General features: G+C 39.7%; 3 protein-coding genes, 3 long non-coding RNA genes and 1 pseudogene across 15 annotated transcripts; 5 read left to right on the forward strand and 2 right to left on the reverse strand.

Moving 5' to 3' along the window:
* Positions 1–4,908: 4,908 nt before the first annotated feature.
* Positions 4,909–6,863, reverse strand: LOC133720136 (uncharacterized). Its single transcript, XR_009851707.1, has 3 exons — positions 6,453–6,863; positions 5,698–5,800; positions 4,909–5,191 (listed from the first exon to the last, which is right to left on the reverse strand). It is a non-coding gene; the product is annotated as an uncharacterized LOC133720136 (long non-coding RNA).
* Positions 6,864–9,695: 2,832 nt separating this feature from the next.
* Positions 9,696–10,442, forward strand: LOC133720135 (uncharacterized). Its single transcript, XR_009851706.1, has 2 exons — positions 9,696–9,820; positions 10,177–10,442. It is a non-coding gene; the product is annotated as an uncharacterized LOC133720135 (long non-coding RNA).
* A 6,135-nt stretch (positions 10,443–16,577) lies between these two features.
* Positions 16,578–18,882, forward strand: LOC133720134 (uncharacterized). Its single transcript, XR_009851705.1, has 2 exons — positions 16,578–16,889; positions 18,598–18,882. It is a non-coding gene; the product is annotated as an uncharacterized LOC133720134 (long non-coding RNA).
* A 3,947-nt stretch (positions 18,883–22,829) lies between these two features.
* On the reverse strand, positions 22,830–28,975 carry LOC133720128 (MDIS1-interacting receptor like kinase 2-like). Its single transcript, XM_062146300.1, has 3 exons — positions 27,241–28,975; positions 23,514–25,038; positions 22,830–23,425 (listed from the first exon to the last, which is right to left on the reverse strand). Exons 1-2 carry the CDS (start codon positions 28,381–28,383, stop codon positions 23,746–23,748), a joined length of 2,436 nt encoding a protein of 811 aa, XP_062002284.1. The 5' UTR covers positions 28,384–28,975; the 3' UTR covers positions 22,830–23,425; positions 23,514–23,745.
* Positions 28,976–30,156: 1,181 nt separating this feature from the next.
* On the forward strand, positions 30,157–30,797 carry LOC133720133 (cytidine deaminase 1-like; annotated as a pseudogene).
* A 4,894-nt stretch (positions 30,798–35,691) lies between these two features.
* Positions 35,692–40,744, forward strand: LOC133720130 (pentatricopeptide repeat-containing protein At2g13420, mitochondrial-like). 10 transcript variants are annotated; one of them, XM_062146308.1, is made up of 7 exons: positions 35,692–35,870; positions 36,007–38,218; positions 38,730–38,831; positions 38,965–39,035; positions 39,348–39,455; positions 39,642–39,997; positions 40,117–40,744. In XM_062146308.1, the coding sequence occupies exon 2, from the start codon at positions 36,657–36,659 to the stop codon at positions 38,181–38,183; it is 1,527 nt and encodes a 508-aa protein (XP_062002292.1). In that variant the 5' UTR covers positions 35,692–35,870; positions 36,007–36,656; the 3' UTR covers positions 38,184–38,218; positions 38,730–38,831; positions 38,965–39,035; positions 39,348–39,455; positions 39,642–39,997; positions 40,117–40,744. The 10 variants fall into 10 exon arrangements, with proteins under 10 accessions (XP_062002292.1, XP_062002291.1, XP_062002294.1 ...); XM_062146307.1 differs by having other exon boundaries at positions 40,168–40,744; XM_062146310.1 differs by having other exon boundaries at positions 40,191–40,744.
* Positions 40,745–41,392: 648 nt separating this feature from the next.
* Positions 41,393–43,337, forward strand: LOC133720132 (UPF0481 protein At3g47200-like). Its single transcript, XM_062146311.1, has 2 exons — positions 41,393–41,624; positions 41,787–43,337. The coding sequence occupies exon 2, from the start codon at positions 41,820–41,822 to the stop codon at positions 43,233–43,235; it is 1,416 nt and encodes a 471-aa protein (XP_062002295.1). The 5' UTR covers positions 41,393–41,624; positions 41,787–41,819; the 3' UTR covers positions 43,236–43,337.
* Positions 43,338–51,712: the final 8,375 nt, after the last annotated feature.

Here is a 51,712-nt window from a genome sequence, read left to right on the forward strand (position 1 = left end):
TGGGTTCAGTATTTGATCGGAGTTTCCATTGTGATTTGAAGGTTTTGTTTAATGGGTTTAATTTTACGATGAAAAAGAAGTTAGGTTTTCGGTCTGCAACTGTGGAAGAAGGCAGAAGAAGAAGATTGGGTGCCCAAATCATTTTTTTTTTTAAGTAATGGGGCAAAAGGAAAGGAAAAAAAAAAGTTTTGAATGTCTATTGGAGGGCAATAGACGTTTTTTCCTAGTAAATGGGGGCAGAAGGCTCAGAAGAAAGAAAAATGAAAAAAAAAAGGTTCTATTGGGGCAATAGACGTCTGTTGAAGCGTCTATTAGGGGGGCAATAGACGTTTTGAATTGATGTAATTTTTTTTATTTATTTAATCAAAGTTTATTTGTCTAAATTTAAAGAGATTGATTCTCATTCCTGCGACTGAATGTTCTGTTGGGGGGCAATAGACGTCTGTTGGGGGGCAATACATGGTTGATAGATGTCTATTGGGGGGGCAATAGACGTCTATTAGGGGGCAATAGATGTCTATTGGGGGGCACTAGACGTCTATTGCCCGTCTATTGAGGGCAATAAACACTTCCGGTGAGGTTTTCAGAAAAGTCTGGTGGGCGGCGGCAGACGACCAGATTCCGGCGATCGGTGACCGGAATCCGGCCAAAGTTAGCCGGAATCCGGTGAAAGTTTACCGAATTCCGGCGGCCAGTGACTGGATTCCGGCGACCGGTGACAGGCTCCGGCGACCTATGGTTTCTCTCTCTTTCTCTAAGTAACAAAGGGGTGAGGGTAAAATGGTATAAAAAAAAAAATAAAAAACAAAAAAAAATCTTAATGGGGTATTAGGGAAGACCTCCTTAGAGTGTTTTGGGTAAAAGGGAACTAAAAAAACTTAATAGGGTAAGTGGGAAAAAAATCCCTAAAAATGCGGTAAATGGAAAAAAAAAAAAAAAACTCTAAGTTCAAGACTACGTAGTGTTCCCAAACTCTCTGATTTCTTTCTTTCCAGACCACCCAAATAAGGTAGAGTAAAAAATCAAAAAGGTCATGTGAAAGAACCTGGATGCAGTAAGTCACCCAATCAAGAAAGGAAGCATGACGCTCTGAACTGGAAGGCAATATCCCAGACAACCCTAAGACCTGTCCCACAATGTTGTGCATAAAAGGGCAGTCCCTACAAATGTGCGTAATGGATTCATCCCCTGCATTGCAGAGAACACAACCGTCCTCAATCCAGACCCTCCGTGACCTCAACTGCGTCACCGTCGGAAGAATTGAAGCACAAGCCTTCCATATATGAATTTTCACCTTTCCAGGAACTCTGGCAGCCCAAATACGCTTCCAAGTGTCTACATAGTGTGATGGGTTAGAAGCAGAAGGAATATCAACGTGATTTAGCTGAACAGCAAGCTTATAGGCACTTTTGGTAGTGAATCTCCCTTTCGCATCAAAATGCCAGATCAACCAATCTGAAACAGCTCGTTGACTTAAGGAAATAGAACATATTAGAGAAGCATCTTCTGGTTCAAACCAACGAGCTATCAAGGTGGTGTTCCAAGACAAACCTGGTAGAAGCAGATCTTTCACAATAGTAGGAGCACCCTCTTGTCTAATACTAGGACGGAAAGAGAAAGGTATAGGCAACCATGGATCATCCCAAATGCGAATAGAGTTCCCATCCCCCACCTGCCATCTCAACCCTCTCCGTAACACAGACCTTGCTTCATAAATACCCCTCCAACAAGAGGAAGGTGAAGATGTTAGTGATGCACTCCAAATATCACCACTAGGAAAGTACTTCGCCTTGTAGAGACCACCAAGAAGAGAATCCGGGTAACGCATTAAGCGCCAACCTTGTTTAGATAAAAGTGCTATGTTGTGAGCATACAAATCACGAAAACCCATGCCTCCTGCTTCTTTGGGCTTGCATAAACCCTCCCAGGACATCCAATGAATTTTCTTGTTTTCCGTCTTACCACCCCACCAAAACTTGGCGCACATTTGATGGAGAGACTGACAAAAATCCTTTAGTAGCAGAAAGCAGCTCATAGCATAAGAAGGGAGGGCTTGAGCTACCACCCGAATTAATAAGTCTTTTCCGGCACCACTAAGAAGCTTTCCTTGCCAACCTTCAAGTTTCTTGCTTAACCTTTCCTTAATATAAGAAAAAGTTTCAGATTTATTCCGCCCAACATAGGTTGGGAGACCCAAGTACTTTTCATGCTTAGGAACAATAACCACACCTAGAGACTCCGCAAGGCTCTGCTGAAGCTGCACATCCACCTTTTTGCTAAAAACAATACTACTCTTAGCAAAATTAATTCGCTGCCCTGAAGCCTTTTCATAGTCCTTCAAAACTGATAAAATATGCCCACACTCCTCTTGTGTGGCCTTTCCGAATATGAGACTATCGTCTGCAAACAGAAGGTGGTGAATGATGGGAGCATTCTAACAAACTTGAATACCTTGAAGCAGTCCACAGGAAGCCTTACGCTCAAGTAAAGCTGAAAAAGCTTCAGCACACAACAAAAAAAGATAGGGTGAGAGTGGATCCCCCTGCCTTAATCCACGTGCAGGACGCAAATACCCCTCCGGTTGTCCGTTAATCAGGAACGAGTAACAAACCGAAGTTACACACTGCATAATAAGCTGAACCCATGATTCATCAAAACCGAAGCGAAAAAGAACCGCCTCCAAAAAACACCATTCCATACGATCATACGCCTTACTCATATCCAACTTCAAGGAAAACACCCTATCAGTTGAAGATTTACAGTTATGAATGAAGTGGGAGACTTCATTAGCTATCAAGGAATTATCAGTGATCAACCTACCCGGAATAAAAGCACTCTGGAAGGGTGAAATAAGGTCAGATAAAATCTTCTTAACCTCTTGGCAATAGCTTTAGAACAGATCTTATAAAGCACATTGCATAGTGCAATTGGACGTATGTCAGACATAGCAATAGGATTATGCACTTTAGGAATGAGGCACACATGAGTATAATTAACCTCACCCAATAATCTGCCAGAGTGGAGAAAGCTCTGAACAGCCTTAACCACGTCGTCGCCAAGAGAGTCCCAATATTGTTGGAAGAACAGAGGGGGCATCCCATCAGGCCCTGGTGCCTTGGTGGGGTACATTTGGAATAAAGCCTGCCTTATCTCCATCGCAGTATAAGGAGCACATAAAGCTGCATTCATCTCAGATGTTACTCTGGGTTGAATTAGCTCTACCACTGAGTGCATATGACCATAATCCACTGATTCCGCTGTAAACATTGTGGAAAAATAATTCAACACCACGTCCTTAATACCCTCTGCAGAAGACTGCCACACTCCCCCTACATCAAAAAGACCCTGAATTCGATTTTTTGCACTCCTGTTCGAGGCCTTACGGTGGAAGAATTTGGTGTTGCGATCACCATCAGCCAACCACGTTATTTTCGATCGCTGTTTCCAGTAATCATGCTCCTCAGACAGAAGCTTTTCCAGCCTAGCAGATAGAGTAATATTTTCTTCTTGAAACTCTGTGGTCAAAGGCAGGCTACACAGCTGTTGTAACCTACTTCTGATCCCCACAATTTCCCGACTCCTATTCCCAAAGGTGAGTCGCTGCCACTTGTGCAGCTCAAACCTAGTACTCATAATCTTTTTAGAAGCCTGAAACATATGACTACCAGGGTATGCAACGCTCCAGCCCTCCTGCACCACCGCAGCACACTCCTCATGCTTCACCCAGCAGCTTTCGAAACGAAAGTGATGCCTCCTACGTTGAATCAAGGCCGGAGAAGAATGAAAAGCTCCTAGCAACAAAGGTATATGGTCACCGTGAATAGGTTCCAAGTGTAGCAACCTGGCTGTGGGGAACAAATCATACCAACAAGGTGATGCAACTGCTCTATCAATTCTGCTTCGGATTCCAGCACCTTTCCAAGTGAAAAGGGCTCCCACATACCCTACATCGCGAAGATCACAGTAGGAGAGACAATCCCGAAAACTCTGCATCTGCCCTTCCCTTCGAACCGCACCTCCCTCCTTCTCATCCGCATGGAGGATCTCATTAAGATCGCCTATCACCACCCAAGGCAATGAACTCTCATCACCTAAGCGGCGCAGCAAAGACCAAGAGCGATGTCGCTCTGCAGTTACTAGGTTGCCGTAAAATCCCGTAAGCCTCCAATGGACATCATTCTCCCGAATATCAACATCAATATGATTGAGGGACTTGGACCTGAAACGTACATCCAAAACCATCAACCCAAAATAGAGCAAGACCACCAAATTGGCCTACACTAAAAACTGCTTCACAGTTCAGTAACCCTAATTCCAGTCGCAAGTTCTGCATATAATTCTTATCATGAACCTTTGTGTCACAGAGGAAGACAATAGAGGGCTTCTTTTGCTGGATGACCAAGCGCAGAGCCTGAACCGCCGCATCATTATTGATGCCGCGACAATTCCATGCTAGAATCTCCATAGAGATCGATGGATATGCAAAGAAGAAACGAAACCCTAGAGCTCCAGTTTTCTCTCTCTTGATGTAAGATATAGGTCTCGCCGGAATGAAACAACCCGCCGTACCACAAAACCTAGAGGAAAACTCTAGGTCAGATTAGTTTGATTTCAGTGCACTTGCACTGACTACGTAGTGTCTTGGAGGTAAGAAGAAACTCTTTTTTATTTTCCTTGTTTTGTGTACGTATTGGTAATTTGGCATAAGTTGACAAAGTCAACTATAACTTGAAAACTTTAAATGTCAATTTTAGAGGTATAAATAAAAGCTCACATAAAAAAATTTAAAAAAAAACTGACAAAAAGAGAATGGAACAATTAAACAAAATCATGACTTTCTAATCACATGAGAAATTTTGTACGGATTATTTTATTATCTGCAAGTATCATGCGCAAGAGATTCAAAGTTCTTGACCTTGGCTTGCGTCCAATACACTTATACACAGCTTTCACAAATTGATAAAAACTAAGACGTTATACCAAAGTAGCTATATAAAGGGGCAAAAGTACGTAGTTAGTTGCACAGTTCATCCTTCCCTCTATAATAAAATGGTTCACCACAAAGGCTGCGCTGCTTACATGATTCCCTTCATACTTTTGCTAGCTTTGTCATCAGCATAGCTTTTGCCAGAGGCTCTCTCTCTCTCTCTCTCTCTCTCTCTCAGTCTCTCTCTGTGGGTAATTTATGCTGCTGCAGACAGTGAATTGATGATCGATGATTAGCTGATTGGAGATCATGGTCTAAATAAGCAGGGTCTTTAACATAATTGGAATTTAAATTTTTTTTTCCTTGCAAAAGTGAAGAGGCTGGGAATGATATGGAGTACAGGAAGATTAATAAAGCAAGGAACACAAACATAAGGAAACTGTTAAACAGTGAAGTACAAAAGCCACCTGCTATTCCAGCGCCTCAAGGTTGACTACTGAATACTGAATTATTATCATTACCTACGTACTCTAAGATGGGAGATGTATTGTTAATTTTATTTCTACATAAAAACTGGTTGTTTATGAGCTGAAATCAAAATGTTTATATCATTAGATTAACTGGTCATGAAAAATTTAGCCATTATTTGTACCAGAAAAAATTGTACTTATTTTCTATTAAAGAAAAATGGATTACACAAGAAAATTGGCTTCAGAATATCTTTTGATATGTAGATTCATCGACCTACAGATTATGTGGTTTGAACGTACCAACGATTGTCCATTTGGCTAGTGTTACTCAGATCATACATCGGTCCAGTCTTTACTATGAAATCGATTGCAATTTTGTACGCATAGCAAGTAACAGCATTACCTGTGCGATAAAATACATTAATATATATATATATATGCACTCGTGAGATAAAATAATATGAGTTTCACAACCAAAACTAATTTGCAATAATTAGAGAGACTTAAATCCTTATAAACACAATTGCAAAGTCCTTATTTTCTCATGTGAGATTCACTTTCTTAACACTTGTGGACAATTTATATTGGATAATGTGGGGCCTGTGTGGCCTCGTTTGGGTTGTGAAGCCCAAATCTCTTTAAACACAATTGCAAGGTTCTCATTTTCTGATGTGAGATTCAAATTCTCAGCACGCGTGGAAAACTTATATATAGTAACCTAGAGCTCGTGTGTTCACAAGACATTCACACGTGGGTTAACCCGCTATGAAATCATGATGAAGTAATCTGGACTTTACAATCAAAACCAAGTGGCGGTGGTTGGACATGCCCAAATCCTTATGAACACAAATGCAAAGTCCTCATTTTCTCTCATGTGGGAAAAGAACAAGATTTGAGGCAGATCATGAATAGCTATGATCCTACATTTCGTAAACAATTGTATGTATGCATCCTTCAACCACTTCGTATAGTGTGTCACTAGATATATGTTATTTTGCCCTTTTAATTACGTACACTCGCAGTATCATTATTCATCAATAAGCAAAGGTCTTCACCTGAATTACGAGTTCCCTAGTTGGGCAAATGACGACAACATCAGTTCCATTGCGAGGAGAAAAGCTTATGTTATATAACAACTCAATAGCTGGTACTAGAAAAGCAAGAGTCTTCCCTTCGCGGACCCCATCCTTGCAGCTCCGAGCACATCTCTTCCAATCAATGGCGGTGGGATTGCTCTGGATTGATGGGCTATTTCAAATGTAAATTGCTGCAATTGAATTGAAATCTGAGGCAAGGGTGAACTATTTCCCTCAAGAAATCACATACTCACTACAAATAGAAAACCCACCTGATTTCTAGAGAATTTGAAGCAAGAGATGTGCTTGAGACGCGAATCCGTGAATTCTCTGAGCGTTGATACTCGCGAGCGAGAGAGAGAGCGAGAGAGCGAGAGAGAGAATTGGGGAGTTCTGGAAGTCGGGGTGAATTAGGTTAGAAAGGTGTAAATCACTTAACTTAATCTTAGCCGTCCAAGCTCATTAAATCTGATCCAAGGGCTGGGAGCCTATCCCTCAAGTTGGCCAAAAATAGGTATCCCTCATTGGAAGGGGGCTATATATATATATATATATATATATATATATATATAATAAAGAAAAACAAAATTATATGAGACTCATATTTTAATATTTTTTTTCTTTTTCAAATTTAGACCAAGCTATCAGTTTACTGTTTACCTACTACCCGAGTCTTGACTCCAAGACCAGGAATTCAGTCATTGACCAAATCAAATCTTGACAGTAGTTAGAGGCCATGAAATACTCCGTTACTCCGTCAATGCCAAAACGGAGAAACCTCGTCAGCTGCCTCAAGAAAATTATTTAGCCAATGGCTTAGAAAAGAATAGCGGCATTAAGCCTGCCAAAACCTAGCTAGCTAGTCATGATCTGCCTCAAATCTTCTTTTTTTGGTCGGATCGAGTGTACAATTTGTGGTCTGGTCTTGATTTTTGACTTTTAATTGGCACCTTTACATACCAAATCCACAGAAGTACTCTTACTTTTGAACCGTAAATGTTGGAAAAGAACCAAAAGATTTGGATATAAAACCAATTAATGTCAAAACAAAGGGGAAGTCTTTGTGCGGAAATTAAGACTTTATAAAATAAAAATACAAAAAGACATCGACAAATCATAAAGGATGAGTATGTGATGATGTATACAAAGCTCAAATCGGAAAGCGCCGTTAAATTAGAGCCTTAACCTTCCCCCATTAAAAAATTACTGTTTACATATCTTGTCTATATAAATTTCTATAGCGGCATTCATACACTATCAGAAATAATTTTCAATAATTTTGGTCCTCTCGATCTCTTACAAAATTGAGGATGAACGCTTACCCAAACCAACACTATACAAAACCTTTTTTTTTGAGAGAAAGGAGGTCAGTCTTTATTGAGGAAAAGGAAAATTACAAATTACAAGCTTCAGCTGCTAAAGCAGCTTGTAAGAAGGAAGGTGCAGAAAAATAAAAAAACCTTAACCTCGCCTAATTCTTTAATATGTTTTAAAAGAAAAAGTTACGCACCAATTTCTATATGTCCAGAAATAAAATATGAATCTTGTGATAGTTTAGTCAGATTGGACTCGTGAATAACAATATAATACTCCTAACTACGTACGTACAGGGGCCATGGCCAACTTATTAAATAGAGTTTCTCAATTGATCGAACTGGTTCGACCAATATGTATATAAATTTTTGTTGATAAGATTGTAAAATAGTTAACCATGTAGGCAATACACCTACTTGGTTAGACTGAATCCAACACACATAGTAGTTGGTAATCTGTCTAGGAGTAGGCTGCAATGAACCAATGCATTTGTAGACCAAGAGATGGCGTCAGAGTTTCCGTTAGATTGACCGCGTCAAACTCGCATACGACAGGGAAGATGAAACTGTAAAGTATGAATTAACCATAGGGGCTTTTAGGGGAGAAGGGGAGAGGCGGGTGCACCGAGAAGGAGATAAGGTTGGCAGACTAAATAGTGGTATCCATCGTCCTCCATATGCAACGAATGAAGAGGAGTAGAGTGAATGAAGGAGAAGAGGAACAGGATGATCTTTCTGATTCCAAAGAAGAGCCATATGAGAATCGACCCTGCAAAAGGGTAAAGAACGAAAAATGCAAGGAAAAAGAAGGGGTTCGCTGCTGACTTCTCCTTTAAAGTAGTTTTGGCTCAAGATTTGTTATAATTCCAGCCACCTGTAACCCAAAATGGCCAATCCTCATCTCTTTATTCCCAGATGAGTCATGAGATGTCTTGCACAAAAGTAGTTTCTTTGTTGCATATGAGTTCTTTGTTGGTTATAATTTCTACACATCAAAATTCCCTCTGAAGAAAACACCAAACCGCAAACGATTTATCATTGAGGAAGGGGCGTTCTTACGTGACAAAATCAAACTCAATAACACAAATCAAGATTCATCTGCATAACAAGGATGAGATTGAAGGAGTCGGCGGTATTGACCCACAATGATGGTTGTCTGATTACGGGATAGCTTTGCTCTCTCTGCTTCTAATCAGCTGTAAGGGGAAAGATAGATTCGATAAGGGCAGTACCACATATTTGTGAGGCGTGAGAGGCAGATGACTAGCTGGGTATGGAGATATTTTGCTGCGAAATACCATTACGCCCAGCTTGTTTCACCATGACGCCAACACTTTTACAGTTAACGTTCAATTCACGGTCAACCATAATTAAGCAATTCCTGAGGATGTGAAACGGCCACGTCAGTGGGCCCCCCTTGGTCTACAATTTTGTTGGTTCATTGCAGACTCTTCCATCTGTCTATTAATAATTTAATTCTTATAAATATATTTCAAACTTTCGGACTTAGAGATAACTTGTACTGTACGCACTTATCAATTTCAGTCCCATCTCCTTCATTGACATAGTCACACAAACCATGCATGTTTTCCTTATGCAACGCAGCTCAACTGGGATGGAATTTACAAAACCTTGAAAGCAAGACCAAATTAGTTTACATATTCTTGTGGAAATTGCAAGTTAACTGCGGATTATATATAGAAGAAAAAGGAAATCAGGACTTGGCCTGGGAATTACATAAGAAATTTTGCGTGGAGTTTATTGTTCTGCAAGTATCGTAGATAAATGGGCAAAGACCTTTGACTCTAGCATGAACTAGGTTTTGACGTCAAATAATAAATTAATAAAGAACTGGAACGTATCTTCACCAATTTATACTATATATAGGGGAAAGGAGGAGCAAAACTCAATCATACCTAGCTATGAGAAAAATGGTTCATCCCAGGGCCTGCGCTGTTTATATGATTTTCATCCTATTGATCATAATTTGTTCATCCGAAGTCTTCGCAAGGGTTTCTGAAATTCCAATAAGCAGTTAGTCTTTCTCGATCTCTCAAATCTCTGGTTATGTTCATCACTAGCATAATAAGTCATTGACGAACTAAGTGATGACATTATATATGTGCACGAAATGTCTAATCACTTTTGACACAACGTAGCAATGTAGCATCGATCTACACAAATCATTTGGTAGACATGTTAGAGTTGAAACACAGAGGGGTAGATGGTTTGCAATTTTTTATGTTGTCAAATTAGAAAACATATGATGGTTAATTAAATAGCTAGACTGTGATTTCATATACGTATATGAAATCACAGTCTCTGTGCTCTAATGACATTATGTATAATTAACTAATTGTTAAAAGGTTTCTTCTCTACTGTCATTGCAGAAGTGAAGAGTCGGCAGCATATGGAGCAGTACGTGAAAATGACAAAGAAGGAAAGAAACTTATTAGGCCAAGAAAACCCATTTATTGGCGTACCAGTTCCACCAACGCCTCCAGGCCCTCATGCTTAAATTTGCTTAACTTGGTCGATGAAACTCTAGGAATTAAGAATATTAATTCTCTTAAAAAGATAATTAGCACGCATGATTACTTTGGGAAATAAAAAATAAAACAGATCAGAGGAGCCTATGGCCTTTTGTTACCCTTAATTTGTTGTTTTGTTGCTGCTATTTGTTGCTGGGAATCTCAAGATCTAGTTACATGTTTTATTTTAAGTGTACTGCTTGTTTGGCTGTATATATTGTTAAATAAATATGTTCATCACCAGTAATCTCCAAGAATTACAATGAAATCTCTCAAAGAAACTGAGCTATAATCTATCTCTTCTCTATAACCCTCAATCCACAGTAGCATCTTAGTAGTCTCTTGACTAATCCTCAACTAACTAAGCTGTCAAGAGACTGCTATTTATGTTAATACACTTACTTAAAGCTTAAGCATCCCAATCCACTTGTTCAAACAGAAACCCAGATATTACTTTCAAAGTCACCGCAATGATATTGCCGTATGTCTGCAAGTCTGCAACTGAGTTGCTTCTGGCGTGTTGGAGAAACTAAGTCACTCAAAGCTTGCCAATTGTCAATCTAGACTCATCATCTTTTGTGTAGCTCAAGCATACAGTATTTTACACTTTGTACTATACTGAAGTGTAGACTTATACCTTGTAAAGAGTTTCGATATGAATATACTGCTTAATTGCTTATGTAAGTACGTTGTCTTGTACAGTAACATTATACCTAAACTATTTGTCAAATCGATCACTTGGACATATTGACTGAATCTGTTGCACTAGCTAGTCAGGTAGGAAAAACAGTAACATCACATAGAAATGTGAATTATCCATCGACATATTCTGGTTATATATATAGGGTAATTATCAAAGAAGTAATTAGTGTATAGACCTGGACTATCATCTGACAATTATCAAGTGGTGATCAAAACCAAGTCACAGCGGTCAATTGTAAAATACTAAGCAAATCTTGCACCGAAAAAAAAAAAGGAAAATGCTCATTTACCCAATTTTAGCTTAAAATGTGCCCACTTGCCCGACTAAGAGTTTTTAAACCTCATTTACCCAAAACACTCTAAGGGATTATTTCCCCTTTACCCAATTAATTCTTTTTATTAATTTTTGGGACTTTTTTGCCCTCTCCTTCAATCTCTCTACTCTCAGTTTCTCTCTCTCTCTCTCTCCCCCTCACCGATTTCTCTATCTCTCTCTCTCTCTCTCTCTCTCTCTCTCTCTCTCTCCAGAAGACGTCGGATCTCTCTCTCCCTCCCTCCATCCCTCCGGCAGGTCGCCCACGACGCCTGCTCTAGCCATCGCCGCGCCAAAACTCGTCGTCGTGCTCTCCGCTGCCAGGCTCGACGCCAAGCCGACGGTCCTCGTCGCTGAGAAGCTCGGCGAGGCCGGGGTTGACCTTCTGAAGGAATCGACGACGGACTGAAAATGGCTATCTGCTATTGTGCAGTCATAACCATAAAAGTTGTAACATTAGTGCCCCCCAGTAGACTTTGTATTGGGGGCCAATGATGACTGCTTTATTTATTGACGGACTGAAAACTGCTATTCCAAAGTAAATGTAGTGTTAAATTGCAGTAGTTGATAAATGAAAAAAATTGTGTTGTTTGTGTCAGTCTAGTGGGGGGCAGTAGACAGAATATTGACCCTCATAATGTGGGTTTTTAGACATTATCTGTTGTTTTGAGTGTGAATAACTTGTATAATCTGCGAAACATAGGAAGCGGTGTAATGTTTGATGGTCTATTGGGGGGCAGTAGACACATTAGTGTCACCCAATAATGTCTTTCTTAGGAGACAGTAATCATCTCTTGTTGATTTGTTTGTGATAAAGTGCAATACACTGTGAATCCTTGAAACTGGTGCAAGTTTTAATGGTTTAGTGGGGGGCAGTAGACACATTACTGCCCCCAAATAATGTCTTCATACGAAGTCAGAACCCTTCACTTAACTGGTGCAAGTTTTAATGGTTTAGTGGGGGGCAGTAGACACATTACTGCCCCCAAATAATGTCTTCATACGAAGTCAGAACCCTTCACTTAACTGGTGCAAGTTTTAATGGTTTAGTGGGGGGCAGTAGACACATTACTGCCCCCAAATAATGTCTTCATACGAAGTCAGAACCCTTCACAAAACTGGGGCAAGTTTTAATGGTTTAGTGGGGGGCAGTAATAATGGTTTAGTGGGGGGCAGTAGACACATTACTGCCCCCAAATAATGTCTTCGTGTTAAGTTTAGGGTTTAGGGGCAGCGTTAGGGGCAGTAGACATATTGCCGATGAACTGCGACGAGGACGTTGGAGTGGCTGGATCGCCGATCAATCGAACGGCGACGAGAACGTTGGATCGCCGACTAGAGCTTCATCGTCGTGTTCAGATTTGGACTGCATCTCCGGCGCGGCGATCAGAGAGAGAGAGACAGACCGGAGGTGGAGATCATGGGGAGGAGAGAGAGAGAGAGAGAGAGAGAGAGAGAGAGAGTGGAGGGGGAGATCGGGGGGAGAGAGAGAGAGTTTGGGAAGGAGAGAGAGACTGATAAGAGATGGATGGGTTTTAATTTAATTAACAGGGGCTAAAATGTCAATAGATGTAAGATTGGGTAAATGGGGTTAAAAAACTCTTGGTGGGAGGAGAGAGAGAGAGAGAGAGAGAGAGAGAGAGAGTGGAGGGGGAGATCGGGGGGAGAGAGAGAGAGTTTGGGAAGGAGAGAGAGACTGATAAGAGATGGATGGGTTTTAATTTAATTAACAGGGGCTAAAATGTCAATAGATGTAAGATTGGGTAAATGGGGTTAAAAAACTCTTGGTGGAGTAAGTGGGCATTTTTTGGGCTAAAAATGGGTAACTGGTCACAGCCCCAAAAAAAAAATTAAATACGTAGATATGGCCTAATTAAAACAAAATGAAAGACAAATGAGGCAATAAAATTGAGTGCACAAAAAAAAAAAAATCCAGATTAGTCAAACTGAGATTACCAGAACTTGCAACTTAAATAGTCTTTCTCATGGAAACATTCCTGCAATCAATCAAAAACTCATGAACTTGGGCATCTCAATCACCTATTCTTGTCATCAAAAAGAGACTATTCTAAGTTCTAACCTCCAATTGCGATAAAGAAGAGACTATTCAAATGAAATCAAACTGACAATTTGTTCTAAGATGGTATCATCCAAAACATCCAACGCTCACAGTTTTGAGGCACAGAACATCATCTAGAGCCATATCAAACATGGGAAATGCACAAAAACACAACTCAAAACAAGAATTACCACACAATTAGAACAAGCCCAGTAAGTCAGTAACCCTCTACGGTTCTCCGGTGAGCTCCACTTGTAGATTGTCATATGGGTACACTTTCGGTGCAAACGGAATCTTGGACACCTTGTCGTTCCAGACGGCCAACAAGCCCAGCCCAACGAAGCAGCTCAGCCCTCCAGTCTGCCAAGCCAAAGCTTCGTACTTTCCGACGGTGTGGGCGATGCGATCGATACAGGGCTCGGGAAACGGCGTGCCGTAGTCCGAGACGAGCTCGTCATTGACGGGGAGGGGATCTGAGATTTAGATGAAGAAGAAGATCTGGAGAGTGGAGAAGAGAGTGAATTGGGGATCGACTCGAGGTCTTCCGTCTAAGTGAATTTGGGTTAAAAGGTAAGTGATCAGGTGTTCAGTCCTCTGTGTTCCCATCTAAACTATCCAATCAAACTCAGCCAAATAATATAAAAAATTAAAGATTTAATTTAATTAAATTAAACGGGACGGGACGGGACCAATCGGTATCTATTGGGCTGGTACCGGTACCGGGCCCATTTTCTAGGGACGGGACGGGCCTAAACAGTGAATTTCAGATTTTGATACCGACCCGTACCAGCGATTTTCGGGATGGGACCGGGCCTTCGGTTTTGGATGCCCAGCCCTAATTTTAACATCTTTCCGATATGTTATTTTTGGTATATTTTTAGCTAATCATACAACTTTTATCCAAAATTTTGGTAAAATTTCCATCAATATTGGATATTTTCTCAATATTTCCTTCGAATTTTTTTTTTTGAACTATCGATATTTTGGTCATTGCTACGGAGGAACCAAATGCATCAGGTTGGCAACGGATCAAACTCCAAGCCCAGTATTGGCCCATCCTTCCTAAATGGCTCCCCCAGCTGCGCCTCCACAAAAGCAACAACTCGAGCCTCTATTGTTGACTGCTGTGGTGGCGGCGACGACTCACTCCCCGCCATTTCCTCAGCAACCATTCATGTTGTTCCAGCCGGAGAGTCCTTCCTCTGTCGCTTTCCGATCGTTGGCGTCGGCTTACGGTCCTTTAATCTCCGGTGGCAAAACCACATCTGTAGTTGAAGATCGGAAAGATCAAATTTCACTGACAGCTCAGCTCTCACCGACTCTGACGGGTAATGCTCAACTAAATCAAAATCCAAACACATTACACTAACCTCCTCTAAAATAAACAAACAAATTCTTGACACAAAAATCAAGAAACAGAAGCCTCCCCTACACGCGCTGCCAGCCTGCCACTATTCAAAAAAATATGCGGGGACTTGGATGAAGATTCTTGGGGATGACTCTTGGGACTTAATTAGGTGAAATTCGGTGATGGGTACCTGGAATTTCATCGAATTATGGAGGTTTTCGACTAGATTGTTTTGGACGGAGTCGTTTAGCTGGTGGAATTGAACTGGGTCTGAAGGGGATTTAAGGAGAGAGTGAGTCGAAGATTAGGGAGAGAGAGAGAGAGAGAGAGTTAGAGAAAGAAAGGTGCAAATTAAGTTTTTTTTGGTTTTGTTTTTTTTATTTTGTTTAATCTTTTTATAGTGAAAATGTCAATTTTACCCTTCTTGTGGGTCATGCTGTAGATGCCAAGTCAACTTGTGACGACATGTTTGGAGTCAAATTTAAATTTGGACGCGAGTGATGGAAATTAAAAGTGTAGGGATGATCATGATTAAAAAAAAAAAATCAGGGACCAAACTGATGTTTGTCCCAAAGTGGAGGGGGCAAACTGAAGTTAGTCCAAACTATTTTTTAAAGGGCTAAATATTGTTTACTACCTGTGGTTTGGATCATAAATTAATTCAGTCTCTAAACTTTCAATTTCATCAAAAACACCCTCATACTATCATTTCTCATTCAATAGATCACTCTCTCATGATTCGATCAAGTGAAGTCGTTAAGTAGCTAAAGTGGCATGCCAACTCAGCACAGGTAGGCCCCACATTGAAGGCAAAATTTCAAAACTAACCCTCGCTCTCTTCTAACCGAGATTTGACCAAGTTTAATGCGGTAGATATGTTAGCAACAGCCGAGTTTAATCAATTGGAGAATTTCTCACAAAAAGAGAAGGCAGGTTATACCATTGTAATGCGACATTGACAATTAAAACGACATTTCCTTTGTAAGTGCTTAGATCAAAATTTTTTGTTAAAGAGAGCCATTTTTAACAGCAAAATTAGGGTTCGTCGAAATGGCGAGACTTGAATATGATAATGGAGGACTCCAAAACCACCAATAAGCTAACTGAGTTTTTGGCCTCCATGATTTACTGGTTTGAAGATTCGAATGTCGTTTTCATCGACCCGGTTCGCGTGCTCAACTGCTCCTACACCCGGCTTAGGGTTTCACCTTTCGCTTACTAATGTCACCAATTCAAATCCACATGTCCACCGGAGCCTAGCATTGCTTCAAATTCTAGAAAGCGAAAGCAGAAGGAGAAGAAGAAGCCTTAGGCTCTGAACGACAGAGAAGGCAAGAAGTGTGACCTTTCTTACTGAAGGCACATGGATCTTTAGTCGGAACAATTAATGTGTTAGAGGTTATGAGCAATTTGAGGGATTGTTTGGGTCCTGAAACTTCATCTCCAGGTGAGGGGGAACACGAAGATTGCAAAAGGGTTTTGGAGAGGCGGCTTAATAGGGGTTCCGGGGTAATCTGGGTTAGAATAAGAGGGAGGGTTCGTTTCGTAATTTTGCCTTATAGGTGGGCCCCATCTATGTTGAGTTGGCATGCCACTTCAGCTACTTAACGACTCCATTTGACGGAATGATGACGGAGTGACCTATTGAATGAGAAATGATAGTGTGGGAATGTTTTTTATAAAATTGAAAGTCTACGAATTGAATTGATTTCGGACCCAAACCACAGGGTAGTAAACAGTATTTAGCCCTTTATTAAATCACTTTGACGTAAAACATTTTTTGGGCTCGGCCTGAAATTTTCGGTCCAGGGCCGGGCTCTCCAAATCTTACACAAGGCTCGGCCCGTGGCCAGCCCTAGACTACTTTGGTGTTTGGTGAAGTCCTAACAGCCTGCTTCTGCAGGAAGTCTTTTTGAAGGCAAAATTAGAAGCAGCTTTCAGAAGCAGAAGCCGCGCGCTACTGTAGCGAAGGTTTAATGAATTTTTGGAAATACCAATGAGTACCCTCATGAACTTCAAGGAATTACACGACCCAGCCTCATCTCTTCCTCAACTCTCTCTCTCTCTCTCTCTCTCGATGCTCTTAGGACGACGTCGTGCCTCCAGCGGCGCCTCCACCTTTGCTCTCCCCGGTGGCCACGTCGAGTTCGGTAAGGGGTTTTGTTTCTGATTTTGATTTCATGGGGTTTGATTTCGTTTCTTTGTCCTGAAAACCTGAAATCAAATAGTATTTTGAATTAGGTTCGATAAAATTTTGGGCTTTCTGACTGTATCATGATCTGGGTTGCTGTTTTTTTTTTTTTTTTTTTCGATGATATCTGGGTTGCTGTTATATGTGAATATAGTTTCGATTGTCATGTCTGATTCTAGTTTTTCTAGTCGAAGTGTAATTTGATACGGGAAGGAGCTAATGTATGATCAACAAGAACATAACTGCAGATAGATCAAACAATTGTAACAGTAATAGTGTATGACATTTCAGTAGTCTAAACTAAACTGATAGGTTCTAGAGTATGTAATCGACTTCTCATTGTTGCGAACTTTGCTATTCCTGCATCCAAGGTACAAATGCTTGATCCTTTGTTATTGCTTACATGTTTTGTCAACTTAATTTGGTGGCAAGGTTGCTGTCATATAGCTATTATTATACTCTTTGTCATGTTTAATGGTTAGGCAAGTTTATAGTACACTGGCAACATCTGTAGGCTATGTGTATAAACATTTTCATGTCTCTTTTATGGAACATTGTCATCAATTCTTTCTTTGATAATTGAAATAATGTTTTTGACATTGATAACTACTATCTAGGAAGTTGATTCTGATCTGGTTAGCAAGGGATATTGAGTATGAACCTTTATTTTCCTTTTGCTGTCCAGAGTGCATTCCAGGTTTTATGCTTCTATCCAGATGTTGTAATTTGGGATTTTTTGTTCACTTTGTGTTGGTACTGAATTTACTCTGGTTTTACTATGCATATGACTTATACTCTGTAAACTAGAACTTGTATTGCAGAAAGCAAACTGTGTGCGAGATAACAGTCAAAATTCACTAGAACATAACAGAAAAGATAATTTTTAACATCCTCAATCATGAATAAGCCCAAAGTATACATCAGAAAAGATATAGACAAATAATATGAGACGCACGGTGCAACACTTACTAGATAATACAAAAGTTCTCCTAGTAATCTTAATAACAACCACAAAATCAGTTGACATAAAACTGCAGAAATTGTTTTCTACATTGTCTTTGTATTTCTCATGTTTTTTATGAGACATCGAGTTATTTAGCATTATGAACCACATTGAGATTCTTATTATTAATAACTGATTTCTGGACATGGGGATTGGTGAACCAGTGTGCTGTTGTATAACCTTTGCTAACAATAACTTGCTTAGGGCACCGTTTCTTTTTGCAAGCTCCTGGGACTATGAGGGTGTTAAGATTTGGAATTTGTATTTTTTCTAGTACATAATTATTGAGGCTGAACAGCCTCAGAGGGAATGTATCTATATGTTTGCGTGTGTATGCAGTGTGATAAAGGATGAACCTCATCAGTCTTTTCAATTACATGGTTGCATTGGAAAGCTGCAGTTATGTTTCTTGGAGGGTTTCTGTGTCGTTTTGCATTGTTGTGCTAATGTGATTTGTTCCACCTTATGCGTATCTTGTTGGTGCTTTCATAACACTGCGTTACTTGTAAGTGAAATACTTTGTATTGATCAAAAGAGCCACATCAATCGAAAGAGCAATGACTTAGCTCCTGCACCTTATGAGTTAACTCTTGCACTTTGTGTTGCTTGCAATGCTGTATGTGGTTCTTATAGTTCTGATTGTTGGAATTTCTATTTTTTGTAGGCTGCTTGGATTAAAGCTCACCAAGAGGAAAAGAGATAAGCTGTGGGATTCTCAAGTTAAATGAGGGAAGATATGAAGGAGATAAAGTGATAAGAAAGTTTCTGCAATTGATCAACCTAATGATCAATGTGAATTTTTTTGTGTTTCTTTTGTATTGTTACAGGAGAATACTTTGTGTATAAAAGTCAATTCAGTTGATTGGATTGGATTCCTGAATTTAAAGCCATCATAGTCAAACTGATTGACAGATTTTCTTCCTATTGAAATATTTTTCGTAGTCCATAACCAATCTTACAAGTTCAGTTTATTAAATTGAATATTTTACCTACTAGAAATTCCCATTACGTTAACTATATGGTAATATTTAAAATTGTTCAATATTAATTATATGATCAACATGATTTATAAAAATTGATAGTTAAAAGTAATTTATAATTAAGATTTAAAAGAACAAATTGAATTCTGTTTAAGAGTATTATTAAAAACTTGACCTAGCAAAGCGCTCTGCTAGGGTTTGTGGAGCAGCGATCCTTCTTGCTTGTCGTGACCTACACCTACTCCATTCATGGAGAAAATTTCAGGTTTCAGCCTCTTTGTCTGTCTTCTTCGGAGGCAGAGTGTCTTGTGAGAAGAGTTTGGGTACGGCTGAGGCTGTGTTGGTGGGCCAACGAACTGCTGGTACGGCGTCGGTGGTTGGAGGTGATTACTGGGTGGAGTGGGATCCGGGTAGAAGTCATGGTGATCTCAGTGGGTTGCCTCCTCCCAGCGATGCTGCTGACGTGATGGTGATTCGGTGGGTGCGAAAGGGAGCTTTCCTCTGGTTGGATTGCATGACGATGTCGATGTCGGGTCCGACTTATGGATCTATGCTTGGTGGTGTTGACGACTGTTGTGTTGGTGATCGGGTTTGTTCTCTGGTGTTTGTCGCGGACGGTGGAGAATGGAGAGGTTCCCAATTTGGGAGCCTGAGGACGTCCGGTGGGGTGGGGTGGCTAAGTTCGATCAAGTCTAGTGTGATGGCGGCGGCCGTGTGTTGGGGTGTATGGCCTTACGGGTTTCTTCGATCTGTTACAAGATCGGCGCTATCCGTGGGCTGGGGGTGGCTCCGAGTCCTAGGTGGCAGTAATTATCTAGAGAGGACGAAAATCACAGCTGCTGATGGAGACGGTGCACTCCGACGGTGGCGTAACTCAGCTTGCCGAAGTCGGGTTGGTGGGTTGGGTGCCCTAAGCACTTTTTTAGGGGACTGGACTTGGGCCTGTTTTTTGGTATTATGGGCTGTATTAGGGCTCTTTGGCTCTGGGTGGGTTGTAATAGTTGGACCCGCTTACTGTTGGGCCCGTAAGGCATTTATTGCTGAAGTAAGGGACAAGGAAGAAGGCATGGATGAGGAGGCTGCTGCTCCTCTTCCAGAAAATATTTAGATTTTGTTAAGTCGCAAAGTTCATAATTTCTAAGGGTTTTTTACTCTTGCTTCGGGGATTATTGAACTTTGTTTGGAATAAAAGTGCGTGAACTGTCTAAAATGTGGGTGTACTGGGGGTATATTGGGTTCTTGTTCTTGTTAGAATAGGAGTTGTTTGGCGCAAAAACCAGTTGGCTTGCAAACTGTCTCTTTTGAGCGTGTGCGCAGGCGTGCCAGCACCGTGGGGTGCAGTCGTCGGGGGATGTCCCTTGACCTGACTTCTTCTTCAAGCGTTGTGGACGAGGAGAGCACCAACCTCGCCACAAGGTTCTTCTCTAGCCTTCCGGAAAAGGACTTCTTGCCTTACGGATAAGGACTCTTCGCGTCACCGAATCAATACTTAGTGTTGTAGACTAAGCAGAGCAATCACTCGGAAGTTTGGGAGAAAGCACGGGCTTGTGCTAAAGCGTGACTTTAGCTTCGCTGGGTTGCGAGGGCTTTACCCTTGCTTCGCTGGTAGTAACGGTGGCAGTAGCACTGGCAGTCGGCTCTTGGAGAGACTGGGACTGGAAGTACGGTCGCCGGGTTGGTTTGGTGATGCTAACAGTCGGCTCTTGGAGAGACTAGGACTGGCGCACGGTCACCGGGTTTCAACGAGGTTGAAGGTTTGCTCCGGGGAGGCTTTGTAATCGCTAGGATTGATTGATTTGAGAGAGGTCCTTTGTTGTGTCGTCTTAGCCTCTATATATAGGTTGCTTGCTGTAGATTCACTTTCCAAATAGGAATGAAATACTATATTTTAGGCCACAGTTATTGGCCTTGAATCAAATCAAAACTCTTAATAGTTTTGATAGCTGTCGTAGATTTGCCTATGTACGTGGCTAGGATATAGGCAAAGGTTAATTGCCTCTTTGAGTCCTGGATGTAATCTTCCTCTTAGGCAACGTAATCGCCTCAAGGACTGATTCTTGGATATGCACAGATTGCCTTCGCGAGCATTCCGTAGCTAGCGGCATGCAGAAAGGATAATCTTATACACCCTGTTTATTGCAATTAAAGGCGATTGCATGTTCCTTCCATCTGTTGTACGTCCACCTTAATTCCTTGATTGCCACGTATGTGGGAGACCTTGATTCCTTGCTTAATTGGTCCACCATAGGACTTAATTGAATGGGAAGTATATATATATATGGCCAACTTGAATATGGGTAAAGGAGGACAGCATGTTCGCCATGTTTAATTGCTTGGGAAACCTTCATTGCATGGCTCTTGTCCATGACCCCTTCCGTGCATGCAAATATGTGAGTATACTGGCATCTTCATGCAACTAAGGAGAATCAAGGGAGATTTACCTTCCTTAATTGATAAAGCCATGACATGCGCGTAACCAGGAGTCCAGGACTCCTTGTTGATCTTTTGCCAAATATGTCCATTAGAATCCTAGCCAAATACAACCACGAGGCCATCTTTAATGCAAAGATCCTTCCATATGATCCGTCTTCGTAGCCAAGTAAACCACTATTAATTATCAAATATCTTGATTATTAATAGTAAACCGATAAGATCACGATTTGACTTAAGATTACTTGGTCTTCAAGTAGGCTTTATTTAGCCTCTAAATAATATATTCCGAGCTTATCGAAAATATATAGCTTGGGCCACGGATATTGGCCCGGTTTCTCTCGAGTCCCCCTTATCGGGAAAAAATGTTATTTTGGGTTCAAACAGGAGTCTCAGGGTACTCTGAGAAGAGATTCTTTCTGTCGACCCCTTAGGGGTGTTTCGTTTTTGTACTGCTTGCTGATCGAATCTATATAATGGGCTGACCTCTTTTGATAAAAAAAGAAAGAAAGAACAAATTGAACTATATTATATTACCAAACAATTAAGGAAAGAAATTCTTTCATGTCCAAGTTGGTCATTTTACTAACTCACACCATTTTAGTTTTAGGGGCTGTGACCACTTACCCAATTTTTGGCCAAAAATTGCCCACTTACTCCACCAAGAGTTTTTTAACCCCATTTACCCAATCTAACAGTGTTTGACAGTATTGCCCTCGTTTTAATTAACAAATTACACTCATATCTCTCTCTCCTAGCCTCCCCCTCATCGATTTCTCTCTCTCTCTCTTTCTCTCTCTTTCTCTAACCTCGTCTCAGGCTCTCTTTCTCTCTCTCTCTCTGAGAAACCACGCCCACCACTCCACCATCGATGTCGGCCTCCACCGCCGCCGCTCTGTCCCACCGTCGGACCACCAGAGGATGACGCCATCTAACTCCACGATCCCAACCCCTCTGGGCTTCGCCGGTTTTGTTCGTCAGATGTCCGGGAAGCTCTCAACGCCGGAATCGGGTCTGGGCTTCGCTTGCAGGTCTCGGACGACGTCAAAACTGTGGTCTATTGGGGGGTAGTAGACAGATTATTGCCCCCCACTAATTTCTTAACTGTGGTTAATTAATCACTGAAATTAGAGTTTTGATAAGTCTTATGTTGTTTTGAGTTTATTAAAGTACAATAATCTGTCAATGATAGTTAAGTGAAGGGTTCTGACTTAAAACGAAGACATTATTTGGAGGCAGTAATGTGTCTACTGCCCCCCACTAAACCATTAAAACTTACACCAGTTAAGTGAAGGGTTCTGACTTCGTATGAAGACATTATTTGGGGGCAGTATTAAGTTTACCAAATACTTTGCCATTACTTTTAGCACTCACAACACTTATAAAAATTTAGTTTACCAAATACCAGCTTCTTTGCTTTTCAGCTACTTATTTTCAGAAATAATTAGCAAAAACCAACTTTTCTAAAAGCACATCCGTACCAAACTCATCCTAAAAACAAGTGCTACATTTCTGGCTGAGGTTACTTCAAAGGATAGCAAAAGAACTTCCCCCAATTTGAAAGACAGCCAATCAAATGGGGACGAAGAAAGTCACTACTATTAAGTGGGTGCAAATTCTTACTAGAAAACTCAAGTTCAAACGAAATGAAATGATCAAACTAATTAGTACATGATTGTGCTCAAACAAGCGTCTCTTATTTATGCCATACTCAGAGGCCACACAATTCAGATAATTAACTAATGAGTTGCGAAAGTGTAATCTCTGGTTGTCCTAAGGAACTTGCAGGGTGGGATGATAAGACCTGAGAAACCCTGTGCATTGTTGGCCTGGATTGTGGATGGGGATGTTTGCATGCAATTGCTAGGCTTGCAATGGTTACCAATTCATCCTGAACATAAGGTGTGGGAGCGGGGAGGCGTTGGTCCAATACATCCTTCAACAATTTGTCTCCGTTGGCAGGTGAAGACGAAAAAGAGGAGATGACTTCACCCAGCTGCTTCCCCATTATCACTTCCAATGCCAGCACCCCAAAGCTATAAACATCGCATTTCTCAGTTACCTTCATTGTGTAAGCCAGCTCTGCCAAATACATAACGTACGTCTATATATAAGAATATATATATAAGCTAAAGTACAAAATTTCGGAAACATGTGTTAACTAGTTTACCTGGTGCTATATATCCATATGTGCCTGCACGGGTAGTCCAATTCGATGAGTCTGCATTTAGAAGCTTAGCGGTGCCAAAGTCTGAAACACAAGGCTCATATTCGTAATTGAGCAAAATGTTGTTGCTTGATATGTCTCGATGCACTATAGGTGGTGAGCAGTCATGATGCATATAAGACAGGGCATGAGCTACACCTTTCACAATCCTCACCCTTGTACTCCAGTCCAGCTTTTAAGCTTCATATCCATTGCTCAAGGTTGAAGCCAAGCTACCTTTTTCTAGGTAGTCATAGACCAAAAACGAGTGATTGGCGTGTGAACAGAAACCACGAAGTTTCACAATGTTCCGGTGCCGTATTTCTATTAGTGCCCTTATTTCGTTAAGGAATTCATTCCGAGACGACTCCTCACCATCAAGTATTGGGTGGAGTTTCTTCACTGCAACTATACTACCTGATAGCAGCTCTGCCTTGTAGACACTTCCGGATCTTCCCTTTCCAATGCAATATAGAGCATCAAAATCATTGGTTGCGTTGATGATTTCATCATACATTCTTTTTCCATCAAATTCAAATATGGAAAAAACTCCTCTGTGCTCCACATTGCTCTGCTTTGTATCCTGCTCTTTATTTCTTCTTTTTCTAACCAAGGCAATTCCAAGGAAGGCAAGTAAAAGTAAAATTGTCCCCAAAACAGGGAAAACAATTATAAACATGAGTCTTCGATCCTTTTTTGTGGCATGCTTATTTTCCATGGAGGGGCAGGGTTGAAGTCCTGCAATAATGCCACACAATCCTTCATTGCCTTCCAAAGGAGCATCTTGAAATGCTTTGTTGTTGGGGACCGGACCCTGCAACTGGTTGTAGGATATGTCAATTTGAACCAAGCTATGCATTTGTTCAAAATTTTTGGGTATGGAACCAGAAAGTTTATTGTGGGAAAGATTCAGAATCTCCAAGCTTTGCATTTGGCTCATTTCTGATGGTATTTGATCCTCAAGTGAATTATGACTCAAGTCTAGCTGGGACAAGTGGACTAATTTCCCCAATTGAAATGGAATTTCTTGGCTGAATTTGTTGTTGCTCAAATTCAAGTAGTGTACTTGAGAAAAGTCACCTAAAATGCTTGGAATTGACCCATCGAATTTGTTGGTTGACAGGTCAAGATATTCAAGATCCTTCAATGAAACTAATTCTGAAGGTATGTGACCCGAAAGTTGATTACCATTCAAATTCAGACTCAGCAAAGAAGTCAATCTCCCGATCTCATTTGGAATCACCCCAACTAAACCATTTGAAGAAAGATCGAGTGCTTGAATTTGGGTTGCTTTGCCGATCTCAGGTGGGATGCTGCCAGTCAGGTTGTTTCCTGCAATTCGTAGGGTTGCTAACTGAGGACAACGCCCCCACATGGGTGAGATTTCACCGTAGAAGTTGTTGTGGCTAAGGTCTATAGTGTGAAGATTTGGATAGGCACCAAATTCTTCAGATATATTGCCTGTCAAATGGTTATCATGAAGGGAGCACTACTAGAATTATGCCCTCAGACATCGGCCAAAAACCGATGAGAAAAAAAATCCCAACCGATGTCTTAGTGGGTGATGAGAAAGATCCGGAAAATCCAGACATCGGTTTTTAGCCGATGTCTAGTATCAGTATACACATCGGTTACCCATTATAAATCGATGTAAATATGTTTAAATTATAACAAAATTGTATGTATAACTATTTAAACCCTCATTTTATTGCCTTTAATGCTTAAAGAAATATAGATCCTACAGCACAACTATGCATTTTAACATCGTTATTCATTTAAGAAACGATGACTGATACTGTTTCACACATCGGTTTTCTGGTCTTCATCGATGACAATACTTATACTGGACATCGATCTCTATCTAAAACACGATGTGCACTAGTTTGTGGCACATCGGTTCCAACATAATAATTCGATCTCTTGTGGTTAATGGGACATCGATTTTCATTTTGAGACTGATGTATTTCTCTCAATGGACATCAGTTTTTATGGTTATAACTGATTTAAAATTTATGTATAGACATCATGTTCTTTAGATGAGGATGATGTCCACAAAATATGTAGCTGCTGCTATAAAATGCAATCCACATTTAACAAGAGTAATTTGAATGTTGGGTATTATCTCCTACAAAATCACAAAATAGGCAAAATAAAACCTCAATTAACCTACTACAAGGCTAGCCTAGCAATTACTATTGCAATTTTGTTTACAATTGCTGCAGTCACTTCATCTACTACAAAAAGGTTAAACAAAAGCAGAGTCTGTAAGTAGTTGGCCACTTCAATAATAGTTTGTTCATTGTCTTCCCATCAGAGATGATGAAGTCAACATCGTCTACTGGTAATCCACAGTAAGATATAATAAACACGAACCTCTCTGGTGATTTGAAAGGATTATGAAGACCATGTTTGGGATACTTGGACAAGCTCTCCACAAAGGGCTGCAACAGAAGTCCAAAAGTCAAAAAGAATTAAGTAAAGGTACTGATACAGCCATACAATGAAATTGAATAAGTACCTAAAGCAATAGCATTAATAGATTTTGATAAAAAACAGTGGGTACTCCAACATGTTCTAAAGTATTAAGCGTAGGAAGTGATAGTTGAAGAGGGAGCACCAATGAAGGACGTTCTTCACTTTCAATTCGCATTCAATAATAATATAATATGTATCACAACAGCAGCATTATAACACACTAAATAACAAAATTGAACATAGAGAGGCTGCAATTGGGAGGATGAGGAGGAATACCTTTAAGAGATCGTCGCTGAGGGAGAGAAGAGAATTGAGGGTTCCGACGCGAAGATTGGGAATATTGAACTGCAAGAATAATGAAACAAGATTTAACAAAACAAACAAGAAAGGGGAGGGAATGGGTAGTCAGATCTTGGAAACTAGTTACTCTGTAGAGGGGAGTGTCGAAGGAATGCTTGGAGATTTGATCTTGGAGGCAGTTCCATAAAGACGACGCCGAGTTTTGGACAGGCAGAGACACCACCCAGTACCTGCTCGCCATTCTTTCAATTTCTTTCCTCTCTCTTCTCCTCTTACTAAACTCCTATCTATCGCTGGCATTTGGTGCTCGAAGTCGCACCAATCGAGGAGGATAGACTCCTTGGAGGGCCGTTGGGGTTCGGATCTCGAAGCAAAGACATGATGGCGTTGGACGAGAAGCACCGGCAGAGGCGATGACGCTGGTGAGGGGACGGAGGCGGCTAATGAAGGAGAGACAGTAGCCGCGGAAAGAGAGAAGGAGGAGAGCTCTAGGGTTTTAAGGAAGAGCGAGAGAGAAAGAGCTGAACCCGGAGAACGAGCTCAGGTCAGAGAACGAGCTCAAGGCGGCTCAGATCGGAGAATAAGCTCGAGGCGTCGAAGGAGGTGCTGGTGTCAATCATAGTTAAGTGAGAGTTAGGTTTGAAAGTTTCAGACAAAGTGAAAAAAGTCCAGTGTTGGAGGGAATGAAAGTTTAGTCCCCCCGCGTTTCTAAAATTTTTAACTTAGTCCCTCCGCAAATTTTTCAAAATTTTTGAACGAGACTTTACACATCGGTTAATTTAACGACTGATGTTTATAATCACAATAGAAATCGATATTTCATAAACCGATGTTAGGATGTATTTTTTACATCGCGTGCAATTCCGACTGATTTAATAGTGGTGATGTCTGATGGCATAATTCTAGTAGTGGAGACTCTTATTAAACTCTTGCACATTTTCATGCTTTTGGGTATTGGACCCGTCAATTGGTTGGTTTTTGCTGTAAAGTTTTTCAGTGATCCACCACGGCAAATATTTTGGGGTAAATGACCAGAAAGTTGGTTACTGTCCAACTCGAGTATAGTCAACTTCATGAGATTTCCTATCTCTTGTGGGATGGAGCCAGAAAGTTGATTATCACGGACGAATAAGGAAACTAAGTTATTCAAGCCACCAATTGAAGGGGGAATGGAACCATTGAGTTGATTCTCACCCAACGCTAGGTCCACAATTGATTTCAAGTTCCCAATCTGTTCCGGAATAGATCCAGATAGGTTATTTTGGTAGAGATAGAGAATGGTAAGGTTTGTCAGATCACCTAAAGATGATGGGATTGAGCCAGAAAGTTGATTTCTATGTAGAGCCAAAGAAATCAGGTTGCTCAAATTTCCTAAAGAAGTGGGTAGAGAACCAGAAAGTTGATTTTCATGGAGATACAATGAAGTCAGGTTCTTCAAATTACCCAAAGAAACCGGGATCATACCTTCTAGACTGTTGTCACTCAGAGCAAGCTCAGAAAGAAACGTAAGTTGACTTATCTCGTGAGGAATTAAACCATTTAACTGGTTGTCATTTAGGTGCAGGACCTCAAGATTTGTTAGAAGACCAATTTCTGGTGGGATTTGCCCAGACAACTGGTTAACAGATAGATCAAGATAGATGAGTTTTGAAAGGGAACTAATCTGAGGTGGGATGCCATCACGGAGTTCATTGACGCTGAGATCAAGATATTTAAGATTAGGGAAGGACAAGAATGATAATTCATGAAGTGTACCTTGAATACCGGAATTGGTGAGGTTTATCCTGTTGACACTTCCAGCAGTGTTGCATGAAATGCCTGTCCAAACATTGCATGGACTTGCATTTGCTTTTGGATTGGTGGAATTACTGGGAGAGTAAGTCCATGAGGTCAGATTATTTTGGGTTTGGTTTTGAAAACTGGCTTTCCATTTTAGAAGAGCCTCTGCTTCATTAGAACTAGCTGAAGCAAAAGCATTGTTTGGTGATGAAACCAGCTGAGCATACATGATAACGCAAGCTAGAAAGCAAGCTTCACCATAAAAAGTTGATGTGCTCATGGTTTTGAATTTATTGGCTGTATGAAACGTTTTAGTACTCAAGGGCTTTATTTATAGTGTTCTACGTGTGCCCTGGTTCAGACTTGAAAAATCTGTTATAATTTTGCTTGCTGAAATCTGAACTATGGTTTTTGTTAATCTGGGGAGACTTTGGAGCTTTTGTTTACTTGTGTCTAAGTCTCAACAACCCCTGAAGTTGAAATCAATCTTGTCTTTGATTTCAAAATCAAAGTGATAGAAGTTAGAATGGCCAAAATAAAATATTCATTTTTCTTTTAAGTCCTGGCATGGAATTTACACAATCACCATGCAACAGATGAAGACGAATCGTACTCTAGTTTCCTACCGTTCTGCTGCTGCACCTGTTCTTCAATTTTGTTTATTTCCAATTTTTCGAAGGCAATGTAATTTTGTGAGAAAAAAAAAAAAAAAAGCTGAAAATGCAAGATAAAATAGAGGGCAGGCATGATTGTTCTCATAAAAATTTAATGATCTATGAATGTCGTGGCCGGTTTTTGTATGAAACGTTATAGACAAATGGAGAAAACTAGTGTGTATGAAACGTGGTTAATTTTGTAAAAATTCAGCTAGTATCTGAGGTGTTCTATTAAAGTTCAGAATTCTTTTTTTTCTTTTTTCTCTTTTCATCAAATGGAGAAGGTGAGCTCTAGGACATGACCTAAAAGATCGTTTAATACTTTTTGTCTCGTATACATAGTATGAAGATATCAAATTATGAAGTTTATATATTAACTTCCACCATTTCCACGTCTCTCTTTCTCTTCTACTGGAAAAGTAAGTCCATGAGGTCAGATCATTCTGGGTTTGATTTCAAAACCTGGCTTTCCATTTGAGAAAAACCTCTATTTCAATGGAGCCAGCAAAAGCAAAAGCATTGTTAATTTGGTGATGAAAGCAAATGGAGCATAAAAGATAACGCGAGCTAGAAAAGAATCTTTAACATGTTGCTGTTAACCTAATTTTAGGTGTCACTAGTCCAAACAGGAATATGTTTTCTTATGTTAAACGGAGAGTAGATTTAATCATAAATTTCTCATCTTGATCTTTTCGGAATAAGATTTCTTGTAATATTATGTAATCTTTGTACTCTTACCAATGAAACATACACAGTTCTCTCTCAAATTCTATCATTCTACAACATGATATCACCACGAGCCATAACCCGAGCACCGAAAAGCTAGAAAATCTCTAAAACCATAAAACCAAAAACCACCACCATGAGCTACCCACTCCTTGCTCTCTAGCATTCCTCTGCATGCGCCGCTTGTGCCCTTGCGCCTTCTCCTGTGCCTCCGCGCATCTCTTGTGTGTCTTGCTCCTGCTAGCTCCTTCATTCACCAAGCTACAAGGCTTCTCCGAATTACTTCGAACCAAGTAAGTTTTTGTAAAAGTTCTTACTTTCTGATATTTTTTTTTTTTGATTAATTTCAGTTTACCCCTCTGAGGTTTGGGGGTGTCATCATGTCACCCCCTCTATTCTCAATTTTGAATTTTTACCCTCCAAACTTTCCAATTTCAATCAGCCGTGTCCAATTTCTCTTATTCCATCCAAATTAGATGTTAACTCTGACAATCGGACCCACTTTGAGGGCTAAAATGGCCATTTCAAGAGAAAAAAAACCAAAAAAAAAAAAACTCTCTCTCAGTTTCGGGGTCTCTCTCTCTCTCTCTCCTCAGCAACTCCAAAAATCAAATTTGCACACATTCCCTCTCTTCGCTCCCCCTCCTCATCTGTTGAATCCTCACTCTGTTGAATCTTCACTCTGATCCCAATAACCAATCCCCCACTCCCAAAACCCAGGTCGAGCCGAAACACCACCACCTCTCCTCGAAAATGGACCGACCCAGATTTGTAATTGAAGCCTCGGTGGCCGAGTCAATGGCCAAGCAGAAGACCCTCATCGTCGTGCAGCTCCTCCCGTCCTTCGTCGAGTTGCCATCTCCAAATTCCCCGTCGGAGCCCTCGGGTACGGGTCCTCGGGTGGGCTCTTCTTCGGAGTCAACCTCGAGTTCCAAGGCCTCTGCCTCCACTACTCCGTCCACGCTGAGCAGTTCCTCGTCACCGCCGCCCTCTGCGGCCATTGCCACCAATTCTTCCAAGAAATTCTCCGAGCCCAGGACATCAAGATCCTCATCACCTCTGTCGAGCCCAGAGAAGACGATGGAGACAAAAATGACACGTCGTGCGGCCAATTCAGCCCCCTCCGCCACCTCATCCCCCATTGGTTCGGCCCTAAAAACCTCCTCGGCAAGGACGTGCCCTTAGTCCTCGAGAAACACAACAATGGTCTATCTTTCACAACAATGTCAGTGTTTCGATTTGATTGTGGTTATTGAGAAAACACCAATGTGTGAATGAATAGAATGGGAGATGATTTGTAGCTGTATGCTAGTGCTGCCATGGCGGTGCCATTTGCTTCGTTTGGGTTTCGATTTCCATTCTTGGAGTTGTAGATCTGAGAGTGGGTCCGATTGTCAGAGTTAACGTCCAATTTGGACGAAATAGGAGAAATTGGACACGGCTGATTAAAATTGAAAAGTTTGGGGGGTAAAAATTCAAAATTGAGAATAGAGGGGGTGACATGATGACACCCCCAAACCTCAGGGGGGTAAACTGAAATTAATCATTTTTTTTTTCTTTCTCTGGAATTCTAGTATCACTTGCCTATACCTTTCTCTCACATGGGATTCAAGCTGAACTGTGGGGATTCGTTATACTCTGAACTTTGGTTCGTTGAAGCCTTGAATGATTTTTCATTCCCGACCGTTTAACAGACTCTCGTCACTACTTCTTCGAATCATGTGGTGATTATTGCTCTTCACGAAACCGTTCGTGAATGTATATGGCTTAGATCCATTATTACGCATATTCGAAGTACATGTGGTTTGAAGTCAACCTTAGATGAACCTACGTGCATATATGAGGATAATGCTGCTTGCATTGAACAAATGAAGCAAGGTTTCAGAAAAGGCAACAATACCAAGCATATACAAGCATATATCGCCAAAATTCTTTTATAGTCAGGAACAACAAGTTCTCGTCAAAATCGAAGTGAAACAAGTCCGATCTGAGGATAATGTGGTAGATTTATTTACTAAGTCATTGCCTAAGACCACATTCGAGAAACATGTGTATAATATCAGTCCATGAAAATTATTCAAGCTCCTACGATTGTAGAAATCAGGGGGAGACATTGGCATCAGGGGGAGGTTTGATGCCCACATGGTATTCTCGAAATGTGATGTGTGTTGTACTCTTTTTTCCCTTCGATAGAGGTAGGTTATTTTTGTCCCAAAGAGTTTTTGTTACTCAGCAAGTTTTTAACGAGCCAACTTTAAAAGAATCATCGACGTTACATGATGTCATGTTTGGACGTCACAATGGGGAGTGTTGCAGTTAACCTAGTTTTAGGTGTGTCTAGTCCAAAAAGGAATATGTTTTCTTATGTAATAGGGAGAGTAGATTTAATCATAGATTTCTTATCTCTTTCCGAAATAGGATTTCTTGTATTATTTTGTAATTTTTGTACACTTACCCCTCTATATAAAAACCCCTACCAATGAAAGATACCCAGTTTTTTCTCAAATTCTATCATTCTACAATATAACATTAAAAGTTGTTGGTGTTTGCCAATTTCGGGGAGACTTTGGAGCTTTCCTTCACTTGATCGAGTCAAGTCTTTGTCTGCTATCTTTGAAGCTGGAATTGAAAATTTTGCATCTTTGTCTCTAAATTCAAAATGAATTGATAGAATGGCCAAAATTCATTTCAAGTCTTGGCATAAAAGTTACATAATCAACTGTTGCATGAGTGAACAGATGGAATTGGTTTCTTGTTAATTAGGAGTTTTTTTTTTTTTTTTTTTTTGGGCAAAGCAACAAACTAGAAAACTAGAAACAGCTCCAGAACAAAGGAGCTGATCCCCAACTAAGGAGGGGGAGCTACAGCCTACAACATCAAAAAGTAAGATACACATAAGGGAGGGGGAGGATTGGAACACAAATCTACAGGACACACCCTGCGCAGAGTCATAGATGCCACCAGATCAGTAGCACCATTGGCCTTTCTACTGACCCAGCGCCAGTTAGCACTATGAAAACGACCAGCAAGAGCTCGAATGCGAGAGACAATCTGAGAAGCTGACCAGTCCACCGTTGAGAGCGGGTTTACCAAAGCATAAATCAGAATCAACGAGTCGGATTCCAGCTGAAATGAAGAGATAGAGAGGGAGGAGGCTGCATTGAGGCCAAGGAGTTTGAGCGTGTTTGTTTGACTATTATCTTCTTCTTTCTTCTTTCTTTGCCAAGGGTCTTGTCTGTTGGGTTATTGTCTTCTTATTTCTTTTTTCTTTGCCAGGGTCTTGTCTGTTAGGTACGTTATTGTCTTCTTCTTTCTTTTTTCTATTTTCTTTGCCGAGGGTATTGTCTATTTGGTTATTGTCTTCTTCTTTCTTTTATCGTTGCTAGAGCCTAGGGGTCTTGTCTGTTGGGTTGTTTTCTTCTTCTTTCTTTTTTCTTTGTCTGTGGGTTATTATGTTCTTCTTTCTTTTTTCTTTGCCAAGGGTCATGGTCTTAGACGTGCAAAACACTCCTGGCTCAGCACATTTACTCTAGTAGACTTATGCAGTGGCGGAGTCAGGATTTTGAACGTATTGGGGCACAAAAAACACTAATAATAACCACCTGGTGCGGTAAGGTTGGCTGAGTTGCCTAGTATGGAACCTCCATGTCACAAGTTTGAATTCCAACTCTCACCAGTTTGTGGCCATCAGGTTTGAGGGGTCTTCGAGTTCGTACGCCTGCGGCGAGAGATTAGTTTGGCTGTATTGGGATACTCTCGTGGACCTCGATTCAAATACTGACTCTCTAATGTAACTGAGGTGGCTTACTACCTCACTCCCGATCATTAAAAAAAAAAAATAATAATATCAAAACATAAAAAATTTCTAAATAAAGTTTATATCTGTTAAAATAGTACGTAAATGTCCTTGATGAGATTTCACATTTTGAAATCGTTTCATATTAGTCTCATCATCCGTACTAATAAAAGTGTCTTTCTCAATATATGAAATCAAGCAAATATACTCTTTAGGAGAACTATAATTTTTATATATGAATGAAAAAAAGATGTGCAGTGAAAAAAAAAAACAGCTACGACAATACACAAAAGGGAGCTTCTATTCATACCTCCTAAATTGATATTTGGACCTCCTTTTCTAAAATTTGCACAAGACTTCCAATCTTACCCTTTTTTGTATTCACACAATTTTTTTTCCATTCCCCTTGTAAGCTTGGATACTCTTATGAACATGTACATAATATCCTCATCTTGGTTTCTTAATACCATTTACCGAGCAAGTTTGGATACTCTTATGAACCTCCTTCTATTTCTTAATAAATCGTGCAATTTAAAATTAGCACATGAGTACTATTATCAAAATCAATTTTCCTAAACCCAAAAACAAGCTATAGCAACATAGTCTACTCTAACAAAAAAAAAAAAAAACAAACAATATGTAAAGAAACCAAGATAACAATTGACGTCACCTGCATGAAGTGAAACAATTAAGCAAAACCGAAAACAAAAAGAATAGGCAATAGAAATTGTTTTCCGATCAATATTTTCTCGATTCTTCTTTTTTATATTTTTTGTCCTTTCTTCTATTTAGCAATCTTTAATATTCTACCTTAATCAAAGTTGCCCAACAATCCTCAAGTATGGCCGCAAGAGAATGAGAGAGGGGGAAGGATGGAGAAGAAAATGTGCAGATTTTATTTAATTTTTTTTTTATTTTTCATTTTGTTTAGTATTTTATAAGGGTAAAGTTGGATTTAAAAAATTCCAAAAATTGTTGGAGGTCCAAATACCATTTTAGGAGGTATGAATAGAACCCCCTACACAAAATTAGCTCAAAATCCCTATTATATATACTAGCCGCTTAACATGTGCTCCGCACATGTCAATTGGCTTTTATTTTTTATTTTGTTAAATTAAAAAAGTTACAGTAATTTCTCTCTTGATTTTAGGGTAGCTTCTCCTTTTTTCATGGGAGAGATTGCAAATTTTTCAAATATGACGTAGTGTATTGACTATTTTATCCTCATATCAAAATAATTTAATAATTTATTTATTAATATTTATATTATGTGAGGGCATATATGGTAGTTCAAAAATTTAACAATTTCCTCAAGAATTGGCTTAATTATATAATATATATATATATATACAGATCCTATCCAGAGCGATGCCTCGCTCTGAAATTTCAGAGCGAGGTTTGGGTTTAGGGTCACTTTTCGATCTCATATCCACATCTCGACCGTTCAGATTTTAGGTACTAATGTATAGATCATCTCTGTAAAATTTCAGTCAAATTGATGGTCATTAAGGCATTGATAACTGCCTTAAAGCTAGTACGGTTCAGGTTGGACAGATTTAGTTCGTCCATTGATTTAAATGAGTTAGATACCTTATAGATCATCAATTTGGCTGAAATTTTGTAGAGATGATCTATATATTAATACCTAAAACCTGAACGGTCGAGATGTGGATATGAGACCGAAAAGTGACCCTAAACCCTAACCTCGCTCTGAAATTTCAAAGCGAGGCATCGCTCTGGATAGGATTTGTATATATATATATATATATATATATATATATATATATAGACATAAATTTCCAATACTATATTATATTTTAATGATAATTGCAAGACAATGAGCACTATAGTCCATGAGTATTAATGGACACGACCCAGCTGAAGTATTAAGTGTAATAGTATATTAAATACTTTCAGTGTTGAGTAGTCAATATAAATATATAATATATAATATATGTTGTTGTTTAATTAATATAATACTACCTACATATGTACTTAGCTCAGTGGTTAGAGCACCCACTACCTATGTACGAAGTCATGGGTTCGAGTCAACATGGGGGCAGGAGTGAAACCCTTTGATCCTCTTTAAAAAAAAAAAAAATTAATATACTACTAACAGGCCCATTCACTGTGTGTGTGGAGAAAAGGTAAAGGTAGGTTTTTTAATATATAAGGGTTAGATTGGTAAAAAAAATTCAGTTTTGGAGAGCAAGTTGGGGCTCCATCTTCACTGCATGTCTTTTGATATACGACAACTTGCATTGTGAACCACAACATTTTTATTTTTTAACAGATCAATAACTTACATACAACAATTAGTCCTCTTACATACGAAGATAAGACTTATGTCACTAGACCAAATAATACTGAGCGTGTTTTGCACGTCATATACTAATCTTGGTTTTCTATATATAATCAACTAGTGTGGCTGGATAAGCAAAAACTTATTCTTGCAGTTGTATATGATATAGGAGAAAATGGTTCACAGCAAACCCCGTGCTGTCCTTTACTCGAGTCTCTTAATATTCATATTGCTGCTCTTCTCTTCCGAAATAGCATTTTCCAGAGTCTCAACATCTTCAAAATCCAGTACGTTATTGGTCCACGTACATCTTCATGGGGAAATTTCTAGTAGTGATTTCTCTATCATTTAATGAATCATACATTGTTTATTTGATAGGATTGATGCGTATAGTAACATGTTTTTGTCGTTGGCCCATTGTAGAAGAGAAGACCAGGCTGGATCTGCTAATGAAGTCTGGTAGTTACAAACCGACCAGATGGTTTGCACCGGATCGTAGAGCCCTACTGAAAGCACCAATTAACGTACCACCTCTTGGTTCGGAGCCAGGAGCCATAGATTAACGATCACGTAGTCCGTAGAGTGCCGCCCTCGATCTTCACTATCTGAAACCTCGGTTGATTGAGCGGACAATTGAGATGTTCACGTTTGCTTTTCCTAATAAGTTTTATCTGTTATGGAGTTGGATCTACTCGAAAGCTAGAGATAACCTTATCTCTCTCTAATAATATTGGCTTTGTCTTTTGAGCCTTCCAGTTCTTTATTACATGTCTACTGTTGCACATATTTGTACCCTTTCAAGTTTCAAGGACCTAGCCTGAAAGATTAAATAAAGAAACTGCTCTATTGGTATTGATCAAAAAATCTTAATTTCCCAAAAGCTCAAAAGTAGACATCTTTTGGTTTTCTTTGTGATTTTGATGAGGATGTCTACGTATCAAATGTCGTCGAGGTATGAAGCAATTAAAATCTAGAACCAACCCATGAAAAATCACAAAGAAAAAAAAAATAAAAAAAAAGATAACCCATAAGTGACACAATCAAGAGTCCTGAGCTGCAAGAAAAGAAACGAAATGGCACAGTGTCGCTTCTCCTCCTCGCTTCTTCTTCGTCTCCGTCTCCGTTCAGCTCGCCGGTTCTCCTCACTCCCCAACCCAACAACAACCCAAAACGACGCCGAACTGGTATCAAACATCCTCCTCCACCACCACAACCCCTTCCACGCCATGGAGTCCTCTCTCCAGCTCCACGGCATCACTCTCTCCCCCGACCTCCTCCACCACACTCTCCTCCGCCTCAAGCACAATTCCAAAATCGCCCTCGCCCTCTTCCACTACGCCAAGTCCCTCCCCTCCCCCCCGCCCCTCACCTCCCACGCCTTCCACCTCCTCATCGACATCGTCGCCAAGGTCCGCCAGTACGACGTCGCTTGGCAGCTCATCCTCGAAATGGACCGCCACAACCTCACCCCCACCGCCGCCACCTTCCTCATCCTCGTCCGCCGCCTCATCGCCTCCGGCCTCACCCGCCAGGCCGTCCGGGCCTTCGACGACATCGAGACCTTCGTCCTGACCCGCCCCACCGCCCAAGACTTCTGCTTCTTACTCGACACCCTCTGTAAATACGGCTACGTTAAGCTCGCGGCTGAAGTTTTCAACAAAAGGAAGCATGACTATGTGGCCGATGTGAAAATGTACACTGTTCTGGTTTACGGGTGGTGTAAGATCGGCCGTTTCGATACGGCGGAGAGGTTCTTGAGGGATATGATCGAGCGGGGTATTGAGCCCAATGTGGTTACTTACAATGTGTTTCTGGATGGGATTTGTAGGAAGGCGAGTTTGCACCCTCAGGACAGGTTTGAGAGGACCATAAGAAATGCACTGAAGGTGTTCGATGAAATGTCCAGCAGAGGCATTGAGCCGGACGTGACGAGTTTTTCGATCCTTCTTCATGTTTATAGCCGGGCGCATAAGCCGGAGTTGTCGCTTGATAAGCTGAAGGAAATGAGGGAGAGGGGGATTTGCCCCACCGTGGCGACTTACACTTCAGTTGTCAAGTGTCTCTGCTCTTGCGGAAGGCTTGAGGAAGCGGAGGAGTTGCTTGGTGAGATGGTGAGGAATGGCGTTAGTCCCTCGGCGGCTACTTATAATTGTTTTTTCAAAGAGTATAGGGGGAGGAAGGACTCGGAAAGCGCTTTGAAGTTGTATAGGAAGATGAAGGAGGATGGATTGTTTGCGCCGAGTGTGCACACTTATAATATATTGGTGGGCATGTTTTTGCAGTTGAATCGAGTGGAGATTGTGAGAGAGATATGGGATGACATGAAAGAGAGCGGGGCGGGGCCAGATTTGGATTCGTATACAATGTTGATTCATGGGCTATGTGAGAAGCAGAAGTGGAGAGAGGCGTGCCAGTTTTTTGTGGAGATGATAGAGAAGGGGCTTCTTCCTCAGAAAGTTACTTTTGAGACGCTTTACAGAGGGTTAATACAGTCTGATATGTTGAGAACTTGGAGAAGATTGAAGAAGAAGCTCGATGAAGAGTCTGTTACTTTTGGATCGGAGTTTCAAAATTATCACCTTAAGCCATACAGGAGATGATCAGGATGTGTTGTATTTCTTGCTTATGTTTTGAGGTACCATTAAACAGCTGCATTGTTGTCATGTTGTTTTATTATTGTATGATCGTTGATAATGAGATAATTTTGCTCATTCACACTCATTATACAGTTTATACTTACAGTTTTCAAAAGATTTGCTTTAAAGTTTAAAATTGTCTGATTCCATATTGACAAAACCTTTGACCAATTCTTTTAAACACTGAGTTATGTTACCAACTACTCAGCCATGGATTAGTTGATATTTGAATATGAGTATAATGTAACTGGCAACCTTGCAGTTTCAGATTACTGTATACCGGGTCAATTACAACAAAACCATAAAATAGTTGCAATACAATAGTGAATATCAGGCTCTTTTCTTGTAGTGAGCAGCTGTGGTCATTCACATTGCTTTTGTCATCAATCATGTAATTCTTCTTAATCAACTTCAAAGTAATAGTCGAAATGTGCTTATACACATTCCACATCTTGGTACGCTAATGGCATTTAGTTTCTCTCCCTAACTTTTGTCCGTTTTGTAATGCAGTGGATTATAGAATCTGTTGTCAAGTTACTTGCTGCTTCTATGGTTCACATAAAGGAAAACATTAACGATAACCTTCTTGCTTCAGACCATAACAGAGATCTGGTAATTATATTTTTCTTTGTTTATTTTATTTTATTATTAAATTTTTTTTTTATGACTGTTGCTTTTTCCATCACTGAGTGCTGGATTATGGCCAAGGTTTGAAGTCACTTTTAACCAATTTCTTCTGAGTCAGGATGCAGTTAGTGTCTTTAGGAAAGTCATGACAGGTTGTCTGAGGATCTTCTTCAAAAGAAGTTACCTGAGGTTAGTTTAATTGGAGCCTAATTTTTTTTCTTTGTCTTTTTAAAGTAAGATAAATTTTTTTTTTTTGTGAGAAATATCAGACGGAATGGACAGGATGGATTAGGCCTTCCTTCAGCTGTGAATATTTAAATATGATAGATTTCATTCGACAGGATGGATCAGTTGTGATCTTGGACCCTGCAAAGCTCCAAAAGAATGGAAGTTATTCATTTGAACAGAGTGTTTGGTCCAATTTTAGAGGCTCTTCTTCATCAACCTCGTTTTAATCGTCCAATATAATTTCGATTTAACTACATTGTACTTTCTTTTCAGACGAGGATTTCAAGGACACTCAACAATTGCCCAGATATGTGATGGATGGCTACAGTATATATGCATATTTTCTTATGTCAAACCGGATCTAGCAAAACAGATACCATGGTAAGATACAATCCAACAGTTTCAGTCAGTTATCTATTGCAATTTCAAATATTAAGCCGAGTATATCTTGGAGATGAGCATGCAGGCATTTGTCATATATTGCATGAAGTAAGAAAATGACACAGTTGTTTTTCCTACTCTGGTCAAGCTTTTTAAACTGAACTAACATGTTCTATGCTTTTGCAGAGTGGTTCCATCAGGTTGGTCAAACTGATGACTTGCAGATTGGTAGTTTAATACTAGATCTTCTGGTAGAAGATTTGTCTACTGCCAAATATCTTTTCATATTGGTTGTTTTATTTTATTTCAAACTTTTACTTCATTGCAAAGAAAAACTGGCTGCATGCAATTGTGTATCCTTAAAAATTCACACATTAGAGATCCGGAGAGACACTTGTGATAACGGCTCGAGTATTCCAGATGATATAATGCATGCATTCAGTGAATTCAACCACTGATATTCTTATCCTCATGAAATATGGTGAGGTGAATCGAGTTGTCAGTTCTACTGCAATCAATAACTGCAGTAGCCATTCCCAGAGGTCAGTCTTTAGCTCTGACTTCTTTTTACGGTGATGTGCAATTGTTGTTCCATTTCACAAATTTGAATCAACTGAACACGAGACTGCACTGCCCCATTCAACTGCTCTCTTGGAAGCAGGCATTGAATTCAGAAGCTCAGTTGATGGCTTAATGAGTATTGATTTCACAGATGGAGTTCTCATGATTCCACAGCTTGCAATTGCAGAGATGAATGAACCTTTGTTCAGGAACCTCATAGCCTTCGAGCAATGCTATAATGGTCGCGGGCATAAAGCAACTTCTTATGCACTTTTAATGGATAACCTCATTGCTTCCAGCAAGGATGTTGTTTTTCTTTGTGACAGAGAAATAATCCATAATTGGTTGAGTGCTGAAGAAGCGTCCCAGTTGTTCAGTAAGCTTTATAGTGACACATTGATTGATGATTTTTGCTATGGCGGGCTCTGTGCTACAGTGAATAAATGTTACAAAGATGGAAAAAGTGGCTAGCCCGATTGAAACGCGATTACTTATCTAATCCATGGAAAATCACCTCTTTGGTTGCAGCCTTTATCCTTCTGGTTCTCACCCTATTGCAGACAACATATACCATTCAGCAATACTATTCTCCTCCTCAGTGATGTTTGTTACTAGTTTACTTAATTTGTGCTATTCATTCCTTGGCAATGTATTTTGATGTACGTACTTGCTGTTCTACGGAATTTCAAATAAAAGTTGGATTGCAGATGAGTGACAACGTTACTTGATATTCGTAGGCCGGTAGACATCATCTCTTATGCTTTTACCTTTTTAATTCAGGAGCCATTTCTCATTTGTTTTCCATTATTGTTGAATTTAAGCTTACAACCCATTTCAAATTTGATGTTACTCTCACCTCACTGCTCCCCTCTGAAGTTCTGAAAACATGATCGAGCTGGAGTGATTGGACAATGAAAAGTATAAGCAACTTTCATCCCGCCCTTAACAAATATACCAGCAGGTGTGCTTCTTGTGAATATTCTCGCGGAGGCTGGCATTGAATTTTCCAGCATGATGAGCATAGATTTCAGAGACAGGACTCTTACAGTTCCACAACTAGCAATTGGAGACTGGAGAGTTAACAGAACCAATGTTCAGGAACCTCATTGCCTTTGAGCAATGTTAACATGGCCGCTAGCATAAGATCACATCTTCTGCCCTATTAATGAATAATCTCATCAGCTCAAGCAAGGATATGGATTTCTTTTGTGACAAAGGAATAATGGTTAGTTGGTTGAGCTCAAAAGATGCTTCCCAATTTTTCAGAGGTACATAAATTGTGAAACCAGTCCAAAGTCTCGGTCAACCAGTTATATAAAAAAAACGTCAACTTGATCAGAGTGGAAAAGATCAATACGCAATGCAAGACTTAAGTCAATGTTTTTTGCGCGTTTTTCATAATTTCCTGAACCTCTCCAGCTTTCGTTTCAACGGAATATCTGCACAAAATCATGACCAAATTCAGTCTTTGCTCTGTACAAATTCCCTTCTCTTATTATTGCATCCTGTAAATATATATGGTAGTAGGTCAGTACTAGCTTGTAGGCTTGTACTTTCGGTTCGATCAAGCTTTACTCTTTGTTTGGTGAATGATCGAGCTTTTCTCAAGTAAGTACTTCAATGTAATGTTTGATAACATAGTGATTAAACAAAACAAGATTAGAATTGATTCTTCGTATTTATCCTACAAGTACGACAGCTTTTTTTTTTATGTGGAGCTAGTGTTTTCTTTTAGTTGAATTGATTCCCTGTTATTGCAACCTGTTTCAGATATTTGGAACAATTCAGATTAGAATCAGAGTCATGGAAAATTATGTAGACAGTAGTACGGATCTCGATACTACGAATAATATCACTGAAGTTCATGAGTGCAGAATTAATGTTGAAGCATTGAAAAACTCCATGACAGCAAAGCTTCGTAGTGACTCACCCTTGCCTGCTAACTGCTCCATCTTCAGAGTTCCACAAGTGCTCCGGCGACACAAGTCAGAGGCATATGGACCTGATGTTGTCTCAATCGGACCCTTTCACCGAGGTGGTAAACAATTTCAAACAATGGAAAATGTCAAACAATGGTACTTACATAACCTTCTCTCTCGCTTGAATATAAGCTTGAGAACTCTGATCCGAAGCGTTTGCAATGTTTTCGAGTTTGAGAAACGTGCACGTGCATTTTATGCAGAACCACTTGATCATCTTAGCCCAAATGATTTTATAGAAATGATGATACTTGATGGTTGCTTTCTACTGGAACTATTTAAGAAGTTCTTCTGTGAGGGATATAAGCGTTGCCGTAAGGAAAATTTTGTTCCAGCTGAAGTACTACATATTGAGAATGATCCTATATTCAACATGGATTGCATGCTTCAATACCTCTGCCATGACCTTATGCTGCTAGAAAATCAGCTGCCTTGGTTTGTTCTTGAGATTTTATATCGTCTGACTGTCGAAGAACACATCTACTATCCATCACTTAGCACAATGGTGCTCCTCACCTTTAGCTCACAAGGATCACTACTGCACAATGTCGAGTCCTATCTTAGTCACAATTGTCATGATGATGGTGATGATGAGGATGAGGATGATGCTATCTTGCACATACTTGATCTGATAAGAAGTACAGTAGTTTTTCGATTTAGAAAGGTGAAGTCTTTGCCCTGCTTATTATCACAAGTAAAGTTGCCTCCAGCCACTACTCTCTCGGAGGCAGGTGTTGAATTCAGAAGGGATTGTATGGAAGGCATGATGAACATAGATTTCAAAGACGGCGTGTTTACAATTCCACAACTGCCAATTGCAGAGATGACAGAGCCACTGTTGAGGAACATAATTGCCCTTGAGCAATGTTGTCATGGCCGATCACATAAAATAACTTCCTATGTTATTTTGATGCATAGCCTCATTGCTTCCAGCAAGGATATAGATTTTCTTTGTGAGAAAGAAATATTCCTCAACTGGTTCAGCTCTGAAAATGCTTACAAGATCTTCAACAAGCTTTACGATGATACGTTCCTCAAGCACTTCTACTATGGGGAACTATGTGCTGAAGTGAACAAGTATTACAACGTTTCGTGGAACAGGTGGCTAGAAAAATTGAAACGTGATCACTTATCTAACCCATGGAAGATTACTTCTTTGGTTGCAGCCTTTATTCTTCTGGCTCTCACCTTATTGCAGACCACATATACCATTCAGCAATACTATTCTCCTCGTCAGTAATTAATGTTTATTAACTAGTTTACTTTGTGGTATTCATTTCCCTATTTGGCAATGTATCTTGATGTAGGGGATATGATTTCAAATAAAAGTTGGATTTGCATATGGATGAAGTTCCTTGATTTATTAGCAGGTTCTGTCAACAATATATGCGATGCCTTTAACTTAAAATTTCAAACATCATTTCCTTTCCTTAAACTGTTGAGCATGATCTGGTAATGGATTACATATATACAACAAAACTATTGTATATGCAACATGTATTCAAGACTAACTACTAAAGGAGAAAAGAAGGGAGAATATAAAACGTAACTTATGCAACTCTCATATAAAGAGGTACATTATAGACCAATACAGAAGAAATGAAATACACACACACATAAATACCAAAGAATTGCGATGTTTTTACATTGTTTAGGAAAGCTAATTTCTACATTACTCTGTTTGCAACTAATCATTTCATTTTTCGGTCCTTTGCTTTGTCCCTTAAGCAGGGTGATAGGTCAGTACTTGTACCATTATATGATTAATAGATTACAACTGGTTGTTCAAACAAAACTGATGTTTGTGAGACCACTAAAATGATGACTAGTTGAGGACTTTTTTGTGAGACTCACTTTTCGATCACATTTCTACAAATCAACCATTAAATGTATAGATAATTTTTTTTTTGAAAGGTGTATAGATATTTATGCAATTTTTCAACCAAACTAAAAATTGTTAAAACATTCATGATCGTAGTTTATTAGTTATGAACATGGACGGTTCATGTTTGACAGATTTGGTTCGTTCATTGATTTGATCTAGTTCGGTACCTTAACGATTAGTAATTTGGAAGAAAATTTTCAGAAGTGATCTACTCATGTATACATAGACAGCTAACAGTTGGTTTGCCATAATGTAATCGAAAAAAAGTGGGTCTCTCAAATTGTCGATTAGAAAGTTCTCAACAAGTTCTCATTTTAGTGGTCCTCATTAGAAAGCTCTCTTCTGATAAATAGTTAATCTAATGCCGTTTTTAATTGTTTCAGACTTTCGGAACATTATAGATAGGATTAAAGACAAAGTTTCAAGCTGGTACTTAAATATTCTTCTCTTACGAATGAATATAAACATGCATGAAAACTTTGACCCGATGATATTGTTATGTTTGAGAAACCTTGTGATTATTATGCAGAACCACTCAATCATGGAAAATTCAAAGGTACTGGACTGTTTGCTATTCAACTATTTTTATTTTAGACCATTGGATTAATAATTTATCCAATGGTCTTGAATATTTAAAAGGTGGGTAACTGGTTTACCCCTTAGCCAGATTATTAGTTCTTAATTATGGAATCTTTTCTTTAAAAAAGAAAAAAGTTAGTGAGTCTTTTATTACTAATTAACTACATCATTAGTTATCTTTCCGTTATGTCACTGCTATATCAAAGAAAATAGAGTCATCAGTAGAGTGCTCTTTGCTAGTTGGTGCCTAATTGAATACAGTTATTTGGTAGAGACTCATGATAGTATTTCAGGATGTTCTCTAGATGCTTATTGTAATAAGGAGTTTAGGCTCAATGTCCCCTATTGTATTCGACAGTTTCATTAATCAAGACTTGAGAGCAGCTGCACCAGCCGTTTATTCAAAAAAAAAAAATACTACATCATTAATACTTTCCTTAACCAATTATAACTTATGTTTATCTTGAGTATTTTATCATGAAATAAAAAATTACTTATATGATACATTATGTTATCTTGTAGATGTGGAAATTTAATTCTATTCGGGTACTTATTCCACCTACGACTATATTTACTAGGTTATGAACGAATTTACAAATGTTACAATAAATATGTTGTTCTAGTGATAAACCTTCATTGTAGAGCAAATAGAGCTAGCATGTGTCCTCACTAATATAAAGAGGTTCTCGAATGTGTAATTGAAGCATTATATATCTTGTGTAATGTCCTTCATTGATAAGATAATTACATCTTTGACAACACATATAAACGATATAAGGATAAGTGATGAAAAACGTTGTAATAAATGTCTTATTTGTGATCATTACTTTGTTTAAGACCATATTTACATGTTTATCAATCATTTTCAAATTATGACGAATCATACAGAAAGTCGTGCAGATCATCCTTCAGTTGGTACAAAAGGCGACACATATATAGTTGGAACATTCTTAAAAACACCATGAGATCAAAGCTTCCTAGTGAAACACCATTGTCTCCATGTTGCATCTTCAAAGTTCCTGAGGTGTTCAGAAGACAAAAACCAAAGGCCTATAAACCTGATATGGTCTCAATCCTACCCTTGCACTAAGAAGGTAAACAAGTAAAACAACCTGTTTCTGTGTGAGAATACGGAACGGGAACTAAGCATGGATCATGATGGGGAGAGAGAGAGAGAGAGAGACACAAGCATGTATAGTGGTTCACCTCCACCATAGCGAGGTACCGGCCGACCTCCACCATAGCGAGGTAGCTCGGGTGTCGGACTACCGGATGCATGTCGTGGTTGGCCCCACCATGGCTTGTGGGCCCCGTCCGAGGTCGTTGCTTATGCTTAGCGGTATGTGATATAGGCGGTATGTACACAACCCAACCCTGGAAAATGTGAAACGTTGGTATTCACATAATCTTCTCTTGCATCGTAGCATAAGTTTGAAATAAGCTTTGATCCAATGCATTCTTGAATTTGAGAAACAAGCTCGCAAGTTTTATGCAGAACCACTTGATCATCTTAACCACAATGACTTCATAGTGTTGGCGTGAGTCACTCTCCATAATTGTAGGAATTGTAGTATAATTAGGATTGCATAGTTAAGGAGAATATTATGTATACTTTGTATATGTACTCCGTCTTTGGAAAAGATCAATACATAAGAAATTCCCAAACTTCCTCTTTGCCTTTGTTCTGTTTGACTTGGTATCAGAGCATAGATCCGTTTGGACTGTGTTCGTTTGTTTCCGCTGCAAATTTGTCTTTGTACTCTTTAAGAGTTTGTCGTTTGTCTTCGTCCTCTGTTCCTTTTGCTCTAAAACCCTAAAGTTTGCAACACCTTGCCATTAGCCTCTCCTTTCTTAGCCGTGTCAAAGTTTGTGATTTGTGGTACTGTTTGAAGAAGAAGAATGGCAGATTTGCCCCTTAGTTCGCTGTTCAATGGAGGAAACAAGGGCTCTCCTTCCAGCCCTCATGATGTTGTAATTGTTCAGAACATCAACAATCAAAGGTATCAACCAAGTCAGAATTATAACAGGGGAATAGTTTCATTCAACAGTCAGGTGAATTGCAACTATTGTAAAATTATTGGCCACTACAAGAGTCAATGCCTCAAGTTGCTAAGACTCAACTCTAATAACTCCGATTGGAAAGGCAATAACATTGGTCAGAAAAGCAAGGCGGCAATCCAACTGGTGCAGGTGCAAGAACTTGATTTCTATGGCGTGGAGGGCCAAGATCAAACTATGGGTAATGTTTCCCTAGCTCAGAAAAATCGAGGTAAAATTGGTGTTGCTTTAAATGTTTCTGGCTTTACTGGTAGTAATACATGGATTATTGATTCAGGTGCGTCTGATCATATGATCTATGATAAGTCTTTCTTTGTTAAGTTGTCATCCCCATCCATAACACATGTCTCTAATGACAATGGTGAGTCTTTCCCGGTCTTAGGAATTGGGTCTGTCCAAGTTACACCTTCCATTACTCTTCATAATGTTCTCTTTGTACCATCTTTGTCTCATCATCTCTTATCTGTGTCTTAGTTGAATACACAAAACAAATGTTCTATAACCTTTTATCCTATGTATGTCATCTTTCAGGATCTATGCACTCGGGTGATAATTGGCAAGGGAGACCTGAGGGAGAGACTGTTTCACTTAGATTGCATGTACGTAGGACAGACACAAGCACCGCCAAGTCTGCAAAACCCTGTTGCCCCGACATTGAGTTCTGATCGGTTGAATGAGTTGTGGTTGTGGCATCGCCGTTTAGGCCATCCATCCATTGGAGTTATGAAGAAGTCCATGCCCTCTCTGTTTTTGGGAATAAAGGAGTCTAGGTTGCATTGTGAGACTTATGATGTAGCTAAGAGTCATAGGTCTAACTATCCTTCCAGATTTCATTCTAGTACAATGCCATTTGAATTGATTCATTCGAACTTATGGGGACCTTCCAAACATTAAACCCTTTCTGAAATGCATTATTTTGTTTTATTCATTGATAATTTCACAAGATTGACCTGGGTTGTTTTAATTAAGTCAAAAGACGCAATCTTCTCTGCCTTTACAGCTTTTCATAATCTAGTCTGTACCCAATATGATGCTTGTATTAAGATATTTCGGTCTGATAATGGGGGGGGGGGGGGAGTTTGTTAATCATTCATTTCGTGATTACTTCCAATCTCATGGAATTGTTCACCAAACCACTTGCCCACAAGCACCAGAACAGAATGGGGTCTCTTAGCGGAAGAATCGTCATTTGTTAGACATGGGTCGCGCCCTTCTCCCTAGTGCCAATATGCCTAAATACCTTTGGGGAGAGGCAGTGTTGTGTGCCTCCCATCTTATTAATCGTCTCCTATCTTCCTCTCTTCAAGGTCGTATTCCATTTGAGGTATTATCTAGTTACGTCTCTATCCCATCTCTTAATATCCTTCTTGCTCGTGTCTTTGGTTGTGTAGCCTATGTCCATCTTTATAAGAACCAACGTTCCAAGTTAGATGCAAGGGCTCTCAAGTGTGTCTTTATCGGGTATGGGACTCAGCAGAAAGGATACAAGTGTTATCATCCTCCCTCTCAACGATTTTTTGTCACCATGGATGTGACATTCAGTTAGGATACATGTTATTTTCCACCTTCTACAACTCATAGTCAAGGAAAGCATGGTGTTTTTTATGAAGGACAATACCAAACAGGACCAACGATCGATTGCTTTATCTCAAACGGTCAATCGTTTAGTGAAGAGGAAATGTGCAGTGGCCCAGAAACCAACGACACTCTTGAGAAAGAGAAAAGGCAATTGCCGAACAAAGCATTGCGAGTTTCGAAATAGAAAAGGCAATTGCTGAATCGTCTACCCTTCGCCATACAACTGCCGAACAGAGCATTGTGAATTCCGAAACAGAAAATACAATTGCCGAATCGTCTACCCTTCAAGAAGAAGCTCCTAATCATTCAGTCTTTCCCTCTTCATCAGTGGTCTCCCCTGTTCAATCTTCATATGAGGTACGTAGTAGTTTTCCTTTGTCCCATAACCCACCTTTATCTAATAGTGTTATCCTTTAACTGATTCTACACATGTTCAAACATGAGTCTTACCAGAACGGTCCAATCGTGGCCAGCCTGCCAAGAAATATGAACCAAGTTTGTGTGCTAAGACCAAATATCCTGTAGCTAATTATGTGTCTACTCATAGGTTGTCTAAACCATATGTAGCCTTTGTGAATCAATTATCTTCTATGTCACTTCCTAGTAAAGTGCAGGATGTAATGAAGGACGAGAAGTGGACAAAAGCAATGGCTGTGGAGATGGATGCACTTGAGAAAAATCAAACGTGGGAGTTAGTATCACTACCTCCTGGAAAGAAAACAGTTGGGTATCGATGGGTGTATACAGTGAAGCACAATTCAGATGGTTCGGTGGACAGATATAAGGCAAGGCTAGTAGCGAAGGGTTATACCCAGAAGTATGGTGTGGACTATGATGAAACTTTTGCACCAGTAGCAAAGATCAATAGAATCCGAGTACTTCTGTCTCTAGCAGCTAATCTTGATTGGCCTCTGCAACAATTTGATGTTAAAAATGCCTTCTTGCATGGTGATTTGAATGAAGAAGTATACATAGACTTGCCTCCGGGATATGGTACTTCCACTGGAGTCAAGGTGGTGTGTCGTTTAAGGAAGTCCCTATATGGCCTCAAACAATCTCCAAGAGCTTGGTTTGTCGATTCACGACATTCATGAGGAGGATTGGGTACAGGCAGAGCAATTCAGATCATACCCTATTCCTTAAGCATCAGAAGGGTAAAGTTACAGCTTTAATTATTTATGTGGATGATATGGTGGTGACAGGTAATGATCTTGAGGAGATTAAGAAGATGCAGAGTGCATTGTCAGCAGAATTTGAAATGAAAGACTTGGAGAGTTTGAAATATTTCTTGGGAATTGAAGTTGCTAGAGGAAAAGATTGTATTATGTTGAGCCAAGGTACTACCCAAGGTACTTTTTATTGGCTTTTCTTCATCTACCTCGTTTTAATCGTCCAATATAATTCCGATTTAACTACATCGTACTTTCTTTTCAGACGAGGATTTCAAGGACACTCAACAATTGGCCAGATCTGTGATGGATGGCTAGTTGGCTACAATATGTATGGATGTTTTCTTATGGTCAAACCAGATCTAGCAAAACAGACACCATGGTAAGATACAATCCAACAACTTCAGTGATAGCTAAATTTATAAGCTATTGATTTTCCTTATTCTCCTGTAAATATGTCAATCGTAGTATAGAGAAATAAGGGTCTCCCGCAGAGGATTAAGTTCAACTAAGTGCTTCAACAAAAGTCACAAAAAAAATGACTGCAGCTCCTGCAGAACAGCAGTCGAAAAACAAACTAAAAACCTAACCAAAACAACCCAGAAAAATATGAAAATTTACAGAGACGTACTAGACACACAAGGCGTCCAGCACACAAAGTTTGGGAATTTTTGGATTTCGTTTACTTTGAAAGTAAAATACGTGAAAACAGAGGACAGAAGGAGAAACGAAACTGAGACAGATTTGAGATTGGTTGATATCAAGATGATGAAACTAGCTAGGAAGGAAGTATCCACCTCCAACAATCACACACAACACACTTTGTCCAATTTACTTCCAATTAACTTAGTTGAAGACGCTCAGATTGGCTCGGTACGCTTGAACACAACCTATTACCCTTTCTTACTTTGTACGCTAGGCAGGAAGTGCTCTACACCTAGACTATTCCCAAGCAGTGCAACCTAAAGGTACGTTTATTAGATTAAACATGCAGAGATCATTAAGTTTGAAAAGAGTTTGAGCAATCACTAGGCATCGCAAATAACTTAGAGCCTTGCTAAACCTAGGGTTTTGTCTACTTGATAGTGAAAACCACCAATTACTTCTCTAGACAATTTGAGGAATCCAACTATTGATCCAGGCATCAAATAATCAAAGTATTAGAACCCTAGCATGCATACTAAGTAGGCCTCCAAAGCATACAAACATAGAACTCATCAATGAGAAATCGGTAAACAAAACCTCAACTTTATTAATTGGAAAACAAATTGAATGTCAAAGCATGTTGTGGATCATGTCTAGGGGCTTCAACTGCCCCCTAGCTACTGGAAATTTAGTTACACATAATGGAAATCAAAAACACAGTTGAGTTCATGGAGAAAGAAGACAACAAAAACCAAGAAATAGGAAAAAGCTGATCGGCGATCGATCTCCGGCAGGCAGCGATCGATCGTTTTCGGTGATGGTTGCAATCCTTCTTCTTTTTCAGCTCTTGTGCGTCTCTCCTCTTCCGTATGTGTGATGGTCCGTTTCTTCCACGTCCAAGGAGAGATTTTATTCAGTTTGTAACTCTTTTCTTCTTTCCTTTTGGGACTCTAATTCCTTGGCTTCCACGGAAAGCTCCTTTATTAATGTTCTGATTGATTTTGGATTCATTGACATCCTTCTCTCCAATAAGAGCAGCCAAGAGAATTAATTGCTGAATATCTTTTTCTTCATGCTGCCGTATGCTTCCTTGATTCATCAAGATTCCACACTTCTCCATTATTTGCACATATCTCCTTCCTTTTGCTCGTATTTCTTTCCTTGCTTTGGAAAACCTAATAAACATAAAAACAACTAAATTAACCAGAAAATAAGATAAACTAACAAAGTAAATATGGGAATTACCAACATTATTATCGCATAATTATGCTCCTATCAAATACTCCCACACTTAGGCTTTGCTAGTCCCTAGCAAACAAAGAACTAACTAGAACAAAAGACACGGACCTAATGTCTTCCAAACATCTCAGAGAATTTATAATCCCACACGTATGGTCAACAAGATTCACACAACCACATGTCAGAATTCATAACCTCACTTAAAAGCTAATTTATTTTGATAACCATAGTGCTAAAGTTATAATACATGAACAATCAAACTAGTGCAACAAAGGAGAACCAACTTATTCATGTGTCAAACGAGCGTCAACTCAATTCCTCACAAAGATGCTCTCAATTTCTTTTCACTCATGATTTTCTGACTTGATGTATAAGCATATATTTCACTCAAGTTATATGTGAGAGGAATGATATAATAAGACAAACAAATAGCTCACATATGATAACAAGAAAGAAAGGCTTTTTCTGAATTTTTTTTTTTTTTTTTTACATATGATCCCACGATTGGAATGCCAAAACTCGGACGAAAGGCCAGTGACACCATATGCTCACCCCTCCACACAA

The sequence above is a fragment of the Rosa rugosa genome, chromosome 7 (assembly GCF_958449725.1).
Source record: "Rosa rugosa chromosome 7, drRosRugo1.1, whole genome shotgun sequence".
Lineage (NCBI taxonomy): Eukaryota > Viridiplantae > Streptophyta > Magnoliopsida > Rosales > Rosaceae > Rosa > Rosa rugosa.

Excerpts from the sequence above, each read along its gene's own strand:
- LOC133720128 (XM_062146300.1), bottom strand. The coding sequence starts at position 28,383 with ATGAGCACATCAACTTTTTATGGTGAAGCTTGCTTTCTAGCTTGCGTT. Across the intron at positions 25,039-27,240 it reads TGTGCAAGAGTTTAATAAGA|TGCTCCCTTCATGATAACCA; the intron begins GTCTCCACTACT and ends TAATTCTAGTAG.
- LOC133720132 (XM_062146311.1), top strand. The coding sequence starts at position 41,820 with ATGGAAAATTATGTAGACAGTAGTACGGATCTCGATACTACGAATAAT.
- LOC133720130 (XM_062146302.1), top strand. The coding sequence starts at position 36,657 with ATGGCACAGTGTCGCTTCTCCTCCTCGCTTCTTCTTCGTCTCCGTCTC.